A 71,632-nucleotide genomic window follows, 5' to 3' on the forward strand; every position below is an offset into this window, starting at 1 on the left:
TAACTCTTCCAACTTCAGCTTGCTTCCAACTTGAACGGTATCAGCTTTTTTAGATAATAAAGGATTGTCTGTAGATTACTGTGGATTAAAATTAGAACTGCAGACCTGACTATTAGTCTCAAGTTTGCTGGTGTGAGGAAGGTGATGGTCCTTCTTATCCATCCCTGGAATCAGCATCATGCACTGTCTTCACTATCTCCAAGAGGTATTTTTTTTTCAACGTGGATAAACAGTTTTAGGAAGTTTGGAACAGGGAGAATGGCTGCCTTCCATACAAATCAAACAGGTTCCATTTCCAAGTGATTACAATTGTATCAAAGTCTTCAGGCCCAAATAGGTGTAGCCGCTGTGAAATACAGAAGCCCTTATGAAAGGCTCACTCAGAAGGTGTGAATAGAATAAAAAAGAAATTCATTATAAAAAAATGAGGAAGGAAAAAGCCTTCATTCCCAGCACTGCAGAATTCCAGCCAAGTAAAATCTCACTCACTTTACAATGAAAGGAAAATATTTGAGTGGTGGTGGCAGGGACAAGGCGAGGATATACAGTGCCAGGGAGGATTCTGCACTTAGAGATGCTGAGTATCCAGCCAAGAGACAGAAATTCAATTGCCAAGGCATTTGAATGAAGTCAATTAAGTCACATCACCTTTTCTATTTCAGTGTTTCCATCTGACAAGAAAGCAAAGGCGGGCAGCAGAAAGCAGGTGAGCTGCTGCACTCAGGGGTAGGGATCAAATGAACTATGCTGGTTCCATATGCACTATGGGAAAAGCAGGCAGAAGAGAGGAAGAGCTCTAAAATTAAGATGGAATTTTAACCTCTTCCTTCTCTGTTGACACTGACTGTAGGCATGTCTAACAGCTTTTCAGACAATTGTGTTTGATTTTGTTCCACAAACCTTACCTAGATCCACATTCATTAGCTGACTCTCTGCTGCCATCAAAATTGAGGGAAGGAACACCTTTTAGCACTGCTTAGAAACAGAGGAGATCAAACTAAACTCTGCAGCTCCAATGAGCGAAGGAATTATGTCCTATCCACCTTCATGAAGCCGCAAAGACCAAAATCTCTTGAGAGCGTGCCATTTCCTTTCAGCCTTGTGCACTGAGCCTTCAGCTCATCACGGATCAAAAGATGCTGCACTAAATTACAAGAAAAATGACTGCATTCTGTTTAGTTGCAATCCTGGTAGTCATAACAAATCTTGTGTGCATCAGATGGCCTCCAGAAAAATCACATGCAACAGCAACACCATCCTCAGATGCTCTCCCAGTACCTTACCTAATCATTGCTCCGTCACTGGACAAGACTTGTCCCCACCCTTCACACCTACAGCAACAAACCTACAAATCTTCCAAACATTTCTTCAATTCCACACCCCTCCGGAACATTCCCGCTTAAAACCGCACAGCTGCCCACGGGACAAAGGTCCAGTGTTACAAGCTGCTGCTCTCCCTCCACACAAGCCCCTTGCACATCTTGCACTGCTGCTCTGAAACTGCACAATTTGTCAGCAGCACCATTAGACTCAGAATTGGGAAACAATTCCTTCTGCTGGGTTAAGTTGGAAACAGTTCAGGCTACAGGAGTTCTTTATTATTCACCCTCATGGAATGCCCCTGCCCTTCAGAGCTCAAGCACTCCTGTGCAGAGCATCTCATGGAGCCAAAGAGAAAGGACTGCTGTCCCAAAAGAAGAGTCTGGGAGGAACTCCCAGTGTCCTTCATGCCTTGAGAAAGCTAAGGAGCAGTCACTGATGGCCTAAAGGGTACAAATTCAGTTCAGATGACAAATTTTCCAGGGTGATCCCCCTCCTCTTTATCTTCTAACACAACTACAAACAAACCAAATGATAGATTTCACAAGGAATAAGGGATGTTTAAAAGCAAATCTCTAAACTAAGCCTGGCATGCTCACCCAGGAGTTCAACACAGCAAGGCAGGCACTCTGCACGACCTAGTTCATGGCAAGAGATTTCTAAACTCTACCAAATGAAGTGAAGAAATGAAACAGAGAGCAATAGAACCGTATTTTAATTCATTTCAAGGCATGGAATAACACAGAATCTTTTCCATGAAACTAGGGCATTTTTCTCCCTTATCTAGTGCCCAAGTAAGATTAGAAATTGGGAAAAAAACCACTGAAACTGCAAATGCATTTTGCCCCCAGCTAGAAACAAAAGGTAATTATTTGAAAACTAGAAAAAACTCCAAGAGGAAACGTAAAACATTATGGAATATGTATTATTTTTATCACCCAGAATTCCCCATGTTAAAGGCACAGAGAAAACCATCATTCAGAAGTGGGAAAACAGAGGGACTGTACAAGTGAAATGGAGTTCTGACAAATGATGCTGTGTAGAATATGGGTTCCCAAACCAACAGAACAAAGGCACCCCGACAGCAGCAGCCTCAGAGATTGTACATTGCAGCTGAAGCACGGGGGTTTCTGTAGATTCACCTTGTAAACTGGCACACTTACTTGCCAAGGCTGCTGAACTTCTTTCACCTTAAACCACAAAACCTCCCAGTCCTTCCACAGCAATCACTCCATCAAATCAAGACAGACCAAAACATGTTCTTTGCGCTGTTCACAATAAGATGAAGTTATGTGCCCAAGAGATACCATTTGAAGTCAGAAGGAACAAGCCAGCAGGTGTAGAAAACTGGTATTTGAAGAAGTGACAAAAAGACAGCAAACTGAAGCCCATGCTTAATACAAAAGCCCATGATTAATAGAACACAAATGCAGATGGATATGATAAGCTTGCACTGTCGAAGCTAAAATCATTTCTAACAAAAATCACCACATTTCCAAGAATTCAGTACCACTTGTGGTGGCCACTCCTGATCTCTACATAATATGTCAGCAGTTCAATTGGCAAGAATCTCTTTATCTAGATCCAAGCAGGGAAGAAGTCAAGGTCCCAGTGATATGCAATTCTGTAGCTTCATTAGAAACCTTTCATCCTGCAATAGTTGAAATCCAAGCGAGAAAAGAACCTGTTTGGACACCAACTATCCTTAGTAGCAACGTTTTGCAGCACGCAATTTGAAAAGGTTAACCTGCCAGGCAATAATACAGACAAGAAAAATGAAAAGGAGGGCAAGGAGAATCATCTGCTGCTGAAACTGCTCTTCTACAAAAACAAAGTGATATGAAGATTCAGCCCGTGAAGAACACATTCCTCAACCAGGAGAGAAAAACACAATTCTTAAAAATCTCCTCTGTCGTTCTGATTGGGAACGGTGGGAAAGAACGACACGGACTCTCAAGGGAGTCACAACAGGAGAATCTTCTCTACTTTATTACTCTAGGCTTGTCTAATAGACAGATACGTGGAAAGTACAGAAAGGAAACTCTTATTGCTTAGTAAAGTGCTACATCACCATCATTGGTCAGCGGGGCTCACCACCCCCCTGACTTTCTCCTGCAAGGAAAACAAGAGGACAGACAAACAGCACCTGGCAGTTGTTTTCTGTCTGTGAGGATTGTTTTGAAATCCTCCTATGAATTCCCAGGCTAGCTTCTCGGGCAGGACTGATAGGCCATGGGGCCTGCAGTTTCTGCAGCTCTCTGCAGCCTGCTCCAAAGCTAGCATCCATACTCTCCACTACATAAGAAATAGAAAATTGACTACAAATCACGTGTTCACTACTTGTTGCTTGTTCACTACTCAGACATCAGAATTACTACCACAATACTAGAAGAACAATCCAAGAAACATATTCCAGGGATGCATTTTAATTCATTTGCTGCTGCCAGCCGTGCTGTGCTTTGCTTCTATCCATCCACCCTGCTGCAAAAAGGTTCAATTGTGTTTTCACCATCACGTCAGATCAGCTCTTGGACTCACAGCTCACCGCAGACCTCGAAACAGGAGGCAAAGATCTGCACCACTTGGCCTTTCAGAACTTCTCACCCATCTATGACCTTTCTGGGGCCAGCTTCACAAAATGAGGGGGAAGCCATTCCAAGGAACACGACCAAGGAAATCACACAGCACTCGGGACTTGTTCCAGGCATCAAATTTTTAATGGATGATGTGAAGTAACACCGAAGCAATTCCTGTCCACAGAAAAAAAGATTTCAAATGGTTTTGTCTCAAGGACAATCACTGGAGGTTGAAAGTTTCTGGGGCTGAAAGTTACATGAGGTCCTCAACACTGAGCAGTCAATATCCCCACAGTCTAAACTGTGAAATTACTACCTGGGCAAGGAGAACATTTTCAGGATTTGCAACTCATCTCAAAGCCTCAGTAGAACTCAACCAGCAGAATTCCCCTGAGATGGCACTGTGCTCTGGAAGCCCTCAAATACTCACTAAAACAGACTTGACTTTCACTAGGACAGCTGCTCATGAAAATCTGGGGTAAAACCTATGGGAAGTGGCCATGTGCACGCATATTCCTTCTTCCCACAGCAGGCACAATCAAATCCTCCTTTGAATGGCCTCCAAGTTGAGCAGCACTCATTGGCACAGCCTCTTCTCCCACAGACAGGCCAGCGAGCAACACGGCAGCGCCAGCCAGGTGGGCAAGGACAAGAGAGAGCAGATGCCAACAAGGCTTGGAAGCTGGGCCAAGGGAGGTTTACGCTGGCCATTGGGAAGAACTTGTGCCCAGCGTGGGCCATCAGATACTGCAATGGCCTGACAGGGGCTGCTGGAGTCATCATTGTGGCACGGGTGCAAGGCAAGCCAGGCCGCAGCGCTCGGGCCCCGCTCTGCTGGCCATGCTTGCCGCCATGGCTCCCAGCTTGGACTCAACATTCTCTCAGGGCTCTCTGCAGCCAGGGCGTTCTGTGCTTCTGTGACATCACAGCCTCTGGGGACGGCACGCTGGCTGGCAACTGTCCCCAGCTGTTGCTGCGCCCCAGTGCCCAGGCACAGCTGCTCACAGAGAGACGCCCAGAGCCTCGGTGCTGCTGGCAGAGCACTATGGCTGCTCACGGCTCCTCCGCGCTGCTGCAGCTTTACGTGCTGCTGCTCTTGGCCCATCCCCTCGACCCTGTGAGCAAACCCGAGAGGAGCACGGGTGCCTCTCCTCTGGTTCCGGAGGATTTCGACCTGGAGGAGAAGGACTCTGCGCTCCTCTGGTGGGCGTCCAGGACACTCCTGCTCATTGACGTGCTCCTCATAGGAATGGCCATGGGATGGGCCCTTGGAAGAAGATTTCAGAGACGCTGGGGAGAGGTGAGGCAGGGGGTGGGGGGTCAGGGGCAGGTGGGATGGGGCAGACCTTGAGGGCCTCTTGGGCACCCTTTGGCCAATGCCCTGCGGCAGAAGGGGCCTGAGCTCCTGGCTGGGGAATGTGGCCCAGGGGCTGAGCTCCATGGACAGCACCAAGCAGAGGCGGCAGAGCTCTGCCTGCTGCAGCCTCTTCCCCGGGCCAGCCCAGCCCAACTGGGCCCGAGTCTCTGTCTCCCAGGCCAAAGGCAGCCCCACAGGTGCCGGCCCCGCTCTGCCTCTCTGCCTCTTCCATGGGGATCCCTGTGCTTTGCCTTGCAGCGGAATCTCCAGAGCCCTTCGGGCCGTGCGGGGCCCCGCCGCCATCGAAGACTCGGCTGTCCCACCAAGTTGATGCAGCTGCTCAGGCAAAACCGTGACCTGATGCGGCTGCACCTTCGCTACAGCTCTCAGCCGAGGAGGCCAACCACCAAGACGGCGGCAAAAGAGGGCAGTGACAGGAGACTCCGCACCTCCCCACAGCTCTGACCTCCAGCGTCGCGCTCCAGCTACAGAACCTTACGGGGAACGGGTGACCAGTGCCCAGCCCAGGCACTGCGACGTTCCCCACCTTACAAGTTAGCCACACCCCTGTTGTTGTTCGATTCCCCACCACGTTTCCCCCAAGAAGTTGACCTTTCCCTTAGTGTTCAGTTCTAAACAGTTGAAGCATTGAAGTTTCTTAGCCTTAAGATTCTTACCCCATAGTCTTCTAGTAACGTTGGATTGTAGATTTTAGAAGTAGTCAAGTGAATAAAGTTCACGTTTTCTACACGTTGCTGTGTCATTTTCTTGAGGTTGCACCTGAGACCTGGGGACTCCTTGAGAGATGGCTTTGCATGGCAGCTCCAGACTGCCTGCAATGGAGAGCCCCAGTGCCCCAGCAGGCTTTGCAAGAGCACGGAGGGCAGCGGGAAAGAAGAAGGTGGCCAATATTCACCTGCCTCCACCTTCCAAGGAAGCTTGCAGTCAAACCCTGTCTGCCCTTTAGGGGGGACCCTAAAGGCCCCGGCAGGCATCACCATGGCCCCAGGACGGGGGGCTTGCAGCACTCTGGGGCACCAGGAAAGGAGCAGGATCATCCCTGGAAAGCTGTCTGGAGACAAATCCAGAGACGTCTCCCCTGGCATCCAGGCAAGGGCTGAATACAGGCAGGCAATTAGATCCACAGGCTGCCTGGGCTATGGCACCAATCAGTCCTGCTTCATAGATTTCGGGGGGCGGGGTTATACATATATATATATACGCATATATGTATATATGTATCTACATCTGTATTTAGTTCTTTGTATTTATCCTGTTGACCCTCAAATAGGATTAGATTTCATTTTCCTACGAAACAAAACATCCGTTTTTTGATTTTTAGGAATCAACCATCTGTGCTCCCACTTTAAATCACTTCTCTCAAACTCATTCTGCATCTTGCTCCTTTCCAGCACCATCAAATACCTCTGTTAAAATACAGAGCATCAGTGGAAGGACGACAATCTTGTTACTTGCTGAAGAAAGTTAACTTGGATGACATACCTGCTTTTAAAAATCCAAGAGGAACAAAACCTACACATCAGCTTTAGAATTTCAAAAGCTGCTTCCTCAACTCTTCCACACCACTTTACTCTTTGGGGACATTCAGCAGCAATACCAAACAAGCACAGAAAAGAAATGGAAGAAGAAATGCAGATAGTCAGCAGCTGACCACCTACCAAAATACATTTTAAATGCAGCTCCAAGTTCTCCAAGAGCAAGTTTGAAGTGTAAATGGAGACACTCACACAAAATTACTACCAGGTGGTACTTTTGGCATTTCCTTGGGCTTTCCTCTTCATTTTTTTTTTATCTCTCACCTAAGGCAAGAGAAAAAAACCCAAACAAACACAACCTTTCAGGCAGAGAAAAGATGTGGTTGCTCTTGAAGAAAGCATTTCATTCTGCCTGGAGAAGAAGCTGCTGGGAAAAATATTAGCTTTTAGCAAAATGGCACTGTGCTGTTGCACTTGTTCTAGCACTGGGAGAAAGAACAGGCCCGTCTGTAAGGCTCCTGCAGCTCACCCTGGCTGAGGGTCATTGACCACTGAGCACTGCAGGCATCACTGGCAACAACGATGGTGGAAAATGGGGAGGGAGCAGGATAAATAAATGTTTGCCATTGCCTTAGCCAAAAAAACCCCAGACATCAAAAGCAACCCACCCTCAAAACAAAGCTATGAAAATAGTTTGCCTCTGAATTTAAAGAACTTCAATTAACTCTATGATGTCTGCTTTTGGTTCAGCATTCATCAATCTGAATTTGAATAGGCACAGGGTAATGAAAGGTAACTGAAGCTTAAAAATCATGTCTATTGACTTGTGCATAGCCTATACTGAAGCACATTAAAAAGCAGCGTTTTGCTTGAAATCTGCACGGTATTAACTTCATTCAGTCTTACACTCACTAGGTAATTAAATACATGAAGAAATAGATTTTTTTTTTTTTATTAAGAATGCATTATTAATTAGGAAGGCATGGCTTTAGTAGAGTCTGCTGATACCAACATTACTCAGCTAAGTTCAAAGTATGAACACAAGAACTTGATGACAGAAGCAATGTTCATCAGAGCCTCAACAAGAAAGTTGCAGTTCCAAGTTTTTCAGATGTCCTACACTTGCTAAGGCATCTCCAGAAAGAGGAGTCAACTGAAAATAGCACAGGAAATTTGAAACCCATTTCTCTTTTTGTCTTTTTTTCCTGAACTTTCTTGTGGGCAACAGAAAACTCCTAATATGTGGAATGCAATGTAGTTTTTATGCCAGAGTCATGAGTCATCCCCTCAGTTCCAACCTGATCCAATGCTCACTTGAATCTTGGAAAGGCTCAAATCAGCAAGATGAAATTTCAATTGTATTCATGAAAGGAGCTCTTTACTCTCCATTCCCCTCCCTCCCCCAAATACATCAGCACCAAGTGAGAAAGGCTCAATTTGAAAAATAATTATTACACAATTAAACTTGGACATAGCTAGTTTGCTACAAGTTCCAGCAGACAGACAAACAAGAGCAGAATCAGAGGTTATCAACCTCAATAGAAATTCCAGCTCATGCTTTCCCCAAAAGCCTCATTTAATTTATCCAGGATTAAAAAATAAAAGAGAAATGAAAAAAACCACATAAAAGCATTTCACATAGTATATAGTGAAATGCTATCGTTTCCACCTGAAATATTCATCATCATTATTATGTTTTTCCATAGTAAATTACAAAGTCTCCTGCACCCATCTTCCCAATATCTCATTCTAAGTGCTTGCTACTTTAATCCCTTAGGAAGCAAAAGGAGCCTCAGGTGTCTCTGGATCAACAGAAACTAAACAACACAGCTTGACAAAGTATATTAAATTGTCAATCAACTCAATAAAGAACTCCCACTCCAGAGATAGCTATCACCAGCTGATGAATTTGGCTAGGGCAGGTTTAGTGAAGAAAAACTAGGTCTTTATTACCAAATCAGTTAGGAGTTGTTCTACCGTACTGCCCGTAGGATGGGAGTATAAACACCATATTCTTCACAGCCTCATCCACAAAGAATTCCACCTTCAAATTAAGGCTGCTTTGGAGTTGGACCAAACCAATGAAAACTCACTCATCAAACACAGTGATGGCAGCATGCTCAGTCTTTGCAATACAAAACTGGCAACTAACAGCACATTCCTGATCACATCTCCAAGGCTGAGTGTACAGAACTGCAGTGGTGGCCAGGCCCTCGCTGACTGCCAAACCTCCAGCCATCATCCCTTCCTCTCACAGCGACAGGGCAGAAAATAACAACAGCAGAAACTAGATTTTTAGCTTAAGCTAAAACCACAAAGGTCATTGATGAAACAGACTGGAGTGCTTTAGAAACTAGCACGCAGACTTAGCTGAAAACAAATCTTATTGATCACCAATTACAATGAATACTTAATTCTGTTATTCTGCATTATTATTAGACAGTCAGAGACAGCCAAGCTGACCTCAAGCATGCTGAAGCATCGGGGCCAGGCAGTGCACATCTTCCCAGGAGCTGATTTACCCATCGTTCTCAAGTGAATTCACCTGCACACAGCCCCACCGTACAACTGCTAGGCTGCAAAATAAAAAAATAGCTCTGCTTAAGAGTCAAACCCCAGGACATAGACCATATGAAAGGAAGAATGAAACCTGCAGCATTTGGTTGACCTTCAATGCCCTGAGAAGATGACAAATTCCCCAAGATGAACAAGTGCCCAAAATACAAAGCAAAGGACTGACTTTTAGGGATCAAATGTTAAATAGGCCTGCGAAATTGGAGTTGTTAGGTTGCACATGAAAGAAGGGAAAAAAGAAAAAACCACCCCAACCCTCAACTGCAATTTTACATCCCTCTTGGAAAATTTGCTTTAATAAGAGAGAGGAATGGATACAATCTTCCCCTCACCTGGAGATTTTAATCAATTCAAGCCATTTCAAATCTGGCAAGAAAGCCCTACCACAGTCCCCATCAAACAACATTGCCTTTCATTTTTGCTTCTCATGACTACTTCAGAGCAGTCTAAATAACAGCAAAGAAGGAAATTCAAGTTGCAATTCAAACACTAAGCTCTGGAATCCCACATTGCCTTCAAACACCTGCATGAAACACTAACTTCATGCTCTATGCTCCCTGCTTTCTTCTAGTTTACTGCACAGTGCATTATTTACATAAAACAGAATTTCTTCTGTGGGAAAGGCTTGCATGGTACTTCAAAGCCTGAATAAATCAGGGACTGCAGCTTGAACTAACAAAAAAATCATCCAAAAAATTCCTTTCAATATCTGCATTGTATTACCTTATCATGCTACCTGTCTAGCTGAGTTATTCAGGTATCCACACCAGAAATGACAGACAATGTCTCTCTATGATGATGTGATGTTACTTCAAATGAAAAAAAACAATAAATAAAAATCACAGATTAATTTCCCATACAAATGATGACTCACTACTCCCAAATCCTTCCTTATAGCAGGATGCTCACTTCAGTCTGGAAGTCTTCATGTTGCAGCCTGCAGGAATCAGCTTATTTCCTGTCAAGGGCTGGAAAGCCTTACAGGAACTGGTTTTGGTTGAAGAACTTCTCCAAGGTGCTTACCTGTGGGACTTATCCAGGTAAGGGATGTTAGCTCCCTCTTCTTTGAGGTTCAGTGTCCAACCACTCCTACTGCTGGTAAGAAGAACAGAAGAAACATCTGCCCATAGCAAGGACTGCACTGGTGGGCAAAGTCCAAATTCCATCCTTCAGGGAAAAAGAAACAAAGACTGAGGAATTCATGTCTGTTCAAAATTTCATCCTTGACTACTGAAAGCATTGGAAGCACATGTGTATGTTTAAAAATGGAATTGTCCTCATTTAAGAATAAAAATAATTTCATCCCATCACCATTTTTCTTGGTCCAATCCTGAACTGCAGATCCAAACAGCTGAGAAAGCATGGAATAGTCTGCTGGACAGCAGACTATTATTAAAATGAGCAACTCCTGTATCTTCCTAAGATAAGAACACAAATCACAAAGAAAGGCACTCTGAGAAAAAATTTCTTAGAGGAAGACCTCAATTATTTTCCAGCAAGGCAGGTAATATGCATTTGGCTATTTGTTAGAAAAAAAACCAAAAAACAAACCTGTTTTTATACAAGATTTTACTCATATATTAACTATCACATATTTTGCAAAACAAAAAGAGACCACAGCAAAGTAAAATCCCAATTTTTTCCTATATTTAAGCTGTGATAGTATGTCTGAAATAGGAATCCAGAGCCTCACCAGATTAATATCACCATTTGGACCAGAGAATTTGCCATATCCACTTCTTCTGGTTTCGTTCAGTTGGAGCTTCTTTTTGCACAGTGATGATGGCTCTTGAACATTGTGGGATTTAAAGTAGTCCCTGAAGAGATGGCTGACAAAAATATGATGTTACTTTCAAGATGCTTTTTAATTATTTCTACCCTCATCCAGAACCTTCTGAGGAGACTTGAAGAATTTTGAGGAATTTTTCTTAGATTTTGTGGAAACTTGTGGAGGTTTTGTGGGATTTTTGTGTGATTTTGTGGGATATTGAGGCGATTTAGGGATCTTGAGGGATTTTTCATGTATTTTGTGGGAATTTGTGGAGATTTGGTGGGATATTTTTCTAGAATTTGGTCGTGTTTTGAGAAGATTTAGGGAATTTTGTGGTGTTTTTTCTTGAATTTTGTGGGAAACTGTGCTGATTTTATGGGGCGTTTCTGGAATTTGGTCGAGTTTTCAGAAGATTTAGGGATTTTCATGGGATGTTCTGGGAATTGGTGGAGATTTTGTGGGACATTCCTGTGAATTGGTAGGGTTTTGAAATGATTTAGGGAGTTTTGTGGGACTTCTCTGGAATTTGGTGGGGTTTTTCTGGAATTGTGTGGGATTCTGAGGAGACTTGAAGAATTTTGAGGAATTTGTTTTAGATTTTGTGGGAATTTGTGAAGATTCTGTGGGATTTTTCTGGAATTTGGTGGGCCTTTTCCAGGACGTTGTGTGATTTTGAGGAGACTTGAAGAATTTTGAGGAATTTTTCTTAGATTTTGTGGAAACTTGTGGAGGTTTTGTGGGATTTTTGTGTGATTTTGTGGGATATTGAGGCGATTTAGGGATCTTGAGGGATTTTTCATGTATTTTGTGGGAATTTGTGGTGATTTGGTGGGATATTTTTCTATAATTTGGTCGTGTTTTGAGAAGATTTAGGGAATTATGTGGGATTTTTCTTGGAATTTTGTTGGATATTGAGGAGATTTTGTGGGTGGTTTGTGGAACTTTGAGGGACTTTTCTGGAATTTGGTGAGATTCTGTAGAGAACTGACAAATTATCAGGGATTTTTCATGTATTCTGTGGGAATTTGTGGAGATTTGGTGGGATTTTTGTGGATTTTGGCCATGTTTTGAGAAGATTTAGGGAATTTTGTGGGACTTTTCTGGGATTTTGTTGGGTATTGAGGACATTTTGTGGGATGTTTCGGGAATTTGGTGGGGCTTTTCAAGAATTTTGTGGTATTTTGAAAAGATTTAGGGAATTTTGTGGTGTTTTTTCTTGAATTTTGTGGGAAACTGTGCTGATTTTATGGGGCGTTTCTGGAATTTGGTCAAGTTTTCAGAAGTGTTAGGGATTTTTGTGAGATTTTTGTAGGATGTTCTGGGAATTGGTGGAGATTTTGTGGGACATTCCTGTGAATTGGTAGGGTTTTGAAATGATTTAGGGAGTTTTGTGGGACTTCGCTGGAATTTTGTGGGGTTTTTAATGGAATTGTGTGGGATTCTGAGGAAACTTGAAGAATTTTGAGGAACTTGTTTTAGATTTTGTGGGAATTTGTGAGATTCTGTGGTATTTTACTGGAATTTGGTGGTTTTTTTCACGGACTTTGTGTAGTTTTGCAGAGACTTGAAGAATTTTGAGGAATTTTTCTTAGATTTTGTGGAAACTTGTGGAGGTTTTGTGGGATTTTATGGGATATTGAGGCGATTTAGGGATCTTGAGGGATTTTTCATGTATTTTGTGGGAATTTGTGGAGATTTGGTGGGATATTTTTCTATAATTTGGTCGTGTTTTGAGAAGATTTAGGGAATTTTGTGGTGTTTTCTCTTGAATTTTGTGGGAAACTGTGCTGATTTTATGGGGCGTTTCTGGAATTTGGTCGAGTTTTCAGAAGATTTAGGGATTTTCATGGGATGTTCTGGGAATTGGTGGAGATTTTGTGGGACATTCCTGTGAATTGGTAGGGTTTTGAAATGATTTAGGGAGTTTTGTGGGACTTCTCTGGAATTTGGTGGGGTTTTTCTGGAATTGTGTGGGATTCTGAGGAGACTTGAAGAATTTTGAGGAATTTGTTTTAGATTTTGTGGGAATTTGTGAAGATTCTGTGGGATTTTTCTGGAATTTGGTGGGCCTTTTCCAGGACGTTGTGTGATTTTGAGGAGACTTGAAGAATTTTGAGGAATTTTTCTTAGATTTTGTGGAAACTTGTGGAGGTTTTGTGGGATTTTTGTGTGATTTTGTGGGATATTGAGGCGATTTAGGGATCTTGAGGGATTTTTCATGTATTTTGTGGGAATTTGTGGTGATTTGGTGAGATATTTTTCTAGAATTTGGTCGTGTTTATGGGAAGATTTATCTATGTATCTATCTATCTATCTATCTATCTATCTATCTATCTATCAATCTATCTATCTATCTCCCTATCTATATATCTCCCTATCTATCACCCTATATGCATTTCTTTATTATAGATTTGTATATTTTAATTTCTATATTATTCATTTAAATGCCAAGCTTTTAAATAAATAGGGGAACCAAGTGAGAGGAGTGGCAGCATGGTACGGGTCGTCGCGAGTGCCAGAAGCCCGAAAAAGCGGCCGCGTCAAGGACCCCGGCAGAGTGCGGCGTCGTCACCGCTGCCTGTCGGCGCCCGACTGGCTCGCGCTCGGCCCCGGTGCCGCCGAGCGCACAGCCCGTGTCCGCACGGCTGGAGCAGCCGCGGAAAATTGCGACGGGGCGGCTTCGACGCCGGGGTGTTTGTCAGGCAGTCGAATTCACGCACCCACTGCCCGGGGTCCTTCCATTTTCCCGCCTTTTTGGCCGCCATCCTTGGAAGGACAAGCCGGCCACGACCTGGCAGCCATCTTCTGCGTGGCGTGACGTAACTTCTGCCCTTCCTCGCCGCCATCTTTGCTGTGGCTGAAGCCACTTCCGGCAGAGCGGCCATCTTTGTTATGGCACAATTAAGGCCCCCGCTGCTCTCAGCGCGTCTGTCTAACTTACATGCCTGAACGAAAAACAGGCCGACGCCGACCGACTCCGAGCATTCCGCCCGATTTTCCGCCGCCTTTCCCGGGGCGAGGACGATGGCGGCGAGACTCAGCGGCTCCGTAGCTGGGTGGCGGCCGCGCCTGCGGCGGCAGGCATTGGAGTTAACGCCTCTGCCGCGGTCCTCCCGGCCGGCTCCGGCGGGGGGCGGGGGGGAGGCCCGACGCGGCTCGGTTCGGTTCGACTCTTTCCGGCCCGCTTCGGCTCGGCTCTTTCTGGCCCGCTTCGGCTCGGCTCGCCCCTGCTCGGCCCCGCTCGGCCAGGCCCCGCCCGGCTCGGAGCACAGCTGCAGTACCGCTCTGTGCCCACAATGCGGCAGCACTGCCGCAGAGCTCAGCCCGGGGTGGGCGGGGGGAGCCCCTGCAAGTGCAGAGAAGCGAGGCAAGAAACCACGTGTACAACCCCCTTCCATATGCTGCTACCTGTTTCCAGGCGACGACAAAGACCCATGAAGCAAATGCTTTTTCTTGGCCCATTTTGCTAAGCAAAGCTCTTCTGCAGCTCTTTAGTGCTTGCCAAACTCCAATGCGCGTGCTGCTGCTTCGATCGGATAAGAAGCACAGCCTTCTGACAGCAGCTTTCAGGTTGCTTCAGAATGAGCTTGGCCATTTGAACGTGCAGCATGTCTGTGTGTGCATAAGCTGCAGGTGCAAGCTCCTGACAAATGTGTTCTGCAGGTACAGTTTCTCCCTGCCGGATGCAGTGGAAATGCTTTCTGCTGGTATTCTCGCCAAGAGTCACAGAGTGCTTAACTCAGGAGCTCTGAGAATGGAAGCGCAAGAAGCGTTCCGCATTTGGTGGGATATTTTTCTAGAATTTGGTCGTGTTTTGAGAAGATTTAGGGAATTTGGTGGGATTTTTCCTGAAATTTTGTGGGATATTGAGGAGATTTTGTGAGATGTTTGTGGAACTTTGAGGGACTTTTCTGGAATTTGGTGAGATTTTGTAGAGAACTGATGAATTATCAGGGATTTTTCATGTATTCTGTGGGAATTTGTGGAGATTCTGTGGGATTTTTGTGGATTTTGGCCGTGTTTTGAGTCCCCTCAAAACCACACAAATCCTTGAAAAGGTCCACCAAATTCCAGAAAAATCCCACAGAATCTCCACAAATTCCCACAAAATCTAAGAAAAATTCCTCAAAATTCTTCAAGTCTCCTCAGAATCCCACACAATTCCAGAAAAAACACACAAAATTCCAGAGAAGTCCCACAAAACTCCCTAAATCATTTCAAAACCCTACCAATTCACAGGAATGTCCCACAAAATCTCCACCAATTCCCAGAACATCCCACAAAAATCTCACAAAAATCCCTAACACTTCTGAAAACTCGACCAAATTCCAGAAACGCCCCATAAAATCAGCACAGTTTCCCACAAAATTCAAGAAAAACCACCACAAAATTCCCTAAATCTTTTCAAAATACCACAAAATTCTTGAAAAGCCCCACCAAATTCCAGAAACATCCCACAAAATGTCCCCAATACCCAACAAAATCCCAGAAAAATCCCACAAAATTCCCTAAATTTTCTCAAAACACAACCAAAATTCCAGAAAAGTCCCACCGAATCGCCACAAATTCCCACAGAATACATGAAAAATCCCTGATAATTCGTCAGTTCTCTACAGAATCTCACCAAATTCCAGAAAAGTCCCTCAAAGTTCCACAAACATCCCACAAAATCTCCCTAATATCCAACAAAATTCCAGGAAAAATCCCACAAAATTCTCTAAATCTTCTCAAAACACGACCAAATTCTAGAAATATATCCCACCAAATCTCCACAAAATCCCACAAAATACATGAAAAATCCCTCAAGATCCCTAAATCGCCTCAATATCCGACAACATTCCACAAAAATCACACAAAACCTCCACAAGTTTCCACAAAAATCTAAGAAAAATTCCTCAAAATTCTCCAAGTCTCCTCAAAACCACACAAAGTCCTTGAAAAAAACCACCAAATTCCAGTAAAATCCCACAGAATCTCCACAAATTCCCACAAAATCTAAAACAAATTCCTCAAAATTCTTCAAGTCTCCTCAGAATCCCACACAATTCCAGAAAAACCCACAAAATTCCAGAGAAGTCCCACAAAACTCCCTAAATCATTTCAAAACCCTACCAATTCACAGGAATGTCCCACAAAATCTCTACCAATTCCCAGAACATCCCACAAAAATCTCACAAAAATCCCTAAATCTTCTGAAAACTCGACCAAATTCCAGAAACGCCCCATAAAATCAGCACAGTTTCCCACAAAATTCAAGAAAAAACACCACAAAATTCCCTAAATCTTTTCAAAATACCACAAAATTCTTGAAAAGCCCCACCAAATTTCCGAAACATCCCACAAAATCTCCCCAATATCCAATAAAATTCCAGGAAAAATCCCACAAAATTCCCTAAATCGTCTCAAAACATGGCCAAAATCCACAAAAATCCCACCGAATCTCCACAAATTCCCACAGAATACGTGAAAAATCCCTGATAATTCGTCAGTTCTCTACAGAATCTCACCAAATTCCAGAAAAGCCCCACCAAACTCCAGAAACATCCCACAAAATGTCTTCAATATCCAACGAAATCCCAGAAAAATCACACAAAATTCCCTAAATCTTCTCAAAACACGACCAAATTCTAGAAAAATATCCCACCAAATCTCCACATAATCCCACAAAACACATGAAAAATCCCTCAAGATCCCTAAATCGCCTCAATATCCCACAAAATCACACAAAAATCACACAAAACCTCCACAAGTTTCCACAAAATCTAAGAAAAATCCCTGAAAATTCTTCAAGTCTCCTCAAAACCACACAAAGTCCTTGAAAAGGCCCACCAAATTCCAGTAAAATCCCACAGATTCTCCACAAATTCCCACAAAATCTAAAACAAATTCCTCAAAATTCTTCAAGTCTCCTCAGAATCCCACACAATTCCATAAAAAACACACAAAATTCCAGAGAAGTCCCACAAAACTCCCTAAATCATTTCAAAACCCTACCAATTCACAGGAATGTCCCACAAAATCTCCACCAATTCCCAGAACATCCCACAAAAATCCCACAAAAATCCCTAAATCTTCTGAAAACTCGACCAAATTCCAGAAACGCCCCATAAAATCAGCACAGTTTCCCACAAAATTCAAGAAAAAACACCACACAATTCCCTAAATCTTTTCAAAATACCACAAAATTCCTGAAAAGCCCCACCAAATTCCCGAAACATCCCACAAAATGTCCTCAATACCCAATGTTTTCTGCTGCACTGTTTGTCATAAACAAAATGAAGATTTAAAAAAAGCCCCACAACCTTAATAGCCTTTTGCAGAAATGAGGCAGACCCAGCAATCTTGAAGCAGTCATTGCTTCAGTCTTTCTGTAACTCTGAAGACAACTAAATGAACACAGAAATCAGAGCTCTCACACACCCTACAGCCAACAGCTCCCAAAATTATTAAAACCCTTATTGATTCAGTTTATTGCAGATGCTGTCCTGAAGCAGAAAAGGTGATTCTGCACTTCCTTAGTCCTTTTCCCTTGGACTGAGGTTTGGTTTGGCCTTGTGTGGTCCTGCTGAAGAGCAACAGAGAGCAGTGACAAGGCTTCCTTCACCCTGGGATTATAAAATCTTGTTGTTTGGGCAGAGACAAATCCCTCCCTGGCTACAGCCTCCTGACAGCTACAGGGGCCAGGACCAGGTGTCCCCTGAGTCTCACTGAGTACTTGGTTTATGCAAAACATTGGGGCTCATTCCATTTGCTGAGAAGAAGAGCCAAAGATGACACACCTTGGGCACCGTCCCCTCCTCACCCCAAAGTGCCCCCCAGGACGGCCTGTGGCTCATCAAGTAACATTTCTGCAATCAGGCATCGCCAAAAGTGTTTCTAACAACACATTCCATCACTTCTTGTCACTTTTTATTCAGTGCAAGCATGGAAATGTCTGAGATAGACAATGGAAAGCAATACATAAAATCCAAGACAAGCGATCATAAATGGCCCTGCTGGGAAAGCAGATCCCACGGAATTGGATGGAGGTGGAAGGTCACTCCTAACACATTAAATACAACAGCCAAAGCAGATCCTGATGTCACCCTGATACTGAGATGGAAAAGTCACCTGCTTAAAATCATTGAAAAGGAAAAGAAGGAGCAGGAGGACAGGTGGGTAGGTGTGTTGGTAACTCTGTTAAACACAGTTTAAAAAACCCCAAAACGCAGTAGTTATTAACCAGATATTTGAGGAGGCACAGCCACAGCTCTCTGCAGAACATTTACAAAGTGCTTGACAAATGGAAAGCTGGATCTTTTTCAGCAAGTGCCGTGGGTGCTGTGCACCCAGACCTGGAGCACCAGGGCCATCCATCTGCCTCAGGAGTCCTGCTTTCATCCTTGGAGTGTGCATCCTTCCATCCTCCAGTGTGCACCGGCACTTCAGATTGAGGTAAGGACAGCACTGAATAGGGGAAAAAGAGCAGGAGCTATTCCCTCCATTGAATATTGATTGGCACCACCACGTGACACATTCACTTGAAGACAAGCACAAAGGGATTACAACACAATTGTCCCTGTACAGAACAGAAACCAAGCTTCTCCTGCTGCTCTGGCCGGTCCCTAAACACAAGAAGGAGCTGTAGGTTTTCTCCATTGCTGCTGGTGCAGCTGAAGCCTTAAGTTCCTTAAGCCTTTCCTGTTTCCCTGAGTTGTCTCTCATTTCCATCACCTCAAAATGGGCATCTGTGGCACTATGAGAAAGGGCAGCATTTTCCTTGGGAAACAGCCGGAAAAGAACCAGAGCAGGTGTCCCAGACTGGGGGCTGCCCCTTCCAGGGGATTGTGTGTCAGCTCTGTTAGAATTGCTAATTATTTAGGCACCTAATTGGCTCTGAGGAGTGGATTGGGGAGAGATGGAAATGCAAGCCCTGGGCTGAAGGCCGTGCCCGAGGTGTGCCCAGCTCCCTGCACACCTTTTCCCCCCAGGTGCAGACCGGCTCCAGACGCTGCACATGGAAGGCAAGGAGAGCTGGGAGCCGAGAGAGGAGCGGTTTCTCCTGGAACACCGGGAGCCCTTCCATGGCAGCAGCTCATTCCCAGCCCCTGCCCCACTCTCTGCTCCCAAAGGTCACCGGGAACTCGCCCAAGGCCCGGGGGGCTCGGCAGGGCTTTCCCACCTGGGCCGAGTGCCACAGGAGGGGCCCCTGCAGGATTTCGGTCTCGGTCGGGTTCCAGCAGCTCAGACTGGCTCCTGCATCCAGCAGGGATTGGGTGGGGATTTGGTTGGGGCTTTTTGTTTGCTGGTTTGGCTTTTAGTTATTTAGAGAGTGCTTTGAGGGTCAGTTTTGCTGCTTCATCAGCTTTACCCCCTGCCCAGCTGCCTGTTGTGTGCATGGAAGGGTTCAATCTGCATTTCGCTTCTTCTGCACCCCTACTTTATTATTTTAGGCTCTTTATTTTCATTTTTCTCTTTTCCTTCTGACTGTTTTTTCCCCCTTTCATTCCCCCTTTTTTAATATTTATTTTCTGCTGTGGGTTTTCCCCCCCCCCCCCCTTCGCTCACGTGACCTCGGTGCTTTCCTGTCTTTTTGTAAATTTTTCTTTTTTCTTTTTTTTTTTTTTTTTCTTTTTTTTTTTTTTAATCTTCTCCTGATCAGAAGCCCCTGGGGCAGCTGCACAGCCGGGGCCACTCCTGGCTGTCAGAGAAGCCGGGAGCTGACTGCTCTACGGGATTTGTTTGCTCCCAGGTCTGCGGCTCGGGGCTCTCTCTCATCGTGTTTTATCAAATAAAGTTCGTGTGGCATTCCTGGCTTTGACGATGGTGTTTTATTGGGATGTGCCAAGCCCGGATTCCCCAGGAAGCAGCAGGACGGGTTTCCCTGTGCCTAAGGACAGCCCCGGAGCCGCGCAGTGCAGAGAGAAGCCGATCCTAAGCCACTGCTGATGATCATAACCGAGTTGAAATTAGAAGAAATGAGAAGTCCCAGCTGAAACCGATACAGAAGCAAGTTTTGATTGGTTTTCAGAGCCTCCTGCTTCATACGCTTTGCCTCAGGAGCCAGGGAAATGGCTCCGATTCCCCTCCCGATGCTGCTGCTGGTGCGGAGCTGCCGGCCGGGCTTCAGGGCTGCTGCGGCTCCCAGAGACAGCCGGCGCTGCCTTCGGGGGCTCGGAGCTGAGCCCCGCTCCTGCAGCTGTGGCTCACACAGACCCTTGGCTGTGTTTGGGGAGCTCAGAACCAGACTCACCCCATCACTTTGGGGCTTCACAGAAGGCGGCGAGTGCCGCGTTTGAGGGGCTCAAAATTCAGGCTCAGAGCTTAAAAGCAGAGACCGAATCCTGCGTTTTGGACTCTGACAGCAGCGGGCTCACGTCCGGCCTGGATTTGGGCTTCAGGCACAGAGACTGAGCCCTGGTTTCGGGGTTTCGGTCCGAGCGAGCGAGTCCAGGCTCCAGAGCCCGAGTGCCGCCGATTGACTCTCAAAGCCAGGCTGCGCTGGCCAAGTGCAGACAGCGATGAACCGAGCTGAGATTTGGGGACGTGAAAGCCCGGTCCCTCAGAGCGAGCATCCGGGCTCACAGAGAGCAAGTTGTGCATTTTAGGGGCTCGAGGCAGAGACCGAGTCCCGCCTTCTGGGGATTTGGCTTCACAGAGCTTCGCGTTCGGGGGGCTTGAAGTAAATCCCAGCCGCGGTGCTTCGGTGTTCAGAGCGGGCTCGTTCGGGCAGCGTCAGTCGCAGCCTCTCAGCTCTAAGGGCCGCCTTTGGCCCCGCGGAGAGCTCAGAGCCGGCGACTCGGAGCTGCCTCTGGGGCCGGCGGCGGAGCCGCGTTTGGGGCTCGGAGCGGAGCCCGAACCCCGCGTTGGGGGCCACGGGCAGAGCCCGGCCCGGCGCGTCGGGCTCCGCTCGGGGCCCCGGGGGCCGCCTCGGCACCGGCAGAGCCCCGGCTCCCCGCGGCCGGAGCGAGACCGTGCCCGGGGCCCCGAGCGGCCGGAGCGGGACCCGGGCGCGAACCTCCGGCTCCCGGCCCGGCCCCGCCGCAGCGCCCCGGGCTCGGAGCGGCCCCGCCGAGAGCGCCCGGGCCGGGCCGGGGCCCGCACAGCGCCGAGCGGGGATCCCGAGCGAGGCCCCCGGGACAGCGGCACCCGCGGGGCGGGACAGGAACGGGACGGGATGGGCCAGGAGCGGGCCAAGAGCCGGGGCGGGGCCGGCGCAGGTGTTCGGGGTTGGGCCGGGCGGGGCCGGGCAGGTGCGCAGAGGGGAGGGACGGGGGCGGGAGGGGCTTAGGGGGGCGGACACCCCCGTCCGGAGAGGCCCCGCCCCCCGCCCCTCCCCGGGGCCCCTCCTCCGGAGGGGGCCCACCCTAAATCCCCCCCTCCCCACCCGGGACCCCCTCCTAACGAGGGGGCCCTTCCCAAACCCCCCCAGCCCCCCAACCCTCGCTACCCCACCCCAGACCCCTCCTGAGGAGAGGCCCCCCTGACCCCCCAGCCCCGGCCCGGTGTGATGAAGGGAAAGCCGGAACCCCGGCAGTGTAGGGCGGTTTTGGCAGCTGCTGGGGGGACCCGCACACAAAGCAGGGGCGCCGGCTCCGGCCCTCGGGGCTTTATTATCCGGCGCCCCGAACCTCGCGGCTTCTCTGCCAAGGGCAAACAGAGACCAAGGGGAGAAGGGGACACGGGGACACGGAGGGAAAGGGCCGAGAGACAGCGCACAAGGAGGCAGAAGGGAGCAGGAGCGGAGGGCAGCAGGGGCACAGAGTGCAGGGAGAGCGGGAAAGAGGAACAGAAGCGGGCTCGGCCTTGGGAGGGAAGCACGAGAGGGAGGTGCAGGTGGCAAAGGCCGAGCGGGAATGGGGGGCGCTCAGGCTGGGTGCCCGGGGCAAGGAGAGGGGAGGAAGGAGGGCTGGGGGTGCTCAGGAGGGGAGAAGGAGCGGGCTGAGAAGGAGGAGGAAGGAGGAGGGATACACTGGAGGGTCGGGTGTGCAAGGAGGAGGGACAGGGGAAGAGCCAGGTGCAGGGGAGGAAGAGAAGAGCAACGGGGGAGAGGAAAGGGGGGTTTGCGGGGAGGAGACGGAGATAAGCGGGAGAAAGGAAGGGAGGAAAGAAGGGTTAGAGAGAAGCAGGAGTGGGAAGCCGAGGCTCCCGCGCCTCACCTGGGCCCCGCCGGGGAGCCCGGCCCGGCCCGTGCCGGCACCTTCGAGCGCTGGGGAGCAAATGGCGGCGGGAGCGACTTCCGGGTCTTAAATCCCCCTCGGCCCCGCCCCGCGCAGCCGCCCTGGGGCCCCGCGCACCTGCCCGGCCCCGCCCGGCCCAACCCCGAGCACCTGAGCCCGGCCCCGCCCCCGCCCCGAGGCCCCGCCCCGAGCACCTGAGCCCGGCCCCGCCCCCGCCCCGAGGCCCCGCCCCGAGCACCTGAGCCCGGCCCCGCCCCCGCCCTGAGGCCCCGCCCCCGGCCCTTCCCGCGCGGGGCCGCTCCCGGCTGCGGAAACAGGGAAATAAACAGGGAAATAGGGAAATAAACGGGAAACAGGGAAAGCTGTAGGCGGATAGAACACAAACACCCTGCGGCGCTCGGGCCCCGCCGAGAGGCCCCGCGGGTGTCCCGCTGCGGGAGGACTCGGGAGCAGCCGGAGCTCGGCCGCTGCTCTCAGCCCCGAAGCCGCCCCCTGAGCCCGGGGCCGGGCCCGGACAGCGCCGGGCCGGGACTCCGTGTTCCGAGCGCTCGCTCGCAGCATTTGGGCTCCGTCCCTGAGCCCCAAAATGCGGGATTTGGGCTCCGTGCTCACGGCCCGGGCGAGTCTCGCTTTGCACTCCCAGAACACGGGGCTCAAGTCGCTGTTCCACAGCCCTCGGCCCGGCCAGACCCAGCACTTGGTCCCTGAGCCCTCCACACCTTCACCCCCACCAAAAAACCCCACAGGATTCAAGACTCCGATTCTGAGACCAGAAAAATGCTCCATTTATTAATCTCAGCTCACAGGGCTGTGGATTTCACTGTGGACATCCCCACAGGGGCTGACAGGGAACGGAGCTCTCACACCTCTGATCCTGCCCTGAGAACTGCTTCAGACTGGCAAAAACCACACGTGGGATAAAAAGGCTGGAAGGCTCCCCTGGAGCGAAGGCACGTGTAGCCAATCCGCATTTCCTTATTATCCCAGCCATGTGCTATCCCGTTATCCCAGCCCCGCTCTGTGCTGCCGCCTCCAGCTCACTGCCTGACCCCGCCCGTGGCTCCGGCCGCTCCCGAGGCACCGGGAACACGCCCGGAGCTGCTCGGCCCTGCGGAACTGAAGGGCTGGAGATGCCCAGGCCCGAGCAGGGGATGATCCAGGGGCTCCTCCCGTGTCCGGAGCTCGGGCTGAGGCGGCTCCCCGGGGATGCCCGCGCTCCATGCGCTGCCCTGCCCTCTCTTTCGGAGGAGCAGCTCCGGTCCCGGCGCTCGGGGCGGGGCAGCAGCGCAGGGACGGCCCCCACGGGCGCTCGGGACCCGCGGGCTCGGCTCCGGCCCCGCCGGGAGGAGGAAGGAGCGGGATGGGAGTGCCCGGCTGTGCCTGGCGCTGGCAGCCGACAGGGCCGGTCCCCGCGGGAGAGAACTCGCTCTGTGTTCCCTGAGCAGCAGAGAGGGATGGCCAGAAGCTTCTGGTGTTCATTTCCCAGACTGTCCCATCCACCGATCCCAATGTGCGCGAGGCAAAACAGCCGCGATGGCTGCAGGCTTCAAAACAAAGATAAACAACGTGGTTTTCCTTTCCCTCTTTCAGGCAATTATATGTAGGTAGGATTAATAATACCCGATGGCGTTTTCTTCTTAAAACTCTGGCCAAGACCGTGCTACTGACTGGGTCTCCAAAGCAGGAAGATGAAAGTGATAAATTAAATCCGATGCCCGACCTTTGCATATTTAGCTTTCCATTACAGAAATCCCTGGATGGATCCACCTGCTCCTCTGCTCGTATTATATTTTGTCTCACTCTAATCCCATTAGGATACCCTAAATCCAACCTGTTCTGCTCCTCACACCAAAGCCTGAGGTCACCTCTGCTCATGACATTTGCATGGCACACGTTGTTGTCACACAGATAATGGCAAAAACAATTTCATCTTGTTCTTTCCCCCGGTACAACTGGGGCAGCTGGAGCTGTGAAATGAGGTGACAGGACTCACGAGTAGCTCTCAACATGATCTAAACACGGAGCTGCTTTTATTCCAGCCTTCCCCTGTAGAAAACACACGGTGTAAAACGCCACCAAAGCAGGAATTACTGCTGGAGCTCTCTTTGCCCTTGGCACACAAGGGAAGAGCCCTTCCTGGAGTTCGAGTGTCTTATTCCCACTTTTCAGTGCTCTTGGATCAGCCTCTGTGCTAATTGAGATCTTCCTGATAGGTCCTGATCTTTCAGAAGTGGAATCAAAGCAAAGTGAGGTAGAACAGAGGTGAGCCAAAGCCCAGCCGTGTGTATGATCTTTCCAGCTGTGCACCTCCCTGGGAATTGCCTGTTCCCTGCACCACCTGACAGGAGGGCACATGGGATCCCGAGGATATTTAAAGGCTGCTGGGACAATCCAGACAAATCTTCGCCGTGTGCAAGGTAAGAACTGGAAGAGCTGCTTAGAAAGCTGCTGAGCTGAGCAGAGGTGGAAGGAGAGGAGGAAAAGGCTGGTTCCCATCCTCATTTCCGGGCAGGGATGAGGCCAAGCCTGCAGGCACGGAGCCTGCTGGAATCCCTGGCAGCAGGCACAGCCGCTCCCGGGAAGCCGCGCTCCCGTTGCACAAAGCCATCCCCGCCTGCGCAACCTGCGGTGAAAGCCACGGGATCAGAGCCGGGAGACTCAGCTCGAGCCCGGCTGCGGCTCAGCCGGGCCAGGTTCCGATTATCCGGCAGCACCGGGAGGCGCTTCCGGGCCCGAGCCCTTCCCTCGGTCCGCAATGAAAGGCGGCTGAGCGCCCGGCCCGAGCCGGCTGAGCTCAGAGGAAGGCTCTGATTGTGCCCGATTGGGATCAGGAGCCCACTCCCGCCTGGCTGAGGAGCTCCAGCTGGCTCCTGCGGCACTGAGGAACAGCTCCCCCGGCAGTCCGGGCGTGGCTCCCAAAGCTCTGCCCGAGCTGCAGCACTTCCCTTTATTCTCCAGCCGCTGCTGATGCCTGGGATGTGTCGGGAGCAACGCGGATTGTCCAGGGAGGGATGCTCCGGGCTGGCTGCCGGGCGGGTCAGGCAGATGACCTCCATCGCTAAGGAATTTCCCACATCCCAACCAGTCCAGCTGGCAGGAATGATGAACTGGAGGATTTGACAATAGAAATATTGTTCGGGCATTGTCTCACCAGGTGTGGGCACTGCAACAATCTGATCTCACGGGAACAAACAGTTCTGATTGAAGGGAAGGGCTTTGGTGTGACAGGAAGAGCTGCCTGAATCCCAGTATCCCTGGCCACCCTCACCTCAGCCCCTCCAGAGGGAGGGTTGTGGACACTTCCTCACCCCCATCAGCTCACCCAAGGCGAGGTGCTGCTCCTGGCAGCTCAAACACTGCTCTGCTTTGGTCCAAGACCTTTCAGATATTCCAGGATGAGGACTGAGAAGCCCAGGGATAAACAAAGGCCTCTTGGAAGGCAAAGCATTCATTTTGTGATTAAAAGGCAAATTAAGAGTCCTTTTATCTTCACGGCTTCTGTTGTCTCTTGCTTGTGTGGACTTTTGCTTTCTGCCCTTGGCAAGGCTTGGCACACTCACCTTTCGGCATTGCCATCCTCTGCCTTGCCCGGGCTGCCTCTGGTTCAGCTCCCCCAGCAGCTGCTGCCTTCAGCCTGCTCTGTTCTGCCCCAGCTCGTGTCCCTTTCCCTTGGCTCCTCCCTGCTGTGCCCGGCCAGTTCCCACCTGTGAGCAGCAGGGATTCCTCGCCCTGCCCAGGGCAGCCACCAGCCCCGCACATTCCCCAGGGTCAGCCGGGCTGCTGCAAACCTTTGGTGTCCCAGAGCTCACGGATCGCTGCCAGGACAGCAGCTGGGGAGCTGGAAGCCTCTCCTGAGGATGGGGACTGATGCGCCTGGTGCCTGGGAATTCACCCAGGAATACTGGATCCAGTGCTTATGAGCAGTGCAGCCAAGGCACCCCATTTCCTGCTCGCTGAGACACCACCAGCACTGCAGCCTGGCAGTGACTTCTCGTGCTCTCCTGAGAATGCAAATGCAAAGATCGTGGCTCTTGCTTTGGAGGCTGTGATCAAGATTAATTTTCAGTAATTCGAAACAATTATTTCTCCTCATTGCTTAATTCTGTCTGCAGCTGGGACTCCAATAAGAGGAGAAAGGAGACAGTTCACTGGAGCCCCTCTCTTGCCAAACACTGAGGCTCATTCAGGTCCTGAGAGGAAACTCAGGCAGGGAGAGCTGCCCCTGCCCTGCTGGGATTGCACCCTTCATTCATGAGGGAGAGACGTCCTTGTGAAAACCGCTCCAGTTGTCTCCATGCCTTGTAGTTCCCACTACAAAATTGTTTTGACCAGAACTGAGACTGCTGAGCATCACTGAGCAGCAAAGGAGACATCCAGCAATCCCCATAACCTGGCAGAAATCATTGCTGGCCATGGCCTGAGCCCTGGGGTGAGAGTCCCAATGGGAACAGCAGCTACAGCCACCCTGATATCCCCAGGAATGTGAGAAACCGCTTCTTCCCATGGCTGGGAGAATGTCTTTGTGCATCTCCAGGATCCACCCTCAGCACTCACTTGGCCTCTACACATATTCATTCCTTACACCTTCCTCACAAGGCATCCCCACCAGTTCCATCTCCTGCCTGCTGGGCAATGCTCCCCCTCCTCATTGCAAAGGGCAGAGCGAGGAACTCTGCCAGTGCCCTTCACTGAGCTCCTCTCACATCATCTCTCCCTCCTTTCATTTCCTTGCCAGCAAGGAGAAAGATTAAAAGGGGAAGAAAAGTGCGTTATGATCTCTGCAAGGCCAGAAAGTGGCCTGAAGAGACATGTGAAATTTTTTCCAGGATGATGTGTCACACCACCCTGAGCTGGGCTCAGCTTTGAACAGCCTGAAGGGCAGCACTGCCAAGACCCAAGGCAATCATTTCTTTGTAGGCAGCCCAAGCCCATTTAATGTTTCACTGTTTGACCCAGGGATCTTGAGGGATTTTCTCCAACCCAAATGATTCTGTGACTGCATATTCCCAAAGTCAGAGGAATCCAGACAAACAGACATATTGTAGAGAAAGTACCTTTTCGGAGTGTTTAGGTAAATTACAATTATTTCCCCCCCAACAGACGGACTATTTTCTGCTCAGTATAAAAAATGTGTTTTCCAGCACAAAAGCTGTAATTCACCTGCCATCCTCTAGCACCCTAAACCAGAGCAGTAAGAGGCAGCCACGAGGAGCATGGAAAAACAGACAGGCACAGACTGCCCCTGCCCAGCCCAGGGACGAGTCCAGAACTGGCTCCTGAGAGAGAGCAGGAGAGTTCAGGGATAAAATCACCTGACTGTGAGGACTGGCCTGGTCTCTCCCAGGCTACACTTCCCTTCTTACTGGGAATTTACTGGGCCATGGCAGAGGATTCTGTTTAGTGACTATTGCCCCTGCCCATGAATGTCTGATGGATTGTTTGGCATTCCTGAGCTGCCTGCACCAGCAGCAGTCTGAGGTGCCACGTTCAGTGGCTTCAGGACCTCTCATTTCTCAAACTGGCCCGTGGTAACTTCAGCTGCCGACCCCAAGCTCTTCAGCTGGGGGGAAACAGGGAACCGCTGCTCCTGGAGATGTTCCTCATCAAGAGTTGTGGGCCACTTATCCTTCCTGCTCCTTATCCCAATCAACCCTGTTCTCCCTCTTGGTATCCATACCAATCTTACTATGCCAAACACTCCAGCTAAAGCTGCAGTGCCACTGTGGACATACATGGAATAAATGGAGCTTGCTCTGGGTTTTTTCCAAATACTTTAAAATTCCTTTGTCTGTTTTTCAGCTCCAGAAACAGAGATGAGAAAAACACAAAGTACCTCTCTTGGAGCTCTCTGGACAGTGAGGTCCTGTGAAACCAGTTCTGTCTGGAGGGCACCTTTGCAGATTCTGCAGTCAGGTTCATCGATGGAGTAGCGCTAAGTGACAGGAAAACCTGGCACCCCCTGGTCCCCCTGCACTCCTCAGCTATGACAGCGACGACGCTGACTCTGTTTGAGAGGAAGCTTAAGCTGAGCTTTTGACAGACTCAGGAATGCTTATGGTGAATCTCCCCAGTCTCTTCTCAAGAGCATCTCTTGGGCTCAGTTGATAAAGAGCACATTAACCTGTCCCGCCTGTCGCTCTCCTCAGCACCGACACTCGCGGTTGGCAGATGGCGCTGCCAAAGGAGCAGCTTGGACCTTTAAGGCAGGAATATGGAAGGTGGTGTCAAAATGAATCAGAAGCTCAAGGTAGATGTGATCCAGCATTTCCAAGACTGGAGAGAGGGAGTTCACTCCTAATGCCCCCCAGGAGACCCCGTTCTCTAGAAACAGCAGGGGCAAACACCAAGGAATCCCCGCTTTACTCAAATCCACTGTGGTGGGTTTAGTGTGCCTGCAAGGAGAGGAGAACAATAAAACAACGAGTGGTGCAGACAGAGCCCACTCCACTGGCAAAGGGACCTGAGCTTCTGCAGCTCTGTGACCTCAGCCTTGGAAGATTCCAGCCTTGGCACTGAGGATTGCTGTGCCTTACTGAGTTTGTAAGGTGAGTTACAAGAGCTGACACGGAAAAGCTCTGCTTGCTGCGGACAACACCGAGCTCAACACACCTCAGGTTCTGTGGATAGAATCTGTTTCTCCTGGAGCTGCAAGATTGAATCTCTCATTTTATACATGAAACAGCACTTGCTATTACCTCATTATGTGGTGCTTGGTAAAGGCATGGGTTTGAAAATTCTCTTACAGAGTATTTCTAGAAAAGGATCTATGAGTGACTGAAATGCTAGTGGTTTTTATTTCATATCATAACCCATCATGATGAAATGGAATGATGAAAGGCCTGGCTTTGTCTATCTGACTAATTGCACCCATCTTCCAAATCTGCTGAACGATCATTTATTGTTTCCTACTTTGGATGATCAAGCATTTTATCGATAAAGCTCATACAGCAATGGTTCAGAATCATAGAGAAATTCAGTGTCAAATCTGGAAATTGAATAGGTGTCCCACAAACAGCAATCACAGCCAAACCATGCCCCCAGGACAATCCTCTACCCAGGAATAAAATAGGAGCCCCAGTCCTGGAGAGGGTCAGCCCTCAGCCCAGGACTAGCTGTGAATTCCTGTAATGGAACACAAAACCACAGGGACTGATTTTCACCTCCACCCAAATTCACAGCTCTTGCGAAAGCCTGAGCTACTGACAAATAATTTCAACTTCTGGCACTGATTATGCTTCTTAGCATAATATGCTTCATAGAACACTGGATCACAAAAGTGCACAGCCACCCCCATTTCTCTGTCTGCTGCCCCTGCTCTGACACTGGGCCAGAAGACCCAGGATGGAGTTTTCTGAGCAGGAAAGGCCCATCAACCAGAGGATGTCCCTGCATCCCGAGAGAGTCAGAGTGCTGAGATGGAGATCATCACTGCACCATCGTGGCACTTCTTTAGAGACAGGTCACCTTTGCCTGCTCCAACTGCGTGGGTCACAGCACCACTCCTACTTGCTCCAAACCTGGCAGCAGAGCTCACAACAGCTGGAAGAGAAACCTGCCCCTTCCCTGCCTACCTGGATTCCTCCCATCAAGTGCTGCAACAGCAGGGTCCTAGGCCCACGCTTTCTGAACCTTTGCTAAGCGCAGCTTTTTCAAAAATAAATTAGAACACAGCATTATTCTCCTTCCAAATCTGTAGCTACAAAATGTTTCTGCTGTAGGAAGCAGCGGCACCAAACACAAACACTGACCCAGCAGCCACTGGAGGTAAGTGACGGCAGCAGGAAGGAAAAGGAGCACCAAGAGTTTGTAAGGACAATCATGGCAAAGTTTCACCTTTAACACGTCTGCCCTCGCCTGTGCCACGTTACCGGATACATCCCTGCTCCCGGAGGCGCAGGGAAGGATCAGCGGGAGCGGCCGGAGCTCCCGGCAGTGCCAGGATTGCCCTGGGCAGAGGGCAGAGAGCCGTGCCCGGGCTGTCCCCACGCTGTTCACCCGCTGCTCCCGGGCCTGCCCGCAGCGAAGCCGACCGTGCTGAGCCACAAATGAAACAAAACCCGAGCGCTCGGATTGCTCCCTGTCCTGCCAGAGCCCCTTCTGCTCTTTGCCACAAGGCAAGGCCCCAAGCCACCCCTTTCTGTTCACCTCTCCATCACTCGGTCAAAAAAAGAACATTTATGTTTGCAGCTTTCAAATAAGTTTCCTTCTTCAAGGGATTTCTTCAGATCTGGCACAAACCCCCTCAATAGAATAAATAATTCTAATTGGCTTCCTAACAGAGGATTTTGCTGGACCTTTCCTAATAAATCCAAACAGTTTCAGCACAAGATGTGCATGGTCATTTTTCTTTTCTATCCCTTGCTTCATGACTCAACTCTTCACTTTATTGTACTCAATTTTATAGTTCAGATTTTAAGCTGAAGAAAAATCCTTCTCTCTGAAGAAGATTTTCTCATCAATTGAGCCATATATATTTTTAATAGGGATATCAAACCCAGCCTGATGGAACAAACACCTTGAGACACCTTCTGGACATGAATGTCTCTTTAAAAATATTAAAGCTCTAAGGGTTGAATTCTTTGCAGGTTTAACTGAACTGAAAGAATAAGAGACTTTGCAATGGGATGAAATGATGACTCAGGTCTCTAGGACATAATCAGGTTTATAGGATCTCTCCAGCAGCCCCCGTCCATAGGGCTTTGCACTCCTGTTCTCCCATTTAACAGAGGAAATAGGTACACTTAAAAAGGGTTACCAAAACCCTTTTACCTTTAACCTATTAACAAAAGCTAAACGAGATACTTGGGAAAATCCTAATGCAAAGAAACATTCTGAGTGCGGCATTTTCTTATTGAATAAGCTCTTATTTTCTTAGCCAGATTCCTGTGGTGGAATCTGGCCTTGAACAGAGATTTTTAACACCAATATTGTGGAATGGGACGAGAGGACCTTTGTTTCCAGCTGCCTGTGCTGGTTTCTGTTCACCCTAGACTGACACCAAATAAACACGGTGCTGGGTTTCCATATAAATTATTGTAGTAGAAAGGCACCTGTTATTCCTTCAGAAAGAGCTCCCTACAACAACACAAAATTTCTTCCCAAGCCAAGGGAAGTTTATTTCCCTCTGTAATTTTACTGTGTGTGTGTGTGTGCGCGCTAGGTGGAAATAGAGAACTGTGAAAAGGCTCATTTTAGCAGGGATAACAGCTCACAGAAGTTATTCTGAGGCCTGGGCCGGAATGAATCACATTCCCACGTGTGTGTGCTGCCTGGCAGCAATCAATGCTTCCTCTTAGCAAGGGCACTCCGGGGGATGGAGAAATCAGAGCTGTGAAAAACCCAGCAAATCCTGCCTGACAGCTTCTCCAGGCAAACCGCCCTGCCGGGGCACCGGGAGCACGCTGGGATGTCGGGCCCATTCCACAGGGGCTCCTTTGGGATCCCCGCGCATCCCAAAACCCCATAACCCACTGCCCACCCCGGCCCCCAGTGCACTGACCTGGCTGGGAAGCTGTGAAGCAGGGGAGATGCTGATGGCAGAGGGCTGGGAAGCAGGGGAGATGCTGGGATGGCAGAGCTGGGAAGCAGTGAAAATATTGCAGTTCTGTAATTCAGGAAGAAGCACATGTTCCAAAGGAAATCCATCCAAAGCAGATTATACAGCATAGATTTGTTATCCATTTGAAGTTATTAACTGGAAGACAAAGAAAGATTTCTTTGGTAGCCTCACAGGTTTATCTTCATCATTTATAATAGGACAGTTACTCTGCTTTAAATATAAGTGGTTTCTTTCCCCCAACAGTCTCATCTACCTCCTCACCAAGCTGATACAGAATAGAGGAGCACAGATCGTGTGAGGAACAGATTTGGAATTACATAAATGGACTTACCATGTGGCTACAGCTGATATTTCCAGCTCTGTGGCCTAAGAGCATCCATCCAATGTCCTGCCAGTCCAGCACTTCCTGATGGTATTTGCAGCCACTGCTTCCACAGAAGTCAGAACAACGCACTTCTCCTTTGAGGTCATCTGGCTGCTGCAAGTGCAACAATGGAGCCACCAAGTTCCAGTTGCAAGGTCAGCATTACAAATTTAAAACCTTCCTGTTACAAAAGGTAAAGGCTCTCCAATCCTGCTGGAAACAAGAGCTTTGAAGAAACCTAACTCTTCCAACTTCAGCTTGCTTCCAACTTGACGGTATCAGCTTTTTAAATAATAAAGGATTGTCTGTAGATTACTGTGGATTAAAATTAGAACTGCAGACCTGACTATTAGTCTCAAGTTTGCTGGTGTGAGGAAGGTGATGGTCCTTCTTATCCATCCCTGGAATCACCATCATGCACTGTCTCGACTATCTCCAAGAGGTATTTTTTTTTTCAACGTGGATAAACAATTTTAGGAAGTTTGGAACAGGGAGAATGGCTGCCTTCCATACAAATCAAACAGGTTCCATTTCCAAGTGATTACAATTGTATCAAAGTCTTCAGACCCAAATAGGTGTAGCCGCTGTGAAATACAGAAGCCCTTATGAAAGGCTCACTCAGAAGGTGTGAATAGAATAAAAAAGAAATTCATTATAAAAAAATGAGGAAGGAAAAAGCCTTCATTCCCTAACACTGCAGAATTCCACCTGAGTAAAATCTCACTCACTTTACAATGAAAGGAAAATATTAGAGTGGTGGTGGCAGGGACAAGGCGAGGATATACGGTGCCAGGGAGGATTCTGCACTTAGAGATGCTGAGTATCCAGCCAAGAGACAGAAATTCAATTGCCAAGGCATTTGAATGAAGTCAATTAAGTCACATCACCTTTTCTATTTCAGTGTTTCCATCTGACAAGAAAGCAAAGGCGGGCAGCAGAAAGCAGGTGAGCTGCTGCACTCAGGGGTAGGGATCAAATGAACTATGCTGGTTCCATATGCACTATGGGAAAAGCAGGCAGAAGAGAGGAAGAGCTCTAAAATTAAGATGGAATTTTAACCTCTTCCTTCTCTGTTGACACTGACTGTAGGCATGTCTAACAGCTTTTCAGACAATTGTGTTTGATTTTGTTCCACAAACCTTACCTAGATCCACATTCATTAGCTGACTCTGCTGCCATCAAAATTGAGGGAAGGAACACCTTTTAGCACTGCTTAGAAACAGAGGAGATCAAACTAAACTGCAGCTCCAATGAGCGAAGGAATTATGTCCTATCCACCTTCATGAAGCCGCAAAGACCAAAATCTCTTGAGAGCGTGCCATTTCCTTTCAGCCTTGTGCACTGAGCCTTCAGCTCATCACGGATCAAAAGATGCTGCACTAAATTACAAGAAAAATGACTGCATTCTGTTTAGTTGCAATCCTGGTAGTCATAACAAATCTTGTGTGCATCAGATGGCCTCCAGAAAAATCACATGCAACAGCAACACCATCCTCAGATGCTCTCCCAGTACCTTACCTAATCATTGCTCCGTCACTGGACAAGACTTGTCCCCACCCTTCACACCTACAGCAACAAACCTACAAATCTTCCAAACATTTCTTCAATTCCACACCCCTCCGGAACATTCCCGCTTAAAACCGCACAGCTGCCCACGGGACAAAGGTCCAGTGTTACAAGCTGCTGCTCTCCCTCCACACAAGCCCCTTGCACATCTTGCACTGCTGCTCTGAAACTGCACAATTTGTCAGCAGCACCATTAGACTCAGAATTGGGAAACAATTCCTTCTGCTGGGTTAAGTTGGAAACAGTTCAGGCTACAGGAGTTCTTTATTATTCACCCTCATGGAATGCCCCTGCCCTTCAGAGCTCAAGCACTCCTGTGCAGAGCATCTCATGGAGCCAAAGAGAAAGGACTGCTGTCCCAAAAGAAGAGTCTGGGAGGAACTCCCAGTGTCCTTCATGCCTTGAGAAAGCTAAGGAGCAGTCACTGATGGCCTAAAGGGTACAAATTCAGTTCAGATGACAAATTTTCCAGGGTGCACCCCCTCCTCTTTATCTTCTAACACAACTACAAACAAACCAAATGATAGATTTTACAAGGAATAAGGGATGTTTAAAAGCAAATCTCTAAACTAAGCCTGGCATGCTCACCCAGGAGTTCAACACAGCAAGGCAGGCACTCTGCACTACCTAGTTCATGGCAAGAGATTTCTAAACTCTACCAAATGAAGTGAAGAAATGAAACAGAGAGCAATAGAACCGTATTTTAATTCATTTCAAGGCATGGAATAACACAGAATCTTTTCCATGAAACTAGGGCATTTTTCTCCCTTATCTAGTGCCCAAGTAAGATTAGAAATTGGGAAAAAAAACCACTGAAACTGCAAATGCATTTTGCCCCCAGCTAGAAACAAAAGGTAATTATTTGAAAACTAGAAAAAACTCCAAGAGGAAACGTAAAACATTATGGAATATGTATTATTTTTATCACCCAGAATTCCCCATGTTAAAGGCACAGAGAAAACCATCATTCAGAAGTGGGAAAACAGAGGGACTGTACAAGTGAAATGGAGTTCTGACAAATGATGCTGTGTAGAATATGGGTTCCCAAACCAACAGAACAAAGGCACCCCGACAGCAGCAGCCTCAGAGATTGTACATTGCAGCTGAAGCACGGGGGTTTCTGTAGATTCACCTTGTAAACTGGCACACTTACTTGCCAAGGCTGCTGAACTTCTTTCACCTTAAACCACAAAACCTCCCAGTCCTTCCACAGCAATCACTCCATCAAATCAAGACAGACCAAAACATGTTCTTTGCGCTGTTCACAATAAGATGAAGTTATGTGCCCAAGAGATACCATTTGAAGTCAGAAGGAACAAGCCAGCAGGTGTAGAAAACTGGTATTTGAAGAAGTGACAAAAAGACAGCAAACTGAAGCCCATGCTTAATACAAAAGCCCATGATTAATAGAACACAAATGCAGATGGATATGATAAGCTTGCACTGTCGAAGCTAAAATCATTTCTAACAAAAATCACCACATTTCCAAGAATTCAGTACCACTTGTGGTGGCCACTCCTGATCTCTACATAATATGTCAGCAGTTCAATTGGCAAGAATCTCTTTATCTAGATCCAAGCAGGGAAGAAGTCAAGGTCCCAGTGATATGCAATTCTGTAGCTTCATTAGAAACCTTTCATCCTGCAATAGTTGAAATCCAAGCGAGAAAAGAACCTGTTTGGACACCAACTATCCTTAGTAGCAACGTTTTGCAGCACGCAATTTGAAAAGGTTAACCTGCCAGGCAATAATACAGACAAGAAAAATGAAAAGGAGGGCAAGGAGAATCATCTGCTGCTGAAACTGCTCTTCTACAAAAACAAAGTGATATGAAGATTCAGCCCGTGAAGAACACATTCCTCAACCAGGAGAGAAAAACACAATTCTTAAAAATCTCCTCTGTCGTTCTGATTGGGAACGGTGGGAAAGAACGACACGGACTCTCAAGGGAGTCACAACAGGAGAATCTTCTCTACTTTATTACTCTAGGCTTGTCTAATAGACAGATACGTGGAAAGTACAGAAAGGAAACTCTTATTGCTTAGTAAAGTGCTACATCACCATCATTGGTCAGCGGGGCTCACCACCCCCCTGACTTTCTCCTGCAAGGAAAACAAGAGGACAGACAAACAGCACCTGGCAGTTGTTTTCTGTCTGTGAGGATTGTTTTGAAATCCTCCTATGAATTCCCAGGCTAGCTTCTCGGGCAGGACTGATAGGCCATGGGGCCTGCAGTTTCTGCAGCTCTCTGCAGCCTGCTCCAAAGCTAGCATCCATACTCTCCACTACATAAGAAATAGAAAAGTGACTACAAATCACGTGTTCACTACTTGTTGTTTGTTCACTACTCAGACATCAGAATTACTACCACAATACTAGAAGAACAATCCAAGAAACATATTCCAGGGATGCATTTTAATTCATTTGCTGCTGCCAGCCGTGCTGTGCTTTGCTTCTATCCATCCACCCTGCTGCAAAAAGGTTCAATTGTGTTTTCACCATCACGTCAGATCAGCTCTTTGACTCACAGCTCACCGCAGACCTCGAAACAGGAGGCAAAGATCTGCACCACTTGGCCTTTCAGAACTTCTCACCCATCTATGACCTTTCTGGGGCCAGCTTCACAAAATGAGGGGGAAGCCATTCCAAAGAACACGACCAAGGAAATCACACAGCACTCGGGATTTGTTCCAGGCATCAAATTTTTAATGGATGATGTGAAGTAACACCGAAGCAATTCCTGTCCACAGAAAAAAAGATTTCAAATGGTTTTGTCTCAAGGACAATCACTGGAGGTTGAAAGTTTCTGGGGCTGAAAGTTACATGAGGTCCTCAACACTGAGCAATCAATATCCCCAGAGTCTAAACTGTGAAATTACTACCTGGGCAAGGAGAACATTTTCAGGATTTGCAACTCATCTCAAAGCCTCAGTAGAACTCAACCAGCAGAATTCCCCTGAGATGGCACTGTGCTCTGGAAGCCCTCAAATACTCACTAAAACAGACTTGACTTTCACTAGGACAGCTGCTCATGAAAATCTGGGGTAAAACCTATGGGAAGTGGCCATGTGCACGCATATTCCTTCTTCCCACAGCAGGCACAATCAAATCCTCCTTTGAATGGCCTCCAAGTTGAGCAGCACTCATTGGCACAGCCTCTTCTCCCACAGACAGGCCAGCGAGCAACACGGCAGCGCCAGCCAGGTGGGCAAGGACAAGAGAGAGCAGATGCCAACAAGGCTTGGAAGCTGGGCCAAGGGAGGTTTACGCTGGCCATTGGGAAGAACTTGTGCCCAGCGTGGGCCATCAGATACTGCAATGGCCTGACAGGGGCTGCTGGAGTCATCATTGTGGCACGGGTGCAAGGCAAGCCAGGCCGCAGCGCTCGGGCCCCGCTCTGCTGGCCATGCTTGCCGCCATGGCTCCCAGCTTGGACTCAACATTCTCTCAGGGCTCTCTGCAGCCAGGGCGTTCTGTGCTTCTGTGACATCACAGCCTCTGGGGACGGCACGCTGGCTGGCAACTGTCCCCAGCTGTTGCTGCGCCCCAGTGCCCAGGCACAGCTGCTCGCAGAGAGACGCCCAGAGCCTCGGTGCTGCTGGCAGAGCACTATGGCTGCTCACGGCTCCTCCGCGCTGCTGCAGCTTTACGTGCTGCTGCTCTTGGCCCATCCCCTCGACCCTGTGAGCAAACCCGAGAGGAGCACGGGTGCCTCTCCTCTGGTTCCGGAGGATTTCGACCTGGAGGAGAAGGACTCTGCGCTCCTCTGGTGGGCGTCCAGGACACTCCTGCTCATTGACGTGCTCCTCATAGGAATGGCCATGGGATGGGCCCTTGGAAGAAGATTTCAGAGACGCTGGGGAGAGGTGAGGCAGGGGGTGGGGGGTCAGGGGCAGGTGGGATGGGGCAGACCTTGAGGGCCTCTTGGGCACCCTTTGGCCAATGCCCTGCGGCAGAAGGGGCCTGAGCTCCTGGCTGGGGAATGTGGCCCAGGGGCTGAGCTCCATGGACAGCACCAAGCAGAGGCGGCAGAGCTCTGCCTGCTGCAGCCTCTTCCCCGGGCCAGCCCAGCCCAACTGGGCCCGAGTCTCTGTCTCCCAGGCCAAAGGCAGCCCCACAGGTGCCGGCCCCGCTCTGCCTCTCTGCCTCTTCCATGGGGATCCCTGTGCTTTGCCTTGCAGCGGAATCTCCAGAGCCCTTCGGGCCGTGCGGGGCCCCGCCGCCATCGAAGACTCGGCTGTCCCACCAAGTTGATGCAGCTGCTCAGGCAAAACCGTGACCTGATGCGGCTGCACCTTCGCTACAGCTCTCAGCCGAGGAGGCCAACCACCAAGACGGCGGCAAAAGAGGGCAGTGACAGGAGACTCCGCACCTCCCCACAGCTCTGACCTCCAGCGTCGCGCTCCAGCTACAGAACCTTACGGGGAACGGGTGACCAGTGCCCAGCCCAGGCACTGCGACGTTCCCCACCTTACAAGTTAGCCACACCCCTGTTGTTGTTCGATTCCCCACCACGTTTCCCCCAAGAAGTTGACCTTTCCCTTAGTGTTCAGTTCTAAACAGTTGAAGCATTGAAGTTTCTTAGCCTTAAGATTCTTACCCCATAGTCTTCTAGTAACGTTGGATTGTAGATTTTAGAAGTAGTCAAGTGAATAAAGTTCATGTTTTCTACACGTTGCTGTGTCATTTTCTTGAGGTTGCACCTGAGACCTGGGGACTCCTTGAGAGATGGCTTTGCATGGCAGCTCCAGACTGCCTGCAATGGAGAGCCCCAGTGCCCCAGCAGGCTTTGCAAGAGCACGGAGGGCAGCGGGAAAGAAGAAGGTGGCCAATATTCACCTGCCTCCACCTTCCAAGGAAGCTTGCAGTCAAACCCTGTCTGCCCTTTAGGGGGGACCCTAAAGGCCCCGGCAGGCATCACCATGGCCCCAGGACGGGGGGCTTGCAGCACTCTGGGGCACCAGGAAAGGAGCAGGATCATCCCTGGAAAGCTGTCTGGAGACAAATCCAGAGACGTCTCCCCTGGCATCCAGGCAAGGGCTGAATACAGGCAGGCAATTAGATCCACAGGCTGCCTGGGCTATGGCACCAATCAGTCCTGCTTCATAGATTTCGGGGGGCGGGGTTATACATATATATATATATATATATATATATACGCATATATGTATATATGTATCTACATCTGTATTTAGTTCTTTGTATTTATCCTGCTGACCCTCAAATAGGATTAGATTTCATTTTCCTACGAAACAAAACATCCGTTTTTTGATTTTTAGGAATCAACCATCTGTGCTCCCACTTTAAATCACTTCTCTCAAACTCATTCTGCATCTTGCTCCTTTCCAGCACCATCAAATACCTCTGTTAAAATACAGAGCATCAGTGGAAGGACGACAATCTTGTTACTTGCTGAAGAAAGTTAACTTGGATGACATACCTGCTTTTAAAAATCCAAGAGGAACAAAACCTACACATCAGCTTTAGAATTTCAAAAGCTGCTTCCTCAACTCTTCCACACCACTTTACTCTTTGGGGACATTCAGCAGCAATACCAAACAAGCACAGAAAAGAAATGGAAGAAGAAATGCAGATAGTCAACAGCTGACCACCTACCAAAATACATTTTAAATGCAGCTCCAAGTTCTCCAAGAGCAAGTTTGAAGTGTAAATGGAGACACTCACACAAAATTACTACCAGGTGGTACTTTTGGCATTTCCTTGGGCTTTCCTCTTCATTTTTTTTTTAATCTCTCACCTAAAGCAAGAGAAAAAACCCCAAACAAACACAACCTTTCAGGCAGAGAAAAGATGTGGTTGCTCTTGAAGAAAGCATTTCATTCTGCCTGGAGAAGAAGCTGCTGGGAAAAATATTAGCTTTTAGCAAAATGGCACTGTGCTGTTGCACTTGTTCTAGCACTGGGAGAAAGAACAGGCCCGTCTGTAAGGCTCCTGCAGCTCACCCTGGCTGAGGGTCATTGACCACTGAGCACTGCAGGCATCACTGGCAACAACGATGGTGGAAAATGGGGAGGGAGCAGGATAAATAAATGTTTGCCATTGCCTTAGCCAAAAAAACCCCAGACATCAAAAGCAACCCACCCTCAAAACAAAGCTATGAAAATAGTTTGCCTCTGAATTTAAAGAACTTCAATTAACTCTATGATGTCTGCTTTTGGTTCAGCATTCATCAATCTGAATTTGAATATGCACAGGGTAATGAAAGGTAACTGAGGCTTAAAAATCATGTCTATTGACTTGTGCATAGCCTATACTGAAGCACATTAAAAAGCAGCGTTTTGCTTGAAATCTGCACGGTATTAACTTCATTCAGTCTTACACTCACTAGGTAATTAAATACATGAAGAAATAGATTTATTTTTTTTTTTATTAAGAATGCATTATTAATTAGGAAGGCATGGCTTTAGCAGAGTCTGCTGATACCAACATTACTCAGCTAAGTTCAAAGTATGAACACAAGAACTTGATGACAGAAGCAATGTTCATCAGAGCCTCAACAAGAAAGTTGCAGTTCCAAGTTTTTCAGATGTCCTACACTTGCTAAGGCACCTCCAGAAAGAGGAGTCAACTGAAAATAGCACAGGAAATTTGAAACCCATTTCTATATTTTTCTTTTTTTTCCTGAACTTTCTTGTGGGCAACAGAAAACTCCCAATATGTGGAATGCAATGTAGTTTTTATGCCAGAGTCATGAGTCATCCCCTCAGTTCCAACCTGATCCAATGCTCACTTGAATCTTGGAAAGGCTCAAATCAGCAAGATGAAATTAAAATTGTATTCATGAAAGGAGCTCTTTACTCTCCATTCCCCTCCCTCCCCCAAATACATCAGCACCAAGTGAGAAAGGCTCGATTTGAAAGATAATTATTACACAATTAAACTTGGACATAGCTAGTTTGCTACAAGTTCCAGCAGACAGACAAACAAGAGCAGAATCAGAGGTTATCAACCTCAATAGAAATTCCAGCTCATGCTTTCCCCAAAAGCCTCATTTAATTTATCCAGGATTAAAAAATAAAAGAGAAATGAAAAAAAAATCACATAAAAGCATTTCACATAGTATATAGTGAAATACTATCATTTCCACCTGAAATATTCATCATCATTATTATGTTTTTCCATACTAAATTACAAAGTCTCCTGCACCCATCTTCCCAATATCTCATTCTAAGTGCTTGCTACTTTAATCCCTTAGGAAGCAAAAGGAGCCTCAGGTGTCTCTGGATCAACAGAAACTAAACAACACAGCTTGACAAAGTATATTAAATTGTCAATCAACTCAATAAAGGTTTTCCACTCCAGAGATAGCTATCACCAGCTGATGAATTTGGCTAGGGCAGGTTTAGTGAAGAAAAACTAGGTCTTTATTACCAAATCAGTTAGGAGTTGTTCTACCGTACTGCCCGTAGGATGGGAGTATAAACACCATATTCTTCACAGCCTCATCCACAAAGAATTCCACCTTCAAATTAAGGCTGCTTTGGAGTTGGACCAAACCAATGAAAACTCACTCATCAAAGACAGTGATGGCAGCATGCTCAGTCTTTGCAATACAAAACTGGCAACTAACAGCACATTCCTGATCACATCTCCAAGGCTGAGTGTACAGAACTGCAGTGGTGGCCAGGCCCTCGCTGACTGCCAAACCTCCAGCCATCATCCCTTCCTCTCACAGCGACAGGGCAGAAAATAACAACAGCAGAAACTAGATTTTTAGCTTAAGCTAAAACCACAAAGGTCATTGATGAAACAGACTGGAGTGCTTTAGAAACTAGCACGCAGACTTAGCTGAAAACAAATCTTATTGATCACCAATTACAATGAATACTTAATTCTGTTATTCTGCATTATTATTAGACAGTCAGAGACAGCCAAGCTGACCTCAAGCATGCTGAAGCATCGGGGCCAGGCAGTGCACATCTTCCCAGGAGCTGATTTACCCATCGTTCTCAAGTGAATTCACCTGCACACAGCCCCACCGTACAACTGCTAGGCTGCAAAATAAAAAAATAGCTCTGCTTAAGAGTCAAACCCCAGGACATAGACCATATGAAAGGAAGAATGAAACCTGCAGCATTTGGTTGACCTTCAATGCCCTGAGAAGATGACAAATTCCCCAAGATGAACAAGTGCCCAAAATACAAAGCAAAGGACTGACTTTTAGGGATCAAATGTTAAATAGGCCTGCGAAATTGGAGTTGTTAGGTTGCACATGAAAGAAGGGAAAAAAGAAAAAACCACCCCAACCCTCAACTGCAATTTTACATCCCTCTTGGAAAATTTGCTTTAATAAGAGAGAGGAATGGATACAATCTTCCCCTCACCTGGAGATTTTAATCAATTCAAGCCATTTCAAATCTGGCAAGAAAGCCCTACCACAGTCCCCATCAAACAACATTGCCTTTCATTTTTGCTTCTCATGACTACTTCAGAGCAGTCTAAATAACAGCAAAGAAGGAAATTCAAGTGCAATTCAAACACTAAGCTCTGGAATCCCACATTGCCTTCAAACACCTGCATGAAACACTAACTTCATGCTCTATGCTCCCTGCTTTCTTCTAGTTTACTGCACAGTGCATTATTTACATAAAACAGAATTTCTTCTGTGGGAAAGGCTTGCATGGTACTTCAAAGCCTGAATAAATCAGGGACTGCAGCTTGAACTAACAAAAAAATCATCCAAAAAATTCCTTTCAATATCTGCATTGTATTACCTTATCATGCTACCTGTCTAGCTGAGTTATTCAGGTATCCACACCAGAAATGACAGACAATGTCTCTCTATGATGATGTGATGTTACTTCAAATGAAAAAAAACAATAAATAAAAATCACAGATTAATTTCCCATACAAATGATGACTCACTACTCCCAAATCCTTCCTTATAGCAGGATGCTCACTTCAGTCTGGAAGTCTTCATGTTGCAGCCTGCAGGAATCAGCTTATTTCCTGTCAAGGGCTGGAAAGCCTTACAGGAACTGGTTTTGGTTGAAGAACTTCTCCAAGGTGCTTACCTGTGGGACTTATCCAGGTAAGGGATGTTAGCTCCCTCTTCTTTGAGGTTCAGTGTCCAACCACTCCTACTGCTGGTAAGAAGAACAGAAGAAACATCTGCCCATAGCAAGGACTGCACTGGTGGGCAAAGTCCAAATTCCATCCTTCAGGGAAAAAGAAACAAAGACTGAGGAATTCATGTCTGTTCAAAATTTCATCCTTGACTACTGAAAGCATTGGAAGCACATGTGTATGTTTAAAAATGGAATTGTCCTCATTTAAGAATAAAAATAATTTCATCCCATCACCATTTTTCTTGGTCCAATCCTGAACTGCAGATCCAAACAGCTGAGAAAGCATGGAATAGTCCGCTGGACAGCATTAAAATGAGCAACTCCTGTATCTTCCTAAGATAAGAACACAAATCACAAAGAAAGGCACTCTGAGAAAAAATTTCTTAGAGGAAGACCTCAATTATTTTCCAGCAAGGCAGGTAATATGCATTTGGCTATTTGTTAGAAAAAAAACCAAAAAACAAACCTGTTTTTATACAAGATTTTACTCATATATTAACTATCACATATTTTGCAAAACAAAAAGAGACCACAGCAAAGTAAAATCCCAATTTTTTCCTATATTTAAGCTGTGATAGTATGTCTGAAATGGGAATCCAGAGCCTCACCAGATTAATATCACCACTTGGACCAGAGAATTTGCCATATCCACTTCTTCTGGTTTCGTTCAGTTGGAGCTTCTGTTTGTACAGTGATGATGGCTCTTGAACATTCTGGGATTTAAAGTAGTCCCTGAAGAGATGGCTGACAAAAATATGATGTTACTTTTAAGATGCTTTTTAATAATTTCTACCCTCATCCAGAACCTTCTGAGGAGACTTGAAGAATTTTGAGGAATTTTTCTTAGATTTTGTGGAAACTTGTGGAGGTTTTGTGGGATTTTTGTGTGATTTTGTAGGATATTGAGGCGATTTAGGGATCTTGAGGGATTTCTCATGTATTTTGTGGGAATTTGTGGAGATTTGGTGGGATATTTTTCTAGAATTTTGTGGTATTTTGAAAAGATTTAGGGAATTTTGTGGTGTTTTTTCTTGAATTTTGTGGGAAACTGCTGATTTTATGGGGCGTTTCTAGAATTTGGTCGAGTTTTCAGAAGTGTTAGGGATTTTTGTGAGATTTTTGTGGGATGTTCTGGGAATTGGTGGAGATTTTGTGGGACATTCCTGTGAATTGGTAGGGTTTTGAAATGATTTAGGGAGTTTTGTGGGACTTCTCTGGAATTTTGTGGGGTTTTTATGGAATTGTGTGGGATTCGGAGGAGACTTGAAGTATTTTGAGGAATTTTTCTTAGATTTTGTGGAAACTTGTGGAGGTTTTGTGTGATTTTTGTGTGATTTTTTGGGATATTGAGGCGATTTAGGGATCTTGAGGGATTTCTCATGTATTTTGTGGGAATTTGTGGAGATTTGGTGGGATATTTTTCTGGAATTTGGTAGAGTTTTGAGAAGATTTAGGGAATTTTGTGGGATTTTTCCTGGAATTTTGTTGGACATTGGGGAGATTTTGTGGGATGTTTGTGGAACTTTGAGGGACTTTTCTGGAATTTGGTGAGATTCTGTAGAGAACTGACGAATTATCAGGGATTTTTCATGTATTCTCTGGGAATTTGTGGAGATTCGGTGGGATTTTTGAGGATTTTGGCCGTGTTTTGAGAAGATTTAGAGAATTTTGTGGGATTTTTCCTGGAATTTTGTTGGATACTGGGGAGATTTTGTGGGATGTTTGTGGAACTTTGAGGGACTTTTCTGGAATTTGGTGAGATTCTGTAGAGAACTGACGAATTATCAGGGATTTTTCATGTATTCTGTGGGAATTTGTGGAGATTCGGTGGGATTTTTGTGGATTTTGGCCGTGTTTTGAGAAGATTTAGAGAATATTGTGGGATTTTTCTTGAATTTTTTTGGATATTGAGGAGATTTTGTGGGATGTTTCTGGAATTTGGTGGGGCTTTTCAAGAATTTTGTGGTATTTTGAAAAGATTTTGGGAATTTTGTGCTGTTTTTACTTGAATTTTGTGGGAAACTGTGCTGATTTTATGGGGCGTTTCTGGAATTTGGTCAAGTTTTCAGAAGTGTTAGGGATTTTTGTGAGATTTTTGTGGGATGTTCTGGGAATTGGTAGAGATTTTGTGGGACATTCCTGTGAATTGGTAGGGTTTTGAAATGATTTAGGGAGTTTTGTGGGACTTGTCTGGAATTTGGTGTGTTTTTTCTGGAATTGTGTGGGATTCTGAGGAGACTTGAAGAATTTTGAGGAATTTGATTTAGATTTTTTTGGGAATTTGTGGAGATTCTGTGGGATTTTTCTGGAATTTGGTGGGCCATTTCACGAACTTTGTGTGGTTTTGAGGAGACTTGAAGAATTTTGAGGAATTTTTCTTAGATTTTGTGGAAACTTGTGGAGGTTTTGTGTATTTTTTGTGCGATTTTGTGGGATATTGAGGAGATTTAGGGATCTTGAGGGATTTATCATGTATTTTGTGGGAATTTGTGGAGATTTGGTGGGATATTTTTCTAGAATTTGGTCGTGTTTTGAGAAGATTTAGGGAATTTTGTGTGATTTTTCTTGAATTTTGTGGGACATTGAGGAGATTTTGTGGGATGTGTGTGGAACTTTGAGGGACTTTTCTGGAATTTGGTGAGATTCTGTAGAGAACTGACAAATTATCAGGGATTTTTCATGTATTCTGTGGGAATTTGTGGAGATTCGGTGGGATTTTTGAGGATTTTGGCCGTGTTTTGAGAAGATTTAGAGAATTTTGTGAGATTTTTCCTTGAATTTTGTTGGATACTGGGGAGATTTTGTGGGATGTTTGTGGAACTTTGAGGGACTCTTCTGGAATTTGGTGAGATTCTGTAGAGAACTGATGAATTATCAGGGATTTTTCATGTATTCTGTGGGAATTTGTGGAGATTTTGTGGGATTTTTGTGGATTTTGGCCGTGTTTTGAGAAGATTTAGGGAATTTTGTGGGATTTTTCCTGGAATTTTGTTGGATACTGGGGAGATTTTGTGGGATGTTTGTGGAACTTTGAGGGACTTTTCTGGAATTTGGTGAGATTCTGTAGAGAAATGCCGAATTATCAGGGATTTTTCATGTATTCTGTGGGAATTTGTGGAGATTCGGTGGGATTTTTGTGGATTTTGGCCGTGTTTTGAGAAGATTTAGAGAATTTTGTGTGATTTTTCTGGGATTTTGTTGGATATTGAGGACATTTTGTGGGATGTTTCTGGAATTTGCTGGGGCTTTTCAAGAATTTTGTGGTATTTTGAAAAGATTTTGGGAATTTTGTGGTGTTTTTTCTTGAATTTTGTGGGAAACTGTGCTGATTTTATGGGGCGTTTCTGGAATTTGGTCAAGTTCTCAGAAGATTTAGGGAATTGTGTGAGATTTTTCCTGGAATTTTGTTGGATATTAGGGAGATTTTGTGGGAGGCTTGTGGAACTTTGGGGGTCTTTTCTGGTATTTGGTGAGATTCTGTAGAGAACTGACGAATTATCAGGGATTTTTCATGTATTCTGTGGGAATTTCTGGAGATTCGGTGGGATATTTTTCTAGAATTTGGTCGTGTTTTGAGAAGATTTAGGGAATTTTGTGGGATTTTTCCTGGAATTTTGTTGGATACTGGGGAGATTTTGTGGGATGTTTGTGGAACTCTGAGGGACTCTTCTGGAATTTGGTGAGATTCTGTAGAGAACTGACGAATTATCAGGGATTTTTCATGTATTCTGTGGGAATTTGTGGAGATTCGGTGGGATTTTTGTGGATTTTGGCCGTGTTTTGAGAAGATTTAGAGAATTTTGTGTGATTTTTCTGGGATTTTGTTGGATATTGAGGACATTTTGTGGGATGTTTCTGGAATTTGGTGGGGCTTTTCAAGAATTTTGTGGTATTTTGAAAAGGTTTAGGGAATTTTGTGGTGTTTTTTCTTGAATTTTGTGGGAAACTGTGCTGATTTTATGGGGCGTTTCTGGAATTTGGTCGAGTTTTCAGAAGATTTAGGGATTTTTGTGAGATTTTTGTGGGATGTTCTGGGAATTGGTGGAGATTTTGTGGGACATTCCTGTGAATTGGTAGGGTTTTGAAATGATTTAGGGAGTTTTGTGGGACTTGTCTGGAATTTGGTGTGTTTTTTCTGGAATTGTGTGGGATTCTGAGGAGACTTGAAGAATTTTGAGGAATTTGATTTAGATTTTTTTGGGAATTTGTGGAGATTCTGTGGGATTTTTCTGGAATTTGGTGGGCCTTTTCAGGAACTTTGTGTGGTTTTGAGGAGACTTGAAGAATTTTGAGGAATTTTTCTTAGATTTTGTGGAAACTTGTGGAGGTTTTGTGTATTTTTTGTGCTATTTTGTGGGATATTGAGGCGATTTAGGGATCTTGAGGGATTTATCATGCATTTTGTGGAAATTTGTGGAGATTTGGTGGGATAATTTTCTAGAATTTGGTCGTGTTTTGAGAAGATTTAGAGAATTTTGTGGGATTTTTCTTGAATTTTGTTGGATATTGAGGAGATTTTGTGGGATGTTTGTGGAACTTTGAGGGACTTTTCTGGAATTTGGTGAGATTCTGTAGAGAACTGACGAATTATCAGGGATTTTTAACGTATTCTGTGGGAATTTGTGGAGATTCGGTGGGATTTTTCTGGAATTTTGGTTATGTTTTGAGAAAATTTAGGGAATTTTGTGTGATTTTTCTGGGATTTTGTTGGGTATTGAGGACATTTTGTGGGATGTTTCTGGAATTTGGTGGGGCTTTTCAAGAATTTTGTGGTATTTTGAAAAGGTTTAGGGAATTTTGTGGTGTTTTTTCTTGAATTTTGTGGGAAACTGCTGATTTTATGGGGCGTTTCTAGAATTTGGTCGAGTTTTCAGAAGTGTTAGGGATTTTTGTGAGATTTTTGTGGGATGTTCTGGGAATTGGTGGAGATTTTGTGGGACATTCCTGTGAATTGGTAGGGTTTTGAAATGATTTAGGGAGTTTTGTGGGACTTCTCTGGAATTTTGTGGGGTTTTTCTGGAATTGTGTGGGATTCGGAGGAGACTTGAAGTATTTTGAGGAATTTTTCTTAGATTTTGTGGAAACTTGTGGAGGTTTTGTGTGATTTTTGTGTGATTTTTTGGGATATTGAGGCGATTTAGGGATCTTGAGGGATTTTTCATGTATTTTGTGGGAATCTGTGGAGATTTGGTGGGATATTTTTCTAGAATTTGGTAGAGTTTTGAGAAGATTTAGGGAATTTTGTGGGATTTTTCCTGGAATTTTGTTGGATATTGGGGAGATTTTGTGGGATGTTTGTGGAACTTTGAGGGACTTTTCTGGAATTTGGTGAGATTCTGTAGAGAACTGACGAATTATCAGGGATTTTTCATGTATTCTCTGGGAATTTGTGGAGATTCGGTGGGATTTTTGAGGATTTTGGCGGTGTTTTGAGAAGATTTAGAGAATATTGTGGGATTTTTCTTGAATTTTGTTTGATATTGAGGAGATTTTGTGGGATGTTTGTGGAACTTTGAGGGACTTTTCTGGAATTTGGTGAGATTCTGTAGAGAACTGACGAATTATCAGGGATTTTTCATGTATTCTGTGGGAATTTGTGGAGATTTGCTGGGATTTTTGTGGATTTTGGCCGTGTTTTGAGAAGATTTAGGGAATTTTGTGTGATTTTTCTGGGATTTTGTTGGATATTGAGGACATTTTGTGGGATGTTTCTGGAATTTGGTGGGGCTTTTCAAGAATTTTGTGGTATTTTGAAAAGGTTTAGGGAATTGTGTGGTGTTTTTTCTTGAATTTTGTGGGAAACTGTGCTGATTTTATGGGGCGTTTCTGGAATTTGGTCGAGTTTTCAGAAGATTTAGGGATTTTTGTGAGATTTTTGTGGGATGTTCTGGGAATTGGTAGAGATTTTGTGGGACATTCCTGTGAATTGGTAGGGTTTTGAAATGATTTAGGGAGTTTTGTGGGACTTCTCTGGAATTTTGTGGGGTTTTTCTGGAATTGTGTGGGATTCTGAGGAGACTTGAAGAATTTTGAGGAATTTGTTTTAGATTTTGTGGGAATTTGTGGAGAATCTGTGGGATTTTACTGGAATTTGGTGGGCCTTTTCAAGGACTTTGTGTGGTTTTGAGGAGACTTGAAGAATTTTGAGGAATTTTTCTTAGATTTTGTGGAAACTTGTGGAGGTTTTGTGTGATTTTTGTGGGATTTTGTGGGATATTGAGGCGATTTAGGGATCTTGAGGGATTTTTCATGTATTTTGTGGGATTTTGTGGAGATTTGGTGGGACATTTTTCTAGAATTTAGTCGTGTTTTGAGAAGATTTAGGGAATTTTGTGTGATTTTTCTGGGATTTTGTTGGATATTGAGGAGATTTTGTGGGATGTTTGTGGAACTTTGAGGGACTTTTCTGGAATTTGGTGAGATTCTGTAGAGAACTGACGAATTATCAGGGGTATTTTCATGTATTCTGTGGGAATTTGTGGAGATTCGGTGGGATTTTTGTGGATTTTGGCCATGTTTTGAGAAGATTTAGGGAATTTTGTGGGATTTTTCCTGGAATTTTATTGGATTCCGGGGAGATTTTGTGGGATGTTTGTGGAACTTTGAGGGACTTTTTAGGAATTTGGTGAGATTCTGTAGAGAATTGACGAATTATCAGGGATTTGTCATGTATTCTGTGGGAATTTGTGGAGATTCTGTGGGATTTTTCTGGAATTTGGTAGAGTTTTGAGAAGATTTAGGGAATTTTGTGGGACTTTTCTGGGATTTTGTTGGATATTGAGGACATTTTGTGGGATGTTTCTGGAATTTGGTGGGGCTTTTCAAGAATTTTGTGGTATTTTGAAAAGATTTTGGGAATTTTGTGGTGTTTTTTCTTGAATTTTGTGGGAAACTGTGCTGATTTTATGGGGCGTTTCTGGAATTTGGTCGAGTTTTCAGAAGATTTAGGGATTTTTGTGAGATTTTTGTGGGATTTTCTGGGAATTGGTGGAGATTTTGTGGGACATTCCTGTGAATTGGTAGGGTTTTGAAATGATTTAGGGAGTTTTGTGGGACTTCTCTGGAATTTTGTGGGGTTTTTCTGGAATTGTGTGGGATTCTGAGGAGACTTGAAGAATTTTGAGGAATTTTTCTTAGATTTTGTGGAAACTTGTGGAGGTTTTGTGGGATTTTTGTGGAATTTTTTGGGATATTGAGGCGATTTAGGGATCTTGAGGGATTTTTCATGTATTCTGTGGGAATTTGTGGAGATTTGGTGGGATATTTTTCTAGAATTTGGGCGTGTTTTGAGAAGATTTAGGGAATTTTGTGTGATTTTTCTTGAATTTTGTGGGACATTGAGGAGATTTTGTGGGATGTTTGTGGAACTTTGAGGGACTTTTCTGGAATTTGGTGAGATTCTGTAGAGAACTGACGAATTATCAGGGATTTTTCATGTATTCTGTGGGAATTTGTGGAGATTCGGTGGGATTTTTCTGGAATTTTGGTTGTGTTTTGAGAAAATTTAGGGAATATTGTGGTATTTTTCTGGGATTTTGTTGGGTATTGAGGACATTTTGTGGGATGTTTCTGGAATTTGGTGGGGCTTTTCAAGAATTTTGTGGTATTTTGAAAAGATTTTGGGAATTTTGTGGTGTTTTTTCTTGAATTTTGTGGGAAACTGTGCTGATTTTATGGGGCGTTTCTGGAATTTGGTCAAGTTTTCAGAAGTGTTAGGGATTTTTGTGAGATTTTTGTGGGATGTTCTGGGAATTGGTGGAGATTTTGTGGGACATTCCTGTGAATTGGTAGGGTTTTGAAATGATTTAGGGAGTTTTGTGGGACTTCTCTGGAATTTTGTGGGGTTTTTCTGGAATTGTGTGGGATTCTGAGGAGACTTGAAGAATTTTGAGGAATTTGATTTAGATTTTTTTGGGAATTTGTGGAGATTCTGTGGGATTTTTGTGGAATTTGGTGGGCCTTTTCAGGAACTTTGTGTGGTTTTGAGGAGACTTGAAGAATTTTGAGGAATTTTTCTTAGATTTTGTGGAAACTTGTGGAGGTTTTGTGTATTTTTTGTGCTATTTTGTGGGATATTGAGGCGATTTCGGGATCTTGAGGGATTTATCATGTATTTTGTGGGAATTTGTGGAGATTTGGTGGGATATTTTTCTAGAATTTGGTCGTGTTTTGAGAAGATTTAGGGAATTTTGTGTGATTTTTCTTGAATTTTGTGGGACATTGAGGAGATTTTGTGGGATGTTTGTGGAACTTTGAGGGACTTTTCTGGAATTTGGTGAGATTCTGTAGAGAACTGACAAATTATCAGGGATTTTTCATGTATTCTGTGGGAATTTGTGGAGATTTGCTGGGATTTTTGTGGATTTTGGCCGTGTTTTGAGAAGATTTAGGGAATTTTGTGTGATTTTTCTGGGATTTTGTTGGATATTGAGGACATTTTGTGGGATGTTTCTGGAATTTGGTGGGGCTTTTCAAGAATTTTGTGGTATTTTGAAAAGGTTTAGGGAATTGTGTGGTGTTTTTTCTTGAATTTTGTGGGAAACTGTGCTGATTTTATGGGGCGTTTCTGGAATTTGGTCGAGTTTTCAGAAGATTTAGGGATTTTTGTGAGATTTTTGTGGGATGTTCTGGGAATTGGTAGAGATCTTGTGGGACATTCCTGTGAATTGGTAGGGTTTTGAAATGATTTAGGGAGTTTTGTGGGACTTCTCTGGAATTTTGTGGGGTTTTTCTGGAATTGTGTGGGATTCTGAGGAGACTTGAAGAATTTTGAGGAATTTGTTTTAGATTTTGTGGGAATTTGTGGAGAATCTGTGGGATTTTACTGGAATTTGGTGGGCCTTTTCAAGGACTTTGTGTGGTTTTGAGGAGACTTGAAGAATTTTGAGGAATTTTTCTTAGATTTTGTGGAAACTTGTGGAGGTTTTGTGGGATTTTTGTGGGATTTTGTGGGATATTGAGGCGATTTAGGGATCTTGAGGGATTTTTCATGTATTTTGTGGGATTTTGTGGAGATTTGGTGGGACATTTTTCTAGAATTTAGTCGTGTTTTGAGAAGATTTAGGGAATTTTGTGTGATTTTTCTGGGATTTTGTTGGATATTGAGGAGATTTTGTGGGATGTTTGTGGAACTTTGAGGGACTTTTCTGGAATTTGGTGAGATTCTGTAGAGAACTGACGAATTATCAGGGGTATTTTCATGTATTCTGTGGGAATTTGTGGAGATTCGGTGGGATTTTTGTGGATTTTGGCCATGTTTTGAGAAGATTTAGGGAATTTTGTGGGATTTTTCCTGGAATTTTATTGGATACCGGGGAGATTTTGTGGGATGTTTTTGGAACTTTGTGGGACTTTTTAGGAATTTGGTGAGATTCTGTAGAGAACTGACGAATTATCAGGGGTATTTTCATGTATTCTGTGGGAATTTGTGGAGATTCGGTGATATTTTTCTGGAATTTTGGTTGTGTTTTGAGAAAATTTAGGGAATATTGTGGGATTTTTCTGGGATTTTGTTGGGTATTGAGGACATTTTGTGGGATGTTTCTGGAATTTGGTGGGGCTTTTCAAGAATTTTGTGGTATTTTGAAAAGATTTTGGGAATTTTGTGGTGTTTTTTCTTGAATTTTGTGGGAAACTGTGCTGATTTTATGGGGCGTTTCTGGAATTTGGTCAAGTTTTCAGAAGTGTTAGGGATTTTTGTGAGATTTTTGTAGGATGTTCTGGGAATTGGTGGAGATTTTGTGGGACATTCCTGTGAATTGGTAGGGTTTTGAAATGATTTAGGGAGTTTTGTGGGACTTCTCTGGAATTTTGTGTGTTTTTTCTGGAATTGTGTGGGATTCTGAGGAGACTTGAAGAATTTTGAGGAATTTTTCTTAGATTTTGTGGAAACTTGTGGAGGTTTTGTGGGATTTTTGTGGAATTTTTTGGGATATTGAGGCGATTTAGGGATCTTGAGGGATTTTTCATGTATTTTGTGGGAATTTGTGGAGATTTGGTGGGATATTTTTCTAGAATTTGGTCGTGTTTTGAGAAGATTTAGGGAATTTTGTGTGATTTTTCTTGAATTTTGTGGGACATTGAGGAGATTTTGTGGGATGTTTGTGGAACTTTGAGGGACTTTTCTGGAATTTGGTGAGATTCTGTAGAGAACTGACAAATTATCAGGGATTTTTCATGTATTCTGTGGGAATTTGTGGAGATTTGCTGGGATTTTTGTGGATTTTGGCCGTGTTTTGAGAAGATTTAGGGAATTTGGTGTGATTTTTCTGGGATTTTGTTGGATATTGAGGACATTTTGTGGGATGTTTCTGGAATTTGGTGGGGCTTTTCAAGAATTTTGTGGTATTTTGAAAAGGTTTAGGGAATTGTGTGGTGTTTTTTCTTGAATTTTGTGGGAAACTGTGCTGATTTTATGGGGCGTTTCTGGAATTTGGTTGAGTTTTCAGAAGATTTAGGGATTTTTGTGAGATTTTTGTGGGATGTTCTGGGAATTGGTGGAGATTTTGTGGGACATTCCTGTGAATTGGTAGGGTTTTGAAATGATTTAGGGAGTTTTGTGGGACTTCTCTGGAATTTTGTGGGGTTTTTCTGAAATTGTGTGGTTTTGAGGAGACTTGAAGAATTTTGAGGAATTTGTTTTAGATTTTGTGGGAATTTGTGGAGAATCTGTGGGATTTTACTGGAATTTGGTGGGCCTTTTCAAGGACTTTGTGTGGTTTTGAGGAGACTTGAAGAATTTTGAGGAATTTTTCTTAGATTTTGTGGAAACTTGTGGAGGTTTTGTGTGATTTTTGTGGGATTTTGTGGGATATTGAGGCGATTTAGGGATCTTGAGGGATTTTTCATGTATTTTGTGGGATTTTGTGGAGATTTGGTGGGACATTTTTCTAGAATTTAGTCGTGTTTTGAGAAGATTTAGGGAATTTTGTGTGATTTTTCTGGGATTTTGTTGGATATTGAGGAGATTTTGTGGGATGTTTGTGGAACTTTGAGGGACTTTTCTGGAATTTGGTGAGATTCTGTAGAGAACTGACGAATTATCAGGGGTATTTTCATGTATTCTGTGGGAATTTGTGGAGATTCGGTGGGATTTTTGTGGATTTTGGCCATGTTTTGAGAAGATTTAGGGAATTTTGTGGGATTTTTCCTGGAATTTTATTGGATACCGGGGAGATTTTGTGGGATGTTTTTGGAACTTTGAGGGACTTTTTAGGAATTTGGTGAGATTCTGTAGAGAACTGACGAATTTTCAGGGGTATTTTCATGTATTCTGTGGGAATTTGTGGAGATTCGGTGGGATTTTTGTGGATTTTGGCCATGTTTTGAGAAGATTTAGGGAATTTTGTGGGATTTTTCCTGGAATTTTATTGGATTCCGGGGAGATTTTGTGGGATGTTTGTGGAACTTTGAGGGACTTTTTAGGAATTTGGTGAGATTCTGTAGAGAATTGACGAATTATCAGGGATTTGTCATGTATTCTGTGGGAATTTGTGGAGATTCTGTGGGATTTTTCTGGAATTTGGTAGAGTTTTGAGAAGATTTAGGGAATTTTGTGGGACTTTTCTGGGATTTTGTTGGATATTGAGGACATTTTGTGGGATGTTTCTGGAATTTGGTGGGGCTTTTCAAGAATTTTGTGGTATTTTGAAAAGATTTTGGGAATTTTGTGGTGTTTTTTCTTGAATTTTGTGGGAAACTGTGCTGATTTTATGGGGCGTTTCTGGAATTTGGTCGAGTTTTCAGAAGATTTAGGGATTTTTGTGAGATTTTTGTGGGATTTTCTGGGAATTGGTGGAGATTTTGTGGGACATTCCTGTGAATTGGTAGGGTTTTGAAATGATTTAGGGAGTTTTGTGGGACTTCTCTGGAATTTTGTGGGGTTTTTCTGGAATTGTGTGGGATTCGGAGGAGACTTGAAGAATTTTGAGGAATTTTTCTTAGATTTTGTGGAAACTTGTGGAGGTTTTGTGGGATTTTTGTGGAATTTTTTGGGATATTGAGGCGATTTAGGGATCTTGAGGGATTTTTCATGTATTCTGTGGGAATTTGTGGAGATTTGGTGGGATATTTTTCTAGAATTTGGGCGTGTTTTGAGAAGATTTAGGGAATTTTGTGTGATTTTTCTTGATATTTGTGGGACATTGAGGAGATTTTGTGGGATGTTTGTGGAACTTTGAGGGACTTTTCTGGAATTTGGTGAGATTCTGTAGAGAACTGACAAATTATCAGGGATTTTTCATGTATTCTGTGGGAATTTGTGGAGATTTGCTGGGATTTTTGTGGATTTTGGCCGTGTTTTGAGAAGATTTAGGGAATTTGGTGTGATTTTTCTGGGATTTTGTTGGATATTGAGGACATTTTGTGGGATGTTTCTGGAATTTGGTGGGGCTTTTCAAGAATTTTGTGGTATTTTGAAAAGGTTTAGGGAATTGTGTGGTGTTTTTTCTTGAATTTTGTGGGAAACTGTGCTGATTTTATGGGGCGTTTCTGGAATTTGGTTGAGTTTTCAGAAGATTTAGGGATTTTTGTGAGATTTTTGTGGGATGTTCTGGGAATTGGTGGAGATTTTGTGGGACATTCCTGTGAATTGGTAGGGTTTTGAAATGATTTAGGGAGTTTTGTGGGACTTCTCTGGAATTTTGTGGGGTTTTTCTGAAATTGTGTGGTTTTGAGGAGACTTGAAGAATTTTGAGGAATTTGTTTTAGATTTTGTGGGAATTTGTGGAGAATCTGTGGGATTTTACTGGAATTTGGTGGGCCTTTTCAAGGACTTTGTGTGGTTTTGAGGAGACTTGAAGAATTTTGAGGAATTTTTCTTAGATTTTGTGGAAACTTGTGGAGGTTTTGTGGGATTTTTGTGGGATTTTGTGGGATATTGAGGCGATTTAGGGATCTTGAGGGATTTTTCATGTATTTTGTGGGATTTTGTGGAGATTTGGTGGGACATTTTTCTAGAATTTAGTCGTGTTTTGAGAAGATTTAGGGAATTTTGTGTGATTTTTCTGGGATTTTGTTGGATATTGAGGAGATTTTGTGGGATGTTTGTGGAACTTTGAGGGACTTTTCTGGAATTTGGTGAGATTCTGTAGAGAACTGACGAATTATCAGGGGTATTTTCATGTATTCTGTGGGAATTTGTGGAGATTCGGTGGGATTTTTGTGGATTTTGGCCATGTTTTGAGAAGATTTAGGGAATTTTGTGGGATTTTTCCTGGAATTTTATTGGATTCCGGGGAGATTTTTTGGGATGTTTGTGGAACTTTGAGGGACTTTTTAGGAATTTGGTGAGATTCTGTAGAGAATTGACGAATTATCAGGGATTTGTCATGTATTCTGTGGGAATTTGTGGAGATTCTGTGGGATTTTTCTGGAATTTGGTAGAGTTTTGAGAAGATTTAGGGAATTTTGTGGGACTTTTCTGGGATTTTGTTGGATATTGAGGACATTTTGTGGGATGTTTCTGGAATTTGGTGGGGCTTTTCAAGAATTTTGTGGTATTTTGAAAAGATTTTAGGAATTTTGTGGTGTTTTTTCTTGAATTTTGTGGGAAACTGTGCTGATTTTATGGGGCGTTTCTGGAATTTGGTCGAGTTTTCAGAAGATTTAGGGATTTTTGTGAGATTTTTGTGGGATGTTCTGGGAATTGGTGGAGATTTTGTGGGACATTCCTGTGAATTGGTAGGGTTTTGAAAAGATTTAGGGAGTTTTGTGGGACTTCTCTGGAATTTTGTGTGTTTTTTCTGGAATTGTGTGGGATTCTGAGGAGACTTGAAGAATTTTGAGGAATTTTTCTTAGATTTTGTGGAAACTTGTGGAGGTTTTGTGGGATTTTTGTGGAATTTTTTGGGATATTGAGGCGATTTAGGGATCTTGAGGGATTTTTCATGTATTTTGTGGGAATTTGTGGAGATTTGGTGGGATATTTTTCTAGAATTTGGTTGTGTTTTGAGAAGATTTAGGGAATTTTTGTGATTTTTCTTGAATTTTGTGGGACATTGAGGAGATTTTGTGGGATGTTTGTGGAACTTTGAGGGACTTTTCTGGAATTTGGTGAGATTCTGTAGAGAACTGACAAATTATCAGGGATTTTTCATGTATTCTGTGGGAATTTGTGGAGATTTGGTGGGATTTTTGTGGATTTTGGCCGTGTTTTGAGAAGATTTAGGGAATTTTGTGTGATTTTTCTGGGATTTTGTTGGATATTGAGGACATTTTGTGGGATGTTTCTGGAATTTGGTGGGGCTTTTCAAGAATTTTGTGGTATTTTGAAAAGGTTTAGGGAATTGTGTGGTGTTTTTTCTTGAATTTTGTGGGAAACTGTGCTGATTTTATGGGGCGTTTCTGGAATTTGGTTGAGTTTTCAGAAGATTTAGGGATTTTTGTGAGATTTTTGTGGGATGTTCTGGGAATTGGTGGAGATTTTGTGGGACATTCCTGTGAATTGGTAGGGTTTTGAAATGATTTAGGGAGTTTTGTGGGACTTCTCTGGAATTTTGTGGGGTTTTTCTGAAATTGTGTGGGATTCTGAGGAGACTTGAAGAATTTTGAGGAATTTGTTTTAGATTTTGTGGGAATTTGTGGAGAATCTGTGGGATTTTACTGGAATTTGGTGGGCCTTTTCAAGGACTTTGTGTGGTTTTGAGGAGACTTGAAGAATTTTGAGGAATTTTTCTTAGATTTTGTGGAAACTTGTGGAGGTTTTGTGGGATTTTTGTGTGATTTTGTGGGATATTGAGGCGATTTTAGGATCTTGAGGGATTTTTCATGTATTTTGTGGGATTTTGTGGAGATTTGGTGGGACATTTTTCTAGAATTTAGTCGTGTTTTGAGAAGATTTAGGGAATTTTGTGTGATTTTTCTGGGATTTTGTTGGATATTGAGGAGATTTTGTGGGATGTTTGTGGAACTTTGAGGGACTTTTCTGGAATTTGGTGAGATTCTGTAGAGAACTGACGAATTATCAGGGGTATTTTCAGGTATTCTGTGGGAATTTGTGGAGATTCGGTGGGATTTTTGTGGATTTTGGCCATGTTTTGAGAAGATTTAGGGAATTTTGTGGGATTTTTCCTGGAATTTTATTGGATACCGGGGAGATTTTGTGGGATGTTTTTGGAACTTTGAGGGACTTTTTAGGAATTTGGTGAGATTCTGTAGAGAACTGACGAATTTTCAGGGGTATTTTCAGGTATTCTGTGGGAATTTGTGGAGATTCGGTGGGATTTTTGTGGATTTTGGCCATGTTTTGAGAAGATTTAGGGAATTTTGTGGGATTTTTCCTGGAATTTTATTGGATTCCGGGGAGATTTTTTGGGATGTTTGTGGAACTTTGAGGGACTTTTTAGGAATTTGGTGAGATTCTGTAGAGAATTGACGAATTATCAGGGATTTGTCATGTATTCTGTGGGAATTTGTGGAGATTCTGTGGGATTTTTCTGGAATTTGGTAGAGTTTTGAGAAGATTTAGGGAATTTTGTGGGACTTTTCTGGGATTTTGTTGGATATTGAGGACATTTTGTGGGATGTTTCTGGAATTTGGTGGGGCTTTTCAAGAATTTTGTGGTATTTTGAAAAGATTTAGGGAATTTTGTGGTGTTTTTTCTTGAATTTTGTGGGAAACTGTGCTGATTTTATGGGGCGTTTCTGGAATTTGGTCGAGTTTTCAGAAGATTTAGGGATTTTTGTGAGATTTTTGTGGGATGTTCTGGGAATTGGTGGAGATTTTGTGGGACATTCCTGTGAATTGGTAGGGTTTTGAAATGATTTAGCGAGTTTTGTGGGACTTCTCTGGAATTTTGTGGGGTTTTTCTGGAATTGTGTGGGATTCTGAGGAGACTTGAAGAATTTTGAGGAATTTTTCTTAGATTTTGTGGAAACTTGTGGAGGTTTTGTGGGATTTTACTGGAATTTTTTGGGATATTGAGGCGATTTAGGGATCTTGAGGGATTTCTCATGTATTTTGTGGGAATTTGTGGAGATTTGGTGGGATATTTTTCTAGAATTTGGTTGTGTTTTGAGAAGATTTAGGGAATTTTGTGGTGTTTTTTCTTGAATTTTGTGGGAAACTGTGCTGATTTTATGGGGCGTTTCTGGAATTTGGTCGAGTTTTCAGAAGATTTAGGGATTTTTGTGAGATTTTTGTGGGATGTTCTGGGAATTGGTGGAGATTTTGTGGGACATTCCTGTGAATTGGTAGGGTTTTGAAATGATTTAGGGAGTTTTGTGGGACTTGTCTGGAATTTTGTGTGTTTTTTCTGGAATTGTGTGGGATTCTGAGGAGACTTGAAGAATTTTGAGGAATTTTTCTTAGATTTTGTGGGAATTTGTGGAGAATCTGTGGGATTTTACTGGAATTTGGTGGGCCTTTTCAAGGACTTTGTGTGGTTTTGAGGAGACTTGAAGAATTTTGAGGAATTTTTCTTAGATTTTGTGGAAACTTGTGGAGGTTTTTTGTGATTTTTGTGGGATTTTGTGGGATATTGAGGCGATTTAGGGATCTTGAGGGATTTCTCATGTATTTTGTGGGATTTTGTGGAGATTTGGTGGGACATTTTTCTCGAATTTAGTCGTGTTTTGAGAAGATTTAGGGAATTTTGTGTGATTTTTCTGGGATTTTGTTGGATATTGAGGAGATTTTGTGGGATGTTTGTGGAACTTTGAGGGACTTTTCTGGAATTTGGTGAGATTCTGTAGAGAACTGACGAATTATCAGGGGTATTTTCATGTATTCTGTGGGAATTTGTGGAGATTCGGTGGGATTTTTGTGGATTTTGGCCATGTTTTGAGAAGATTTAGGGAATTTTGTGTGATTTTTCTTGAATTTTGTGGGATATTGAGGAGATTTTGTGGGATGTTTGTGGAACTTTGAGGGACTTTTCTGGAATTTGGTGAGATTCTGTAGAGAACTGAGAAATTATCAGGGATTTTTCATGTATTCTGTGGGAATTTGTGGAGATTTGATGGGATTTTTTTATATTTTGGCCGTGTTTTGAGAAGATTTAGGGAATTTGGTGTGATTTTTCTTGGATTTTGTTGGGTATTGAGGACATTTTGTGGGATGTTTCTGGAATTTGGTGGGGCTTTTCAAGAATTTTGTGGTATTTTGAAAAGATTTAGGGAATTTTGTGGTGTTTTTTCTTGAATTTTGTGGGAAACTGTGCTGATTTTATGGGGCGTTTCTGGAATTTGGTTGAGTTTTCAGAAGATTTAGGGATTTTTGTGAGATTTTTGTGGGATGTTCTGGGAATTGGTGGAGATTTTGTGGGACATTCCTGTGAATTGGTAGGGTTTTGAAATGATTTAGGGAGTTTTGTGGGACTTCTCTGGAATTTTGTGTGTTTTTTCTGGAATTGTGTGGGATTCTGAGGAGACTTGAAGTATTTTGAGGAATTTTTCTTAGATTTTGTGGAAACTTGTGGAGGTTTTGTGGGATTTTTGTGGGATTTTGTGGGATATTGAGGCGATTTAGGGATCTTGAGGGATTTCTCATGTATTTTGTGGGAATTTGTGGAGATTTGGTGGGATATTTTTCTAGAATTTGGTTGTGTTTTGAGAAGATTTAGGGAATTTTGTGGTGTTTTTTCTTGAATTTTGTGGGAAACTGTGCTGATTTTATGGGGCGTTTCTGGAATTTGGTCGAGTTTTCAGAAGATTTAGGGATTTTTGTGAGATTTTTGTGGGATGTTCTGGGAATTGGTGGCGATTTTGTGGGACATTCCTGTGAATTGGTAGGGTTTTGAAATGATTTAGGGAGTTTTGTGGGACTTGTCTGGAATTTTGTGTGTTTTTTCTGGAATTGTGTGGGATTCTGAGGAGACTTGAAGAATTTTGAGGAATTTTTCTTAGATTTTGTGGAAACTTGTGGAGGTTTTGTGGGATTTTTGTGTGATTTTGTGGGATATTGAGGCGATTTAGGGATCTTGAGGGATTTTTCATGTATTTTGTGGGAATTTGTGGAGATTTGGTGGGATATTTTTCTAGAATTTGGTTGTGTTTTGAGAAGATTTAGGGAATTTTGTGGTGTTTTTTCTTGAATTTTGTGGGAAACTGTGCTGATTTTATGGGGCGTTTCTGGAATTTGGTCGAGTTTTCAGAAGATTTAGGGATTTTTGTGAGATTTTTGTGGGATGTTCTGGGAATTGGTGGAGATTTTGTGGGACATTCCTGTGAATTGGTAGGGTTTTGAAATGATTTAGGGAGTTTTGTGGGACTTGTCTGGAATTTTGTGTGTTTTTTCTGGAATTGTGTGGGATTCTGAGGAGACTTGAAGAATTTTGAGGAATTTGTTTTAGATTTTGTGGGAATTTGTGGAGAATCTGTGGGATTTTACTGGAATTTGGTGGGCCTTTTCAAGGACTTTGTGTGGTTTTGAGGAGACTTGAAGAATTTTGAGGAATTTTTCTTAGATTTTGTGGAAACTTGTGGAGGTTTTGTGTGATTTTTGTGGGATTTTGTGGGATATTGAGGCGATTTCGGGATCTTGAGGGATTTTTTGTGTATTTTGTGGGATTTTGTGGAGATTTGGTGGGACATTTTTCTAGAATTTAGTCGTGTTTTGAGAAGATTTAGGGAATTTTGTGTGATTTTTCTGGGATTTTGTTGGATATTGAGGAGATTTTGTGGGATGTTTGTGGAACTTTGAGGGACTTTTCTGGAATTTGGTGAGATTCTGTAGAGAACTGACGAATTATCAGGGGTATTTTCATGTATTCTGTGGGAATTTGTGGAGATTCGGTGGGATTTTTGTGGATTTTGGCCATGTTTTGAGAAGATTTAGGGAATTTTGTGGGATTTTTCCTGGAATTTTATTGGATACCGGGGAGATTTTGTGGGATGTTTTTGGAACTTTGTGGGACTTTTTAGGAATTTGGTGAGATTCTGTAGAGAACTGACGAATTATCAGGGGTATTTTCATGTATTCTGTGGGAATTTGTGGAGATTCGGTGGGATTTTTGTGGATTTTGGCCATGTTTTGAGAAGATTTAGGGAATTTTGTGGGATTTTTCCTGGAATTTTATTGGATTCCGGGGAGATTTTTTGGGATGTTTGTGGAACTTTGAGGGACTTTTTAGGAATTTGGTGAGATTCTGTAGAGAATTGACGAATTATCAGGGATTTGTCATGTATTCTGTAGGAATTTGTGGAGATTCTGTGGGATTTTTCTGGAATTTGGTAGAGTTTTGAGAAGATTTAGGGAATTTTGTGGGACTTTTCTGGGATTTTGTTGGATATTGAGGACATTTTGTGGGATGTTTCTGGAATTTGGTGGGGCTTTTCAAGAATTTTGTGGTATTTTGAAAAGATTTTAGGAATTTTGTGGTGTTTTTTCTTGAATTTTGTGGGAAACTGTGCTGATTTTATGGGGCGTTTCTGGAATTTGGTCGAGTTTTCAGAAGATTTAGGGATTTTTGTGAGATTTTTGTGGGATGTTCTGGGAATTGGTGGAGATTTTGTGGGACATTCCTGTGAATTGGTAGGGTTTTGAAAAGATTTAGGGAGTTTTGTGGGACTTCTCTGGAATTTTGTGTGTTTTTTCTGGAATTGTGTGGGATTCTGAGGAGACTTGAAGAATTTTGAGGAATTTTTCTTAGATTTTGTGGAAACTTGTGGAGGTTTTGTGGGATTTTTGTGGAATTTTTTGGGATATTGAGGCGATTTAGGGATCTTGAGGGATTTTTCATGTATTTTGTGGGAATTTGTGGAGATTTGGTGGGATATTTTTCTAGAATTTGGTTGTGTTTTGAGAAGATTTAGGGAATTTTGTGTGATTTTTCTTGAATTTTGTGGGACATTGAGGAGATTTTGTGGGATGTTTGTGGAACTTTGAGGGACTTTTCTGGAATTTGGTGAGATTCTGTAGAGAACTGACAAATTATCAGGGATTTTTCATGTATTCTGTGGGAATTTGTGGAGATTTGGTGGGATTTTTGTGGATTTTGGCCGTGTTTTGAGAAGATTTAGGGAATTTTGTGTGATTTTTCTGGGATTTTGTTGGATATTGAGGACATTTTGTGGGATGTTTCTGGAATTTGGTGGGGCTTTTCAAGAATTTTGTGGTATTTTGAAAAGGTTTAGGGAATTGTGTGGTGTTTTTTCTTGAATTTTGTGGGAAACTGTGCTGATTTTATGGGGCGTTTCTGGAATTTGGTTGAGTTTTCAGAAGATTTAGGGATTTTTGTGAGATTTTTGTGGGATGTTCTGGGAATTGGTGGAGATTTTGTGGGACATTCCTGTGAATTGGTAGGGTTTTGAAATGATTTAGGGAGTTTTGTGGGACTTCTCTGGAATTTTGTGGGGTTTTTCTGAAATTGTGTGGGATTCTGAGGAGACTTGAAGAATTTTGAGGAATTTGTTTTAGATTTTGTGGGAATTTGTGGAGAATCTGTGGGATTTTACTGGAATTTGGTGGGCCTTTTCAAGGACTTTGTGTGGTTTTGAGGAGACTTGAAGAATTTTGAGGAATTTTTCTTAGATTTTGTGGAAACTTGTGGAGGTTTTGTGGGATTTTTGTGTGATTTTGTGGGATATTGAGGCGATTTTAGGATCTTGAGGGATTTTTCATGTATTTTGTGGGATTTTGTGGAGATTTGGTGGGACATTTTTCTAGAATTTAGTCGTGTTTTGAGAAGATTTAGGGAATTTTGTGTGATTTTTCTGGGATTTTGTTGGATATTGAGGAGATTTTGTGGGATGTTTGTGGAACTTTGAGGGACTTTTCTGGAATTTGGTGAGATTCTGTAGAGAACTGACGAATTATCAGGGGTATTTTCAGGTATTCTGTGGGAATTTGTGGAGATTCGGTGGGATTTTTGTGGATTTTGGCCATGTTTTGAGAAGATTTAGGGAATTTTGTGGGATTTTTCCTGGAATTTTATTGGATACCGGGGAGATTTTGTGGGATGTTTTTGGAACTTTGAGGGACTTTTTAGGAATTTGGTGAGATTCTGTAGAGAACTGACGAATTTTCAGGGGTATTTTCAGGTATTCTGTGGGAATTTGTGGAGATTCGGTGGGATTTTTGTGGATTTTGGCCATGTTTTGAGAAGATTTAGGGAATTTTGTGGGATTTTTCCTGGAATTTTATTGGATTCCGGGGAGATTTTTTGGGATGTTTGTGGAACTTTGAGGGACTTTTTAGGAATTTGGTGAGATTCTGTAGAGAATTGACGAATTATCAGGGATTTGTCATGTATTCTGTGGGAATTTGTGGAGATTCTGTGGGATTTTTCTGGAATTTGGTAGAGTTTTGAGAAGATTTAGGGAATTTTGTGGGACTTTTCTGGGATTTTGTTGGATATTGAGGACATTTTGTGGGATGTTTCTGGAATTTGGTGGGGCTTTTCAAGAATTTTGTGGTATTTTGAAAAGATTTAGGGAATTTTGTGGTGTTTTTTCTTGAATTTTGTGGGAAACTGTGCTGATTTTATGGGGCGTTTCTGGAATTTGGTCGAGTTTTCAGAAGATTTAGGGATTTTTGTGAGATTTTTGTGGGATGTTCTGGGAATTGGTGGAGATTTTGTGGGACATTCCTGTGAATTGGTAGGGTTTTGAAATGATTTAGCGAGTTTTGTGGGACTTCTCTGGAATTTTGTGGGGTTTTTCTGGAATTGTGTGGGATTCTGAGGAGACTTGAAGAATTTTGAGGAATTTTTCTTAGATTTTGTGGAAACTTGTGGAGGTTTTGTGGGATTTTACTGGAATTTTTTGGGATATTGAGGCGATTTAGGGATCTTGAGGGATTTCTCATGTATTTTGTGGGAATTTGTGGAGATTTGGTGGGATATTTTTCTAGAATTTGGTTGTGTTTTGAGAAGATTTAGGGAATTTTGTGGTGTTTTTTCTTGAATTTTGTGGGAAACTGTGCTGATTTTATGGGGCGTTTCTGGAATTTGGTCGAGTTTTCAGAAGATTTAGGGATTTTTGTGAGATTTTTGTGGGATGTTCTGGGAATTGGTGGAGATTTTGTGGGACATTCCTGTGAATTGGTAGGGTTTTGAAATGATTTAGGGAGTTTTGTGGGACTTCTCTGGAATTTTGTGTGTTTTTTCTGGAATTGTGTGGGATTCTGAGGAGACTTGAAGAATTTTGAGGAATTTTTCTTAGATTTTGTGGGAATTTGTGGAGAATCTGTGGGATTTTACTGGAATTTGGTGGGCCTTTTCAAGGACTTTGTGTGGTTTTGAGGAGACTTGAAGAATTTTGAGGAATTTTTCTTAGATTTTGTGGAAACTTGTGGAGGTTTTTTGTGATTTTTGTGGGATTTTGTGGGATATTGAGGCGATTTAGGGATCTTGAGGGATTTCTCATGTATTTTGTGGGATTTTGTGGAGATTTGGTGGGACATTTTTTTCGAATTTAGTCGTGTTTTGAGAAGATTTAGGGAATTTTGTGTGATTTTTCTGGGATTTTGTTGGATATTGAGGAGATTTTGTGGGATGTTTGTGGAACTTTGAGGGACTTTTCTGGAATTTGGTGAGATTCTGTAGAGAACTGACGAATTATCAGGGGTATTTTCATGTATTCTGTGGGAATTTGTGGAGATTCGGTGGGATTTTTGTGGATTTTGGCCATGTTTTGAGAAGATTTAGGGAATTTTGTGTGATTTTTCTTGAATTTTGTGGGATATTGAGGAGATTTTGTGGGATGTTTGTGGAACTTTGAGGGACTTTTCTGGAATTTGGTGAGATTCTGTAGAGAACTGAGAAATTATCAGGGATTTTTCATGTATTCTGTGGGAATTTGTGGAGATTTGATGGGATTTTTTTGGATTTTGGCCGTGTTTTGAGAAGATTTAGGGAATTTGGTGTGATTTTTCTTGGATTTTGTTGGGTATTGAGGACATTTTGTGGGATGTTTCTGGAATTTGGTGGGGCTTTTCAAGAATTTTGTGGTATTTTGAAAAGATTTAGGGAATTTTGTGGTGTTTTTTCTTGAATTTTGTGGGAAACTGTGCTGATTTTATGGGGCGTTTCTGGAATTTGGTTGAGTTTTCAGAAGATTTAGGGATTTTTGTGAGATTTTTGTGGGATGTTCTGGGAATTGGTGGAGATTTTGTGGGACATTCCTGTGAATTGGTAGGGTTTTGAAATGATTTAGGGAGTTTTGTGGGACTTCTCTGGAATTTTGTGTGTTTTTTCTGGAATTGTGTGGGATTCTGAGGAGACTTGAAGTATTTTGAGGAATTTTTCTTAGATTTTGTGGAAACTTGTGGAGGTTTTGTGGGATTTTTGTGGGATTTTGTGGGATATTGAGGCGATTTAGGGATCTTGAGGGATTTCTCATGTATTTTGTGGGAATTTGTGGAGATTTGGTGGGATATTTTTCTAGAATTTGGTTGTGTTTTGAGAAGATTTAGGGAATTTTGTGGTGTTTTTTCTTGAATTTTGTGGGAAACTGTGCTGATTTTATGGGGCGTTTCTGGAATTTGGTCGAGTTTTCAGAAGATTTAGGGATTTTTGTGAGATTTTTGTGGGATGTTCTGGGAATTGGTGGCGATTTTGTGGGACATTCCTGTGAATTGGTAGGGTTTTGAAATGATTTAGGGAGTTTTGTGGGACTTGTCTGGAATTTTGTGTGTTTTTTCTGGAATTGTGTGGGATTCTGAGGAGACTTGAAGAATTTTGAGGAATTTTTCTTAGATTTTGTGGAAACTTGTGGAGGTTTTGTGGGATTTTTGTGTGATTTTGTGGGATATTGAGGCGATTTAGGGATCTTGAGGGATTTTTCATGTATTTTGTGGGAATTTGTGGAGATTTGGTGGGATATTTTTCTAGAATTTGGTTGTGTTTTGAGAAGATTTAGGGAATTTTGTGGTGTTTTTTCTTGAATTTTGTGGGAAACTGTGCTGATTTTATGGGGCGTTTCTGGAATTTGGTCGAGTTTTCAGAAGATTTAGGGATTTTTGTGAGATTTTTGTGGGATGTTCTGGGAATTGGTGGAGATTTTGTGGGACATTCCTGTGAATTGGTAGGGTTTTGAAATGATTTAGGGAGTTTTGTGGGACTTGTCTGGAATTTTGTGTGTTTTTTCTGGAATTGTGTGGGATTCTGAGGAGACTTGAAGAATTTTGAGGAATTTGTTTTAGATTTTGTGGGAATTTGTGGAGAATCTGTGGGATTTTACTGGAATTTGGTGGGCCTTTTCAAGGACTTTGTGTGGTTTTGAGGAGACTTGAAGAATTTTGAGGAATTTTTCTTAGATTTTGTGGAAACTTGTGGAGGTTTTGTGTGATTTTTGTGGGATTTTGTGGGATATTGAGGCGATTTCGGGATCTTGAGGGATTTTTTGTGTATTTTGTGGGATTTTGTGGAGATTTGGTGGGACATTTTTCTAGAATTTAGTCGTGTTTTGAGAAGATTTAGGGAATTTTGTGTGATTTTTCTGGGATTTTGTTGGATATTGAGGAGATTTTGTGGGATGTTTGTGGAACTTTGAGGGACTTTTCTGGAATTTGGTGAGATTCTGTAGAGAACTGACAAATTATCAGGGGTATTTTCATGTATTCTGTGGGAATTTGTGGAGATTCGGTGGGATTTTTGTGGATTTTGGCCATGTTTTGAGAAGATTTAGGGAATTTTGTGGGATTTTTCCTGGAATTTTATTGGATACCGGGGAGATTTTGTGGGATGTTTTTGGAACTCTGTGGGACTTTTTAGGAATTTGGTGAGATTCTGTAGAGAACTGACGAATTATCAGGGATTTGTCATGTATTCTGTGGGAATTTGTGGAGATTCTGTGGGATTTTTGTGGATTTTGGCCGTGTTTTGAGAAGATTTAGGGAATTTTGTGTGATTTTTCTGGGATTTTGTTGGGTATTGAGGACATTTTGTGGGATGTTTCGGGAATTTGGTGGGGCTTTTCAAGAATTTTGTGGTATTTTGAAAAGATTTAGGGAATTTTGTGGTGTTTTTTCTTGAATTTTGTGGGAAACTGTGCTGATTTTATGGGGCGTTTCTGGAATTTGGTCGAGTTTTCAGAAGATTTAGGGATTTTTGTGAGATTTTTGTGGGATGTTCTGGGAATTGGTGGAGATTTTGTGGGACATTCCTGTGAATTGGTAGGGTTTTGAAATGATTTAGGGAGTTTTGTGGGACTTGTCTGGAATTTTGTGTGTTTTTTCTGGAATTGTGTGGGATTCTGAGGAGACTTGAAGTATTTTGAGGAATTTTTCTTAGATTTTGTGGAAACTTGTGGAGGTTTTGTGGGATTTTTGTGTGATTTTTTGGGATATTGAGGCGATTTAGGGATCTTGAGGGATTTCTCATGTATTTTGTGGGAATTTGTGGAGATTTGGTGGGATATTTTTCTAGAATTTGGTTGTGTTTTGAGAAGATTTAGGGAATTTTGTGGTGTTTTTTCTTGAATTTTGTGGGAAACTGTGCTGATTTTATGGGGCGTTTCTGGAATTTGGTCGAGTTTTCAGAAGATTTAGGGATTTTTGTGAGATTTTTGTGGGATGTTCTGGGAATTGGTGGAGATTTTGTGGGACATTCCTGTGAATTGGTAGGGTTTTGAAATGATTTAGGGAGTTTTGTGGGACTTCTCTGGAATTTGGTGGGGTTTTTCTGGAATTGTGTGGGATTCTGAGGAGACTTGAAGAATTTTGAGGAATTTGTTTTAGATTTTGTGGGAATTTGTGGAGAATCTGTGGGATTTTACTGGAATTTGGTGGGCCTTTTCAAGGACTTTGTGTGGTTTTGAGGAGACTTGAAGAATTTTGAGGAATTTTTCTTAGATTTTGTGGAAACTTGTGGAGGTTTTGTGTGATTTTTGTGGGATTTTGTGGGATATTGAGGCGATTTCGGGATCTTGAGGGATTTTTTGTGTATTTTGTGGGATTTTGTGGAGATTTGGTGGGACATTTTTCTCGAATTTAGTCGTGTTTTGAGAAGATTTAGGGAATTTTGTGTGATTTTTCTTGAATTTTGTGGGATATTGAGGAGATTTTGTGGGATGTTTGTGGAACTTTGAGGGACTTTTCTGGAATTTGGTGAGATTCTGTAGAGAACTGAGAAATTATCAGGGATTTTTCATGTATTCTGTGGGAATTTGTGGAGATTTGATGGGATTTTTGTGGATTTTGGCCGTGTTTTGAGAAGATTTAGGGAATTTGGTGTGATTTTTCTTGGATTTTGTTGGGTATTGAGGACATTTTGTGGGATGTTTCTGGAATTTGGTGGGGCTTTTCAAGAATTTTGTGGTATTTTGAAAAGATTTTGGGAATTTTGTGGTGTTTTTTCTTGAATTTTGTGGGAAACTGTGCTGATTTTATGGGGCGTTTCTGGAATTTGGTCGAGTTTTCAGAAGATTTAGGGATTTTTGTGAGATTTTTGTGGGATGTTCTGGGAATTGGTGGAGATTTTGTGGGACATTCCTGTGAATTGGTAGGGTTTTGAAATGATTTAGGGAGTTTTGTGGGACTTCTCTGGAATTTTGTGTGTTTTTTCTGGAATTGTGTGGGATTCTGAGGAGACTTGAAGAATTTTGAGGAATTTTTCTTAGATTTTGTGGAAACTTGTGGAGGTTTTGTGGGATTTTTGTGGGATTTTGGGGGATATTGAGGCAATTTAGGGATCTTGAGGGATTTTTCATGTATTTTGTGGGAATTTGTGGAGATTTGGTGGGATATTTTTCTAGAATTTGGTTGTGTTTTGAGAAGATTTAGGGAATTTTGTGGTGTTTTTTCTTGAATTTTGTGGGAAACTGTGCTGATTTTATGGGGCGTTTCTGGAATTTGGTCGAGTTTTCAGAAGATTTAGGGATTTTTGTGAGATTTTTGTGGGATGTTCTGGGAATTGGTGGAGATTTTGTGGGACATTCCTGTGAATTGGTAGGGTTTTGAAATGATTTAGGGAGTTTTGTGGGACTTGTCTGGAATTTTGTGTGTTTTTTCTGGAATTGTGTGGGATTCTGAGGAGACTTGAAGAATTTTGAGGAATTTGTTTTAGATTTTGTGGGAATTTGTGGAGAATCTGTGGGATTTTACTGGAATTTGGTGGGCCTTTTCAAGGACTTTGTGTGGTTTTGAGGAGACTTGAAGAATTTTGAGGAATTTTTCTTAGATTTTGTGGAAACTTGTGGAGGTTTTTTGTGATTTTTGTGGGATTTTGTGGGATATTGAGGCGATTTAGGGATCTTGAGGGATTTTTCATGTATTTTGTGGGATTTTGTGGAGATTTGGTGGGACATTTTTCTAGAATTTAGTCGTGTTTTGAGAAGATTTAGGGAATTTTGTGTGATTTTTCTGGGATTTTGTTGGATATTGAGGAGATTTTGTGGGATGTTTGTGGAACTTTGAGGGACTTTTCTGGAATTTGGTGAGATTCTGTAGAGAACTGACGAATTATCAGGGGTATTTTCATGTATTCTGTGGGAATTTGTGGAGATTCGGTGGGATTTTTGTGGATTTTGGCCATGTTTTGAGAAGATTTAGGGAATTTTGTGGGATTTTTCTTGAATTTTGTGGGATATTGAGGAGATTTTGTGGGATGTTTGTGGAACTTTGAGGGACTTTTCTGGAATTTGGTGAGATTCTGTAGAGAACTGAGAAATTATCAGGGATTTTTCATGTATTCTGTGGGAATTTGTGGAGATTTGATGGGATTTTTGTGGATTTTGGCCGTGTTTTGAGAAGATTTAGGGAATTTGGTGTGATTTTTCTTGGATTTTGTTGGGTATTGAGGACATTTTGTGGGATGTTTCTGGAATTTGGTGGGGCTTTTCAAGAATTTTGTGGTATTTTGAAAAGATTTAGGGAATTTTGTGGTGTTTTTTCTTGAATTTTGTGGGAAACTGTGCTGATTTTATGGGGCGTTTCTGGAATTTGGTTGAGTTTTCAGAAGATTTAGGGATTTTTGTGAGATTTTTGTGGGATGTTCTGGGAATTGGTGGAGATTTTGTGGGACATTCCTGTGAATTGGTAGGGTTTTGAAATGATTTAGGGAGTTTTGTGGGACTTCTCTGGAATTTTGTGTGTTTTTTCTGGAATTGTGTGGGATTCTGAGGAGACTTGAAGAATTTTGAGGAATTTTTCTTAGATTTTGTGGAAACTTGTGGAGGTTTTGTGGGATTTTTGTGGGATTTTGTGGGATATTGAGGCGATTTAGGGATCTTGAGGGATTTCTCATGTATTTTGTGGGAATTTGTGGAGATTTGGTGGGATATTTTTCTAGAATTTGGTTGTGTTTTGAGAAGATTTAGGGAATTTTGTGGTGTTTTTTCTTGAATTTTGTGGGAAACTGTGCTGATTTTATGGGGCGTTTCTGGAATTTGGTCGAGTTTTCAGAAGATTTAGGGATTTTTGTGAGATTTTTGTGGGATGTTCTGGGAATTGGTGGAGATTTTGTGGGACATTCCTGTGAATTGGTAGGGTTTTGAAATGATTTAGGGAGTTTTGTGGGACTTGTCTGGAATTTTGTGTGTTTTTTCTGGAATTGTGTGGGATTCTGAGGAGACTTGAAGAATTTTGAGGAATTTTTCTTAGATTTTGTGGAAACTTGTGGAGGTTTTGTGGGATTTTTGTGGGATTTTGTGGGATATTGAGGCGATTTAGGGATCTTGAGGGATTTCTCATGTATTTTGTGGGAATTTGTGGAGATTTGGTGGGATATTTTTCTAGAATTTGGTTGTGTTTTGAGAAGATTTAGGGAATTTTGTGGTGTTTTTTCTTGAATTTTGTGGGAAACTGTGCTGATTTTATGGGGCGTTTCTGGAATTTGGTCGAGTTTTCAGAAGATTTAGGGATTTTTGTGAGATTTTTGTGGGATGTTCTGGGAATTGGTGGCGATTTTGTGGGACATTCCTG

General features: G+C 43.6%; 2 long non-coding RNA genes across 2 annotated transcripts; one reads left to right on the forward strand and one right to left on the reverse strand.

Annotated features, from left to right (window-relative positions):
- The first annotated feature begins 17,477 nt into the window (after positions 1 to 17,477).
- On the forward strand, positions 17,478 to 19,881 carry LOC147653193 (uncharacterized). The gene is made up of 2 exons (XR_015287255.1): positions 17,478 to 18,528; positions 19,065 to 19,881. It is a non-coding gene; the product is annotated as an uncharacterized LOC147653193 (long non-coding RNA).
- Positions 19,882 to 23,017: 3,136 nt separating this feature from the next.
- LOC147653194 (uncharacterized) lies at positions 23,018 to 28,714 on the reverse strand. Its single transcript, XR_015287070.1, has 3 exons — positions 28,375 to 28,714; positions 28,087 to 28,257; positions 23,018 to 26,254 (listed from the first exon to the last, which is right to left on the reverse strand). It is a non-coding gene; the product is annotated as an uncharacterized LOC147653194 (long non-coding RNA).
- Between the last annotated feature and the right edge of the window lie 42,918 nt (positions 28,715 to 71,632).

The sequence above is a fragment of the Cyanistes caeruleus genome, chromosome 5, assembly GCF_971803275.1.
Source record: "Cyanistes caeruleus chromosome 5, bCyaCae1.hap1.1, whole genome shotgun sequence".
In the NCBI taxonomy this organism is placed as follows: Eukaryota; Metazoa; Chordata; class Aves; order Passeriformes; family Paridae; genus Cyanistes; species Cyanistes caeruleus.